At 38.6% G+C, this 72,089-nt stretch overlaps 2 protein-coding genes across 4 annotated transcripts; one reads left to right on the forward strand and one right to left on the reverse strand.

Annotated features, from left to right (window-relative positions):
• Window positions 1-11,104: 11,104 nt before the first annotated feature.
• nae1 (nedd8 activating enzyme E1 subunit 1) lies at window positions 11,105-24,609 on the reverse strand. 2 transcript variants are annotated; one of them, XM_077229281.1, is made up of 20 exons: window positions 24,462-24,609; window positions 23,988-24,091; window positions 23,831-23,891; window positions 23,635-23,665; window positions 23,475-23,546; window positions 21,672-21,751; window positions 21,385-21,494; window positions 21,078-21,187; window positions 20,918-20,980; window positions 20,751-20,814; window positions 20,560-20,651; window positions 20,412-20,471; window positions 18,999-19,132; window positions 18,700-18,775; window positions 18,561-18,600; window positions 13,722-13,808; window positions 13,450-13,542; window positions 12,490-12,604; window positions 12,264-12,313; window positions 11,105-11,366 (listed from the first exon to the last, which is right to left on the reverse strand). In XM_077229281.1, exons 1-20 carry the CDS (start codon window positions 24,509-24,511, stop codon window positions 11,257-11,259), a joined length of 1,602 nt encoding a protein of 533 aa, XP_077085396.1. In that variant the 5' UTR covers window positions 24,512-24,609; the 3' UTR covers window positions 11,105-11,256. The 2 variants fall into 2 exon arrangements, with proteins under 2 accessions (XP_077085396.1, XP_077085397.1); XM_077229282.1 differs by having other exon boundaries at window positions 24,480-24,564.
• Window positions 24,610-28,485: 3,876 nt separating this feature from the next.
• On the forward strand, window positions 28,486-39,069 carry ca7 (carbonic anhydrase VII). Of its 2 annotated transcripts, XM_077229270.1 has the most exons (8): window positions 28,486-28,634; window positions 30,485-30,682; window positions 34,953-35,071; window positions 35,187-35,282; window positions 35,896-35,958; window positions 36,378-36,533; window positions 38,010-38,111; window positions 38,371-39,069. In XM_077229270.1, exons 1-8 carry the CDS (start codon window positions 28,598-28,600, stop codon window positions 38,473-38,475), a joined length of 876 nt encoding a protein of 291 aa, XP_077085385.1. In that variant the 5' UTR covers window positions 28,486-28,597; the 3' UTR covers window positions 38,476-39,069. The 2 variants fall into 2 exon arrangements, with proteins under 2 accessions (XP_077085385.1, XP_077085386.1); XM_077229271.1 differs by having other exon boundaries at window positions 38,010-39,069.
• The last annotated feature ends 33,020 nt before the right edge of the window (window positions 39,070-72,089 follow it).

The raw sequence follows: 72,089 nt of genomic DNA on the forward strand, positions 1-72,089 counted from the left end.
GTCCTTTGCTCAGATCCGGATAATGTGTGAATGGAACAAAGACACAATGTATGTTAATGCATGATATGAGTGTTTGGTTGACCATTCAGGTTAATGAAAATGTATAGAGGTAATAGCATTACTGCACTCTGTCCTATGCTCCATAAGCTAACTATGTTATTGAACTATATACAGTAAAAAAATATTCTACTATAAAATATTGTAGGTGAATTAAGGATTTTAAAAGTATAAATGACCACAATTTAAAGCGAAAATCTATATTATAGGCTACTCAAAAAGACATGCAGTTCAAAAGTTTTTTTTTTGAAGTAGTAGTTAATTTATTTATTCAGCAAGGATGCATTAAATTAACCAAAAGTGACAGTAAAGACATTTATAATGTTTCAAAAGATTAAAAATGTATTCAAAAATGTATTCAAAAATGTATCACGATTTCCACAGAAATATTAAGCAGAACAACTGATTTCTGCATGATAATAAAATGGTTCTTGAGCAGCAAATCAGTATATTAGAAGTTTTATTTCTTTAAGGATTTTGACATTGAAGTCTGTAATGAATGAAAATTCAGCTTTGCTAAAATTATATTATATTAAAATCATATTTTAAAACATTGCTAAGCACATTTCTAGTGGGGCTATAGCCCCAGCAACCCCTGATCTGAAATGTGATAACATTACCACACATTTTTTTGGGAAAAGGAAAATCCTCTGCAGGTCAAAATTGCCAAAAACACAACGTTAGGGTTAAAGGGTATCAGAAGTCTCAGATTTGTTTTCAGAGTTTTCTCATTTTCATCTTCTTGGAACAAGCACATACAAAGGATTATTATTCAATTTTCTCATGCATTGTCAGCTTTATATTTCTCTATTTGAGTGAGTCCTGGACTTTCCCGCTCACATGGCAGATAGAGAAAGAATGCCATATGTATGTGAATGAATATGGTGATAGTATTGCTCCATCACTGTCTCTTTATCTCTAGAGCAGGCGTGTTTGTGAGAGACTGTGTGTCGCCTCTGCATGTTTCTGGCCTCAGTCATCCATATTAATGAAGAAGAGCTGCCCTGTTCAGCAGTTCTGCCAAAGGGAATGAATTCTGGACATGGATATTCAGGTTCGATACAGCTTCATATGAGAACGTAAAGTGCTGTACTGCAGATTTCTGAAAGCCATTATGTCAACCATGAATCGCTATCACAATCACATGAATGAGGCACAGCAATGCATACATGTGTAACGTTAGTCCACTTCGCCAAGTTGGCGTGAACCCATGTGCAGTTTATTGAATCCAAACGTGAACAGATACAAAATAAATACTTGCCTTGACTAGACTAGACACCATAAACTTAAACATGAACAGAAACAAACTCACCAACAGCAGTTTACAGGGAACAATACTAGACAAGAGACCAATGAAACATGAGGACTATCGACGGGTTTCTGTACAACGTCATCACAGAGATGTGCGCGCAACTAGGGGGCAGAAAGCAGCACAATAGCAGAAACAGAGATGACACAGAACTTTTGTACATATAATATTATAAGCCTATGTACTCCAAATAATATGGACCTTTTATTCTATCATATTAATAATCAAATACAAATCTTTATCAATTGTGTATATAATATCAGTAATCAAATAAATATTTTTTTGGAATGTCAATAATGTAATGTAGCAGTAATATATACGTCCTCGACCTTGGTGGCCAGACCAGGCTCCCACGGAATGGCCACGAAGGCCGTTCCGCCATGGTCGCCGGAAGGGTCGTCTCCTACATGGCCGCCTAAAGGGTCGTCTCCTACATGGCCGCCTGAAGGGTCGTCTCCACCCTGGTCCCCTGAACTTCCGGCTCCACCCTGGTCGCCTGCTCCGCCCTGGCCGCCTGAAGGGTCGTCTCCACCCTGGTCCCCTGAACTTCCGGCTCCACCCTGGTCGCCTGCTCCGCCCTGGCCGCCTGGACAGCCTCTTCCGCCCTGGTCTCCCGAGCTGCAGGCACCATCCTGGTGTCTGCATACCCTGCTCACCCTCCGGATTTAGACTCCAGGACGCTCGGGCCCCCTCCCCTGTTGCACCATCTACAGCGCAAGGACAGTCGGGGGAGTACTGTCACGGTCACCACCTCCTTCACTACATTTCCCAGCATCCTCCACACCTGCACCTCCTTCACAATCACCTGCACCTGTCAGCAATCTCCCTCATTTTCTTTACCATAAAACCCCTCACCTTGTGTTCCCTCATTGTCTAGTCTCGTTTTACCATAGTGTGTGAAACCAAACCTGAGGACCTTTATCTCCCGTGTCTACTCCTACGTTCATCTCCAGCGTCTGTGTTCTGTGCTCTCCTCTTCCTAGTGTTGACCATTTACTTGTTTGTCTGCCCATTTGCTGCAAAAAACTCCATCACCTGTTTCTCTGTCTCCGGGTCCTCTGTTTCGTAACATATAGGCTACTAAACATCTTAATGTTTATCGATCCAGTGCGGCCTGCAACTGGAACTAAAATAAATAAATTTACTTTTTTTCCAGCAAGAATCAGTGTAAATATGTATATGTAACAAGCAAAGTATTTATCATAAAATACTTTAACATTAAACATAATGTCAGAAATAAATCAGTTCTGCTGGTGTTCATAAAAACCAGTAGTGATGTTGCATCCAGAAATAGAGTCAACAGTGACCCAATGTGTAGTGAGCCAGGGTCCTTACCAGTGCCCAAATTTGTGTACACAATATACTGATTCATGACCTAAGAAGCTAGGGAGCTGACTGAGACATATAGGTTAACATACAACTAGGTCAACATATAAATTCAGGGAACAAAAACAGAACAGAACAAAACAATGAAACTAAGCAGAACAAAATATAATCCTGACAATAAAAAACTGACATATAAATGACAAAAGCACGTTACAAAAACCTACTTTATACTAAGTGCATGTAACATTTAAATGACTCATTTGATACAATGCACTTATTGTAACGCTGGCAGGAGGAATGAAGCAGAGAGCGAATCCAAATGCAAGCACTTTAATTATCTAACAGACAAGTAATCCAAAAAACTCTAAACTCAGAAAAGGCACACAGGACACAGAACTAGGAACATCAAACAACGACCGACAAACACCAACTGAAGAACAAGGGTATAAATACACAGGCAAACAAGCTAAACAAGATAACAAGGGGGCGTGGCTAATCAGAAACACATGGGGAGACTAATCAACAGAACGGGGAACAGCTGAACATGTACAGACAGGGAAACACATGACAGACAAGAACAAGGAACAAAACACAACGCCCACACCGTGACACTTATTGTATAGGCTACATGTTTTGTATATATTACAAAAATACTTGCACGTAATTACATCTGTTTCTAATTTTTATCATAGTCTACAAATGTGAGAGACTTATTATTATCTGTGATATAATTCTGCAGTAAAACAAAACAAAAACAATTGCTTGAGTTAGGCTTCATGCAGAATTTACCCAAGTTTAATGTCCAAAACAAAATATATTAACAAAATTAGAATTTAATTTTAATGATAGGTAGCTTTAAAGACGGACCTGCTGTGAGCTACATGTATAAGGCTTAGCTGGCCTGTTTTTATTGAAGCCCTCAATCCACATTATTTAGCCTATCTTAAACAAAAAATTTGCACATAGATGGATATTTTGCACTACACGTTAAATATGTTGTTTCTGGATACACAATCAAGCAACTTTAAAATCAATAGTTTTATATTGATTGTTTTTCGATTGTTATTCGCAATGCTTCATGGGATTGTAGTTGTTTCTACCATTAAAGCCGTACAAAGACATTTGTCTGTTTGACTGATTTGCAAATACTTTCAGTAGGCAAGCAACTGACGAAAATGTTCGTTGAATGCTTTTTTGAATTTAGCAACCAAGAGCTAAAAATATGAATCGATGTATGAAACGATAAGTAGTCTTAACATTTTTAATTTTTAAACATTCACAAATTAGTCGGATAGATTAAAATGGTAAACGTATTTGGCGTGTTGTCCGGGGGAGGGCTCGGAGCTCGGAGTTCGGCCCGAACCCAGAGTAGGCTACTCCCCCACCGTATGTAAATGGTTAGGACTAGAAGTGTGGAGAAGGGCTGGTTAAGGGATGCTGCTAAACTGTCAACAAATTGAGGTGAGACTGCTGAATACACCTCTTATCATTGATTGCTGAGTGCTGTCTAGTCGTGTCAATTATCTGAGCATGCTCCTCCCGAACTTTGTTAATAAAACATAATATATTATTACTGCCCTGACGTTTTTAGAAGAGGAGTAAAAATTTCACTATAGGCTAAATATTGTCGATTAAAGTTCAAATCATAGTAGCTGTATACATCTGTCAGGCTGTAAATCACTTCAGGACTCGAGAAGTTTGAGTATTCAGATGATTTGCTGCATATACACAATAAATGTAAAAGTGTGTATGTATATGCATTCTAAAGTGTCTTTCTCTCTCCATCTAGATGGCTATTTTCTTCAGTTATTCTGTACCAGTACTGTATTCTGTTTCATAGTTTCAGTTTTTCAGTATGTTTCACATTAAAGCTTAAAGGCCTGAATAATAAACAAACTTCTTTTTGACAGGTATAAAGGTGCATACAGAGATTCAGATTTCAGGCAGTACTTTCAAAATCTGCGATTAATTATTTTAATCAACTCACAGCTAGTTTTTATGTTTATAATGCACGTTTTCATTACGGATGCACAAATAAGCATGTTACAGAGTCTGTTTTTTTAAGCCTCGGTTTACAAACTTTAAATTACTTGATAAATTAATTGATAGTGTTTGCCTGTTATAAATTGTAATTGTTGTATTTTAATCATTTTCACTGCTTGCCTGTATTTATGTGATCATATATACAAATTATAGTTTTTTTCGATTGCTAAATGACAGTGAGCACAACTGGAGCTACATGTGCAAAACTACAGTCTGCACAGCAGCAGTTCATGTGGACCAAACTCTAGTTCATTTTTCATTGCTTAAACACAGTTTTCAAAACTCTACACACTTATCCCAGGACTTTAACCACAACCTGCACAACACTGTGGATTTACATTACTTTGTTCAAATGCTAACACAATGCTGTCAAAACTGTGAACCACACATTCAAAACAGAATAGATTTCAGCCTTGTGCCTTTCAAACACTGACTGCAATTTCAGCTGAAAGGCTAAGCAGGTCTTGTTAGTTATTTGTTCGAATTACTGTATGTACTTTTAGTTTCTACCTTTTTTTTCTCATTACTGTAATTCCGTAAATTACTACAGACTATTGAAGCAAACTGCTAATTTTCATTTACCTTAACGAATTGTTATGTTCTAAAAATTTAAATAAATCATGTGAAAGAATGTCACTTTTTTCTTTGAAGAAAATATTACTTTGTATGAAGTCACTGAAATTGTTCAAACTGTAAAGATGAAAAGTTTGTATTTTCTGTATTGGTGTTTGATGCTAATGTTTTTACTCTCAGTGTGTTCTGATTGACAGTGTGTGTTATCTCAGTGAGGGTTGTGCATGGTGTTTGGCTGCACTGAGCCTGTTTTGAGCCATGTGTTAAGAGTTGTGTTGCTTGGAATGAGTTTTGCAGGTGATGTGAACTGTTTAGCTCAGGTGACTGTTGGTAGTGCAGACTAGTTAGAGTTTTACACATGTAGCTCCAGTTGTGCTCACTGTCGTTTAGCAATCGAAAAAAACTGTAATAAATAAATGTATTTCATATTTATCACAGAAATGCAACCATTTAAGAAATTATAATATAATATAATTAGCAGTCATCAGATGTGATTGGCTGAACGCTTTTACAAATATGGTGAGGAAAGATTTCAGCCTTGTTATACAACTTTGCTAATGTTAAAAAATTCTGCATTACCTTGTGCTGTTCAAACGGTTGCTTCCATCGATCCATCGATGACTTCCACACATTATCTGAGTTTTCTTCCTTTCAGGTAATTGTGCTGTTGTCTTTGTCACAAGATTGTGGTCTTCGGCCAGGAGCATCATGGTGCTATGTATCTGCTGCTGTCCAGAATCAGGTGGTTTGTCTTTGTCTGGCATCTCAGCTGAGACCTGTCCACTATGGGTGACCCTAGCAGTAGTTGTGAAGTACCAGTGGCGTAGCTCTCAGGATCACTGATGCACACAAGCCCTCACAGCACATCAAGCTGCAAACCTTGTGAGGGACCCTAACCTACCTTAACCTAACCTACCCTAACCTAACTGCTTAAAAGCAACTGCTTATCAACCAACTACTGAAAACATCCCAACAACCACGTAGCAATGGATGAAGTCCAGCAACTGCATAAAACAGGTTAACAACAACGCAACGCAGAAAAACTTGGCAAACACATCAACACACAAGAAACCACCCAAAAGTTCCTGACAACCATGAAGCAAAAAGATAAAAACCACTCAGAACAACCTAGGAACCGCATATCAACGTCCTGACAACCACACAGCAATGTGCAATACACTTACTTTTCAAAAATAAAACTTACTCTATAACTATGTATTTACATACGTTGTGCAATACTTCAGCCTCCATGTGACACTGTGATGACTCAGTGTCTGGGCTTCTTTCTTCGGGGTTCCTCGGGCAGGGGCTCTTCACTGATGTCTACATGGATTTGTGGAGCGAAGCTTCTTCTGCTGGGTGTGGAGAAGCTCTCAGTGACGAGGACACGTCCATCGGGCTGCTCCGTCTCCACCAGGGAAGGGCAGTTGAGTGTCTCCCACAGCTGCTGCTTGATCGTCAGGCCCAGCTGAAGACTGTAGGGACGGTGACGACCAGAGCGAGTCTTCATCATGGGCTCCGCTACAGAACGGTAAATGTCCTGGTAGCCCTGCACGCTGCTGCCGTGGATGGATACAGGCTCTTCCTGCTGACACTTGTCCACTGAAGAGACCGAGGCTGCTGGACGGATGTCGGGAAGAACAGCAGCGTCCTTCAGGTAGCGCTCCTCCAAATCGTTGGATCTTTGAGCTTTCGCAGAGATGCAGCTGTAAGTGTGATCCAACCCGATCACAGCTGCCAGATGTGAAAGCTCACAGGGGTCTGGAGTGGAAGAGACCCCCTCCAATAAGAATCCCCTCAGGTGTGTGGGAAGAGCCCTGGTTCTTCTTGGGCGACGCTGCTCCATGATAATACATCAAGAATAACTTTCCAAATTGGAAAAATTTGACTTAGCAAATTGTAGAGTTGTGAGAATAGACTTCAAGGCTTCAGGGACAGTTGTTTTTATTTCAAAAATCAACATATGTTGCTGGACTGACATAGAATGTTGAGGCTCATTTAAATGTAAACAAACAATACATGATATCAACTGTAAGTCAATTAGAGCCCTATATGTTACATGCACTATGCTTCTCTATCACCAGTAGAGTGTGTGTGTGTGTGTGTGTGTGTGTGTGTGTGTGTGTGTGTGTGTGTGTGTGTGTGTGTGTGTGTGTGTGTGTGTGTGTGTGTGTGTGTGTGTGTGTGTGTGTGTGTGTGTGTGTGTGTGTGTGTATGTGTGTGTGTGCGCATCTAGACAAAAGGCAATATATTACTCTAATTGCCTTTAAGGGGATCGTACACGTGGTGTATGTTAAGGCCAGCATTTCTGATAGCTGTTAGGAAACGTGCTATACTATTGGTTCATAAATGAATCTCTGAGTTAAATGAATCTTTCACGTGAACAAAATCATACTTGCTTACTCATATATTTTGTCCACTGAAGTCTCTTCCTTTTGAAGTGCACAACTGCTTTGGTGGTTTTCCCTGCGTCCACAGACTGACTATAGCACAAGCCGTTTGCATTGGAGTGTGAAGGAGCGTTGCAATGGTTATGAATCTGCTAAACTAATATGTGTTTGGAGTCTGAATGAATCTTGTTTGTAAAGAAATATACAAGCAAATACATGTTGTTCGTATTTTATTTATTTATTTAATTTCTTTGTATCTTTTTCTTGTCCTTTTTCTTGCTTGGTAAATGTTCAGTATAGTTGACCAAATAAAGCAAAAACAACATTTCTGCTCATCTTATTGCTCTTAACCTGTGTCTTGATTTTGTAATTGTAAGACTAAAAAGAAAGAAAGAAAAAAACAACAACACTGGAGTTTGTGAGCAAATTGAAGAAACAACAGTTGTGAACCAGAAATATTGAGTGACATTGAAAGATCCAAACTGTAGGTTCTGTGAAGATTTATATAGTGATCTTCAATCATTAATGGTATTTCTCTTCAATCATATAACGGTTTTCATTTTTATCCCATCAAAAAAAGAAATCAAGTGTGATTATTTGTGCTATGTGTTCTGTTTTACATTTGTTAGCTTGTGTGGTGGCAAACAATTTTACATCACTGAATAAGAGACAAACATGTACCAATTGTCTTTAAAGGGTATTTATTTTATTGCAAGAAAAGGCCAGCAATCATACGGTCATACAGAATGGCTGTAGAGTGTGACCATTTACAGGAGGACATCCATCTTTATAGTTGACTCCAGTGGTGTGGCCTTGATACGCAGGTATACCCTCTAGCATAACATCTTGACATCTTTTGTGACAGAACATTCAAACTTTCATTCATAAATTCACCCCGTGGAATCCAATCACAAATGTAACTTATAGCCTAATGTAAAGTGGAACGTCACGGAATTTGGCCATTTTTGCATGAATAAATCAAAAGTAGGGATGCACAATGAATCAAATCTCGATATGTCCTACTAGTGTCTATGAATAATAAAGCTCAAATAAATGAGCGCTCAATGTGTGCTCTACTTTACACTGAAGCGTGTGTGACACTCATGGTGTTTTCAGCGCCTATGAGGAGGACATGTATGGCACACATTCAAACTTCATCACAGAGCATTTATGAGAGTCACTTCACAAGAATTGTACCATTTCATTTGATACACCTATCGTCATTCATTCGTATTATCACAAACTTTAAAGTCTTCATGACAACTTCTAAAAGTTTGGTAGCCTATAACTTGAAGAAAATATAACAGAAATATATTAGGCTACTACTGTACAGTAGAGTATACTTCAAGTAGCCCTAATAATAATAATAATAATAATACAGTTTTTCTCAATTTCTAAAACACAATTTCTGAAACCTTGCTCCATTTTTTCAAAACATTAAACACAAAACCTCATCTTCAAGCACTATTTACAAAACCTCTGACTCCTCTTGCAAAATGAAACTTTCCGCTCAAAACAGTTTTACCTGTGTTCAAAATCAAACACTGCTCTCAAATCATAAACAAAGTGATCAAAATGCTATACACTATCAAGCAGTCAGTAAACAATACACCAAAAAAATTAAAACACATTGTTCAAAACATATAGTTCTCAGGGAGAACTACATTTTAAATCTCAAAAAAAAAATCATATTTTTTTCATTGTACAGTCTACAGCAGTGAACTGTACTACAGTATACGATACTCAAAGGGACACAAATGATAGGAGTAAACCTGTGATCAATGTGCTTCTTGTCTTTGGCCTGGGTCAGGCCAGAGCACTTCGTCGACATCACAAGCAATATTTTCCCTCGTGAGGCAACGGGGGAAGAAGCCTCTTGTGTATCCAGCCCTGACATGATTCCTCACCAATATCACCACAGGCTAAATCCATGGCTTGCAGCAGATTTACTCCGGTGTAGGGTTGTCTATCATAAACTTTCCATCTCCAAGAGGAGAAAAACTCCTCAATCGGATTCAGGAAAGGCGAGTATGGAGGGATGTACAAATTCATAAACTGCCCATTGATGTTAAACCATTCCCTTACCTGAGCAGCTCAGTGGAAACTGACATTGTCCCACACTATCACATGTGTGGGAATGGGATTCTCATTTAATTACAAAAATATATTTATATAACTACTGAAATGACTAAAACTTAAACTAAAATTAGAATGAAAACTGACAATCTAAAAATATATTTTTTAAGATAAAAATGTAAGATATTAATACATACTGTAATGGTAGACAAATAATACTAAAATAACACTGGCAAGTATGAGACCAACTGAAGATTTTGCCAAAAAAGCCCAAACCGTGCACATCATTCCAAACAAGAGATCCATGAGATGGTTTCAATCTGCTAGTTAGTCATGCTTTCAATGTCATTTTTGGTCTAGAAGGGGTAAATCACCTTTGGGTAATTTCCATTGGGTTAGAAAATAAAGTTGAATCTAATCTAATCTTAAAGCTGCAGGCTGAGCGCAGCAATCCTTCATAAACACGGCCCAGATACACCATCCTCACGGGTCACAGGGAAACTTTTGTAACACAGTCATCTATATACTAGTCAGGAGAGAGGAGACAGTTTAAACATTTCCGATTCTGTGAAAACAGTGAAGTGGAAACTGAACAATGTGGCTTGGTTTCTTATTTACATTGTTCTCCACAACAAATCAATTTAAGGAGACCCTGCAGTTATGAATTATCCACTCTACATTGGAATGTGCAAAAAAAAGAAAGAAACAAAAACATGGGTAAGAATGTTCAAAAAAAAAAAAAAGAGAGAGAGAGGGTGCCCTCCACTGGATTTTGACTTTAAAAAACACACTGATGGGAGTGTCCTGACTTTTCTATAACTTTTCCTGGGTAAACCAGGTCATTCAAAAAGTTTTGGATTCTTGGAGGCTTGGGAATGAGTAAAAATATACATTTACATGCCACTGATTGTGTCCTTTCCTGTATCTAGACTCCCTGTGAGGAAAACCTAGCTATTCTCTGAAAACCACAGACAGCTGTCTGCCTTTAGACCGGCCATAGAAACACAGCACTCCACCCTACAACAGGAAATAACTCTGTAATCTACCTAAACAAACAGCACCAGCACACCACACAAGAGCTTAACACTGCTGGGACATATTTAGAAAAATTATATGATATATATAAACAGTAGTTCTACAATTACCATGAGAAAATGTTGGATTTATATCTAACAATGAAGGCTGAGTGCACAGGGAGATTACAGAATGAGAGACATTGTAATTATAAAACGGTCTAACACCTGGTTAGGACATTTATGAAACAAATGTATGTACATGACAGTGCAGAGAGACATTCAGACTGTTGTGAAAAGAGCACACATACAAAAGCTTTGGAGATACATGGTTTATTCAGTGTGCAGCATCAGTTCTAGTCGTGTCAAAAAGCGACACCATCAATCAAAGCAAGTATAAACAAACTTGAGTGCCAATTTGAGGCCAACACTTTGATAGAGGAATGAACAAACAGATGGGATGATTGATCTACAGCTGAAACGTAGCAGAGGTCTGTGACATGGCGTTATAGAGGAACGTGTTGTTGAAAGGTACAAACTGGTGCGTGATGATTTTGATGGCTTCTTGAGCCGCTGATCCTGCAACAAAAGACAAACAAAGGGCACCTTGACAAATGGCATTGCCAAGTTGTTGCATATCTGGATGGTTTCTAGATATGCAATACGACTCCAATGTAATTGTATTGAGATGGCAGTGGAAACATCACTTACATAATACATTTAAGGTTGGGTTAACCAAACGTTTTCAGTAATTGACCTAATTTTATGTTCACTATTTAAGAAAGATTCTGACAGTAAAGGATGCTAAATAGGAATTAGAAGTAAAAATAACTAAATAAAATGAAGAGCTTCCATTCAAATGGACAAAGACAGAGACATGAGCCAGGATTTGGGAAAAGCAACTAGAGATTCAAATGAATAATTCATAGGTTATTGTTCATTAAATCAGTTGACTAGACCATACGACTACGGTGTCTTTTGTCTTTTTCTCACTGTGAACACAGAAAAGAAAACGCAGATATGGCTTGGCACATCAATGTCAAATGGAAATAAATACAGTCTGATAGAAAATGTACAACCCACTCTGTGAGTGACAGATAATGATTATTTGTAGCACATCACTCATTCAGCTACTTAGGCAGTTGAATACAGATAACGAAAACACATTAGCATTTACATCTTCATTGAATGTGTTCAGAATTTGTCCCTGACCACCTGTAAATGTGGTTCCGTTGATCCGATCACAAAATGAACTCAAGAAAGATAAATGCATCTTGGATGCATTTACACCTGGCTTTTGCTAAGTTCTTTAAATGCTATCTGACAGTTATAATGAATATAATAATGGCAGCAGTAAAGAAGAATATGATCTGCATTTATACAATACAATCCATATAGTAGAGGATGTCACAGTATGCATTATGAGTGTATGATGGAGTGTTTTGCAGGCTTCTGAATAAATACATAAACACTCACCTCCCATAAAAGCTGCAACAGTGTGTGGCTCAGCAGCTCCATAACGGCAACTGAATGATATGAAAATAACATTTATACTGTTACCATTTGATTATAAACAGAGTAACCAGGAGAACCTGTGCTTTTTATTATCAATATTACAAAACAAATTTTAATATAAATATTTAGTTTGCCCTGCTTCAATCCAAAGAGTTCTGAGCAGTTGTAACTCTGAGCCTAAGCTTACAACTCATGGACGTAGTCATCTTTCACATTGACGTTCAGACCGTACTCCTGTAGAAGACTGTTTACACACAGCTTGAGTTTGTTAATGTCTTCTTCCACCTGGTAATTGTAGACACCTGAGAAAAACATTACACTCTATTATATCAGAGTGACAGAGTTCATATGCATGTATATATATATATATATATATATATATGAGATATAAATGTACACACACACACACACACACACACACACACACACACACACACACACACACACACACACACACACACACACACACACACACACACACACACACACACACACACACACACACACACACACACACACACACACACACTCTACTGGTGATAGAGAAGCATAGTGCATGTAACATGAAAGAAGTCTCATATGCTCACCAAGGCTGGATTTATTTGATCAAAAATACAGTAAAAATATTCTGAAATATGATTAATTTTTTTTGTAAAGTTTTCTATTTTAATATATTTTTAAATGTAATTTATTCCTGTGATGACAGCTGGATCTTCAGCATTATTACTCCAGTATTCAGTGCTCACGATACTACATTATTATAATCAATGTTCAAATCAGTTTAATATTTTTGTAGAAACTGTAATTTTTTTTCAGGATTGTTTGATAAATAGAAAATTCAAAAGAACAACATTTATTTGAACTAGAAATCTTTTTAACATTATAAATGTTTTTACTGTTACTTTTGATCAATTTAATGCAGCCTTGCTGAATGACAGTAATAATGAATGGTACCATAGTACCCCCCCCCCCCCCCCCATTATTTTATTTATAATGACAAATCCAAGTTGAGTTTATCATACAAAAATGCTTGATGATTTAAACAATGAGGGATTTAAAAGCTTGAGGGATATTTTAAACACTATGCTGTGGTTAAGATGTTTCTTGATGATCAATTGTTTTTGCCCATTTTGATAACCCCTCTGACCTGGGTAACGTGAGTGTTGCTGATAGAAGCGATCTACTGAGCGGAGCATGAGGTACAGAACCATCTCACTGTCCAGGCTATCCATACAGGAGGCTATGGAGACAAAAACAACTGCTTAAATACACACAGCAACACCCAAGCACGCATGTACACAACAATGAACAATCATATTCTATGTTAGTAAATCCATCTAAACAATCCTGTACAGTGACCATAACATTTACAAACTGATATAAGCCATAGTCAGGAAGAGAACCGTAGAGAAAACGTACTGATTTCATCTTTATTGAAAGTGTCCGCACTGTACTCTTCTGCCAGAGATCTGCAGCACACCACTCGGAGGAAAGCTGCGTTCTTACCTGTGGGACACAAAACACCACACAATAGGCATTACCAAGGAAGTTAAAAATATATGTGAAGAAAGCTACCTGTTAGCATTCCCAAAAATGGGAAAAAATAACTGCTGGAACCATGAACATCATGCATGCAAACATACTAATGGAATAGGAAACATGATGCAGTAGATCAAGGGATTTTTCAGTGTTAGTAAAAGTAAACATTATTTCTGAAGCACATTTAAAGGGTTAGTTCGCCCATTTAAGACATGAAGTTGTATGCCATCCTTACCAGCACTATAGTGCATACACACTGACCCACTCTGTTGTCACCTCCCTGGTCAGAGTTCTGGCCGCTGGAAGTTTTTCACTAAAGTACTCCCGGTTATTTTCCGGGGCCACAAAACTGTGCGTTTTTACGTGAAAAAATGTAACGTAAAAAGTATTAAATTAACAATGGTGCGAACTTGTAAATTCCCAGGCTGTGACCACAAGGATGTGCCGGGATCAAAGTTCAGATTCCATCGTTTTCCTGTTTCGAAAATAACTATGAGACAGCTTTGGCTGGTTGCCATCGACTACTCTGCGGGAGCTAAAATATCCAGAATAAAGGATTTTCGTGTGTGTAGTGCTCACTTCAGCGAAGACGATTACATCCCCAACCAATGAGGAAAAGGAAAATTAAAGAGTTTTGCTGTACCAGTACCACGGGTAAGCTCTATTTACTAACTTTATGATCCCATGTCTAAACTGTACGGTAAACAAGCTGATGTTTAGATTCCATTTTAAAACACGTGAAAAGATGTCTAATATAAAAACAGTATATAGGGATATTTGTACAATTTACTGAGAAAACTATTTGATTGAACACACACACAATTGAGGTTTTGTGTTGCAATCAGTAACATTTGATATGATCTTGTATACTCCGGTTCATAAAGATATCCCTTTGGCGTTGTGCTAAAATTACTTTCATCCTCATCTGTTCCGTCTGACATTGTGCTAAAATTGGTTTCATCATCAGAAGTTTCGCAGTCAGACATGTTGTCAGCGAGTCGCGCTATCAACAGCTGATCGGAACGTGCGCACTGTTGACGGTGACAGCAGCGCGGGTTGATAGAAATGGATAGAAAATAGTGCCGATTAAAACTGAGGTATGAATTTTGACCGGCGTGTTTTTTGTGTGGTAAATTAATCAAGCTTTGAAACGCAAATCATTTTTTCACGTAAAAACGCACAGTTTTGTGGCCCCGGAAAATAACCGGGAGTACTTTGTTGAAAAACCTCCAGCGGCCAGAACTCTGACCAGGGAGGTGACTACAGAGTGGGTCAGTGTGTATGCACTATAGTGCTGGTAAGGATTACATACAACTTCATGTCTTAAATGGCCGAACTAACCCTTTAAAGGGATAGTTCACCCAAAAGTGAAAATTCTGTAATTAATTCATGACACTAATTCCGTTCCAAACCCGTAAGCCTTTCGTTTGTCTTCGAAATGCAAATGAAGATATTCTGAATGAAATCTGAGAGCGTTCTGTCCCTCCGTTGACAGCTATGCAACTATGGAGCTAGAAATGTGTCTTTATTACATGCGAGAAAATAAATGATCTGAGAGAAGAAAAAAAGTTTGAGAGAAAAAGTTATCACACTGATAGCAAAAAAGCATTTCATGAGAGAAAAAAGAATATTTGAGAGAAAAAGTTTTCATACCAATAGCAAAAAATAATATTTGAGACTAAAAAAGTTTTGAGATAAAGTATTTTCTCATAGAACATAAAAAAATATAAATTTGAAATTTTTTAAATTATTTCTGAGAAAAAAAATCTCTCTCAAAATACTTTGAAAAAAATCTCGAATATATATTTTTTGCTATCAGTGTGAAAACATTTTCTCTAAAAATAAAAAGTGTTTCTCTCAAAACGCTTTTCTTTGCTCTCGATGCAATTTTTTGCTCTCGTGTCAGGATTTTGCTTTAGCTGTGAAAATTGTGTCATGGGCGGGCCACGTTCTTTTTTTTCCTATTGGAACGTTCCTATTGGCCAGTCGGGTGAGCATCGTCTTGTCTTAGGAGTCGAACTGAATCATTACACCATTGTTCGCGTTCGGTTCACCTAGATAGATGCCGTCTCTGCAGATGATGACACACACACAACTCGATGGGTAGCTGGCTGAGCAAGTTCAGCATCACTGAAGATTACACATTAAACAATAGCACTCATGCAAGTTTACCTAGCATGATGGCTAATTAATAATTAGCTTTACTAGCGATTAGCAAGCTAATAATATAATACACATTCATTCATGAATATGAGTGCTATTTTTAATGTTTAATCTTCAGTGATGCTGAACTTGCTCAGCCAGCTAACATCCAGTTGTGTGTGTCATCATCTTACCCAAACATTGGAGTGTCCGTGCTCGACTTAGAGCTTAGATCAGGCCCAAAAAATCAAGCCCGATCCTACCCGAGCCCGTGCACGTTGTGTCCGAGCCCAGCCCGACGCATTAACAATAATTATGAGCCCGAGCCCGATTTAAACCCGAGTCCCGACCATTTTAATACGTGGGTCGTTATAACTGACGTTCTCAACTACTTTCTATGTTACTTTCTCCTCCTCCTCTGTTCTGCACCTCCAAATACTTTCAAGTTAGCCTACGTGTCGCCATCATACACATCAGCATAAATGCTCCTGATAAATTATGTGTTATTAAAGCATTAACACACAAACCACTGTTATAACATAAAATCAAGCAGCTACTGAGTGCATGGTTTGGCATGACTGAATGCGCGCAAAGTGCGCTCCCTGAAAAATCCCTAAAGCTGACATCAGTTCATCGCGATCTCACACATCTCTGTTATTATCAATGACGCTGACTGCACAATGAATCTTTCATAATATATACACTTTGTTTGTTATAATTAGAGGATTTGCCAGCATACAGAATTCAGCTCTGAACAAAAAGTCCGTTTTGAGCAGTGAGGGGAGACTATCTTAAATGCTTCTGATTGGCCATTGCGTTCATGAAATCAACACATATGTCTGTGATTGGCTACATCGCTCAACGCTGCAAACATGTTATAAAACAAAACTCTGGCCTGTAAATCATTTGTATTTTGTTTTAGTTGTTCTTGTTGTTTTTCTGCAACAGATGAATAAAAATGTATTAGTTTTTATGTTTTATTCATAGATATTTCTAGTTTGCGGGAGTCCCACAAATCGTTTTATTCTCCCGGAACCCACACACACAGAGTGAGTGCATTACAGCCCGCGCCCGCGCTCGCACTCGGCCATCAAACCTAGTCCCGCGCCACACTCTCTTGCGTTGGGAGCACGTCTCTAGATCAAAAGCCCGGCCTGGCCCGAGGATGGTGACGGGAAATATCGGCCCGAGGTCGGGCCTGGGCTCGGGCAGAGAATCTAAACTCTAAGGCAGAGACTGCATCTATCTAGGTGAACCGAACGCGAACAATGGTGTAATGATTCAGTTCGACTCCTAAGACAAGACGATGCTCACCCGACTGGCCAATAGGAACGTTCCAAAAGGAAAAAAAAGAACGTGGCCCGCCCATGACACAATTTTCACAGCTAAAGCAAAATCCTGACACGAGAGCAAAAAATTGCATCGAGAGCAAAGAAAAGCGTTTTGAGAGAAACACTTTTTATTTTTAGAGAAAATGTTTTCACACTGATAGCAAAAAATATATATTTGAGATTTTTTTTCCAAGTATTTTAAGAGAGATTTTTTTTCTCAGAAATAATTTAAAAAATTTCAAATTTATATTTTTTTATGTTCTATGAGAAAATACTTTCTCTCAAAACTTTTTTTAGTCTCAAATATTATTTTTTGCTATTGGTATGAAAACTTTTTCTCTCAAATATTCTTTTTTCTCTCATGAAATGCTTTTTTGCTATCAGTGTGATAACTTTTTCTCTCAAACTTTTTTTTTTTCTCTCAGATCATTTATTTTCTCACATGTAATAAAGACACATTTCTAGCTCCATATGCAACCACCACTTTGAAGTTTCAAAAGGTTCATAAAGAGATCGCAAAACTAATCCATATGAATTGAGTGGTTTAGTCTAAAATTTTCTGAAGAGACATGATCACCTCATATGAACAGATTGAATTCAGGCTAGTGTTGTCAAAAGTACCGACTTGGCTACAAAACGTTTTTGAAGTGCTCATCAATGTAGCCAATCACAGACATATCCGATGAGCGCATGAACACAATGACCAATCAGAGGAGCTCAACAGTGCTCAAAGCTTCACATTTTTTAAAATTTGGTACCAACTTGGTACCGAAGTCTGTACATTTGACAACACTAATTTAGAATTTTATTCACATATAAACATTGATCAGAGAACATAAACAAACTTAACGGAACATGCTTGATGTGCGAGAACAAACCTCATTGGTGTAAGCTCAAATATGATGCATAACACGAGAATGAACTTCATTGGTTCTCACACGTCAAGAGAACATGCTTGAGGATTTGTTGATCATAACTGCTGTGTAAGTTGATGAATGTTTATATGTGAATAAAAGCCTAAATTAAATCTTTTCAGAGTAAAAAGCAGTTATGTCTCTTCAGAAAATGTGGACTGTACTGTTCAATTTAAGGCACACTTCAGTTGTATCACAGTTGAGCTGGAGAAAGTAATTTGGCATCAAGCCTTTAATGTTGGAATACTAGTTGACAAAGCCCCAAAACTAAAATAATTGTCATCTGAGAGCAAATTATGGAAGTGTGCATTCTGTACTTATTCTGTACTTACAGAAGAGTTTGATTTCCTGTTCAGAGATGCTCTCTGGAGTCTTTGGAATAAACAGATAGTTCAGATCATTAATATTAATGTGCAAATAAAAGATATAAACTGCAGTTTTTACACAAGAGTATGTTGATTATGTGAATACCTTGCCAACTGATTGTAGAAGCGTTTCAACATGTTTGGACACAACTGCTGTGTCCTTCATGGCTTTGTCTCTGTAGCTGAAATTGAAAGCGTCAAACAAATGCAATTTTACCAAAATCACAGTCAGTAGGACATTTTATCTGAAGCCAAGGGATAATTGTCACACCATTTTCCTCTGATATAGCAATCACCTGACCAGTATCAACTGTTTGTTAATTTACAATAGCAGGCAAATTTCACAAACACATCACTACTAATTCAGTTTCCTGACTCACTGTGATTTGAAAGCTGAATACCTACACGTTTTGTAACTTGATGAATTTGTCTGAATCAGCGATCATGTCTGGGATGGTTCCTCGCACAGGGAGGTTTCCGTTCCCCTCATTCCGAACAAAGTCCTGCACTCCATGTGCCATCACCCAGAAGGATGCGCTCTATCATAAGAAAAATTAAAGTTGCTGGTGATCCATAAACTGATATTATATATATAAAAAAAAAAAAATCTCACAAGGGGAGATAAATGTAATTACACTTTAACACTAGGACTCGCGGAATTCTATAACTACTATAATGGCCAGAGCAGTCATTCTGACTGCTCATACATTATTTGCATATAATTTCAATAAGCTATATCAAATCTAAGAATAAATGGATCTGTAATGTTAGGATAGGTGATAATAAACATCAGAACACTACATTTTAATTATGGTGTATGTAAAAATGTATTAGTTAGCCAACAACCACTCAGCCTCATCAAGGCTCAGAAGCATGGCTAAAGCCTCTGTGGCTGTCATTCTTCTTGCTGACATTGTTCTGATATTCTCTTTTCAATATTTCAATTTGGGTTTAGCTCGAAGCTAAAGCTAGATTTCAGCTTTGCAATAGACTAAACAAAAAACAAGCGAAATTGTTGCTAGTCAACGGTGATGCATCTTCAAGAGTGGAAAAAGGAGCAACCGACACACGGTCTGTAATGCATACGGTCTGTATGACTGTTATGGCCATTCTAGATAGAAATACTCAAAACTCTTTTGTGTCTTGAAATTTTAATAAAATAACAATGATAGAATAAAATATAGGCACATTTAGGAAAAGTCAGGGTCCTATAGTTACATGGGTTTTATTTCAACAAAGTTATTACATTGCAAAATTTTAAAACAGTCAAAATGACTGCCTTGGGAGTTCTAGTGTTAAATAAGGATATCTGCAGCAGTTTTTGGTAGCATGTGACTACGTATTTTCAGAAAGGGTCACAAAATGCTGTCAAAACAATTAATCACATCTAACATGAAAGTTTGTGTTTGTATATAATATATCTGTGTACTGTACACACACACCCATGTATATATATATATATATATATATATATATATATATACACACACATACATACAGTATATTATATAAAACACAAACTTTTATGTTAGAATTGTGATTAATCGATTTGACAGCACTAGAAAATTGGAATATTTATTTTATAAAGGTAACATTAGAAATCAAACTATGTATTGCTTTCAAACACATTGATAGTCATTTGTTTAGTTTAGATATATTCATGCATTCATTATTCATTAATTTTACCACGGCGAATAAGTAGAAGGTAACAGCTGCTTCATTTGAAATTTCCGATTACCAATAAGAGCCAAATGCAGCAAACGTATGCGAATGCTGGAAAATGGAAGTTTAGGAGTAGTTTTGCATATCCATACTAACCTGTGAGGTAATGTTTTCACACTGTTCGGCATTTAAAATGTCCTCCGCAGCACTGGAGACCTACATCACAGTTGGACAAAGCTCAATTCAGATCAAATGTAAGGAACACAAACTCTAACTACAGCTCTTTACATGTGAGGAGCTCCACCTTGGTGGGGTTCAGAGCCGTGTTCACATTCTTGATCGCCTCCTCAAAGTTCTCTTCATCTTCAGGTGTCCCGTTCTCATTCTTTAGAATTCCTGAGAAAAGGAAAGGAAAACCCTCAACAAATGAGACGCGAGTTGAAAGGAAAATGGAATGGCAACATGGCAAATCTCTGATATGAGACATTATATTACCTTCTCTAATGAGTTGTCTAAAAGCTTCCTTCTCCTTATAATTCTTCGGTAATTGAGAGTTGTGCTGGATCCAAAAAATAAAATAAAATAAAATAAATAAATCGAAATGTCTGACTTTTAGGAGGTCTCATGGTGAGAAAGCTTTTAAGAATATGCCAAAAAATTACCTCACTATACCACTTTTCCAAGTATTTGGCAACCACAATGATCCATGGTGTATGACTGTGATCCTAAAACAAAATAAAGATTAAACTGCTATCAATTTTAAGTACATGCACACCCTAAAAAGTCAGTCACATAAAACAAAAAGACAGTCTTTAATCTGACCTTCTTCTCCATGTTGTCCAGGTCATAGGACTCTACGTGGTGTTTGAGCTCTGAGAATGGCTGGTCTAGTCTCAGGTCCTCTAAGGCATTATCTGGATGAGACTCCACCACTACAGTGAGAGAAAGTCTTTATGTATAATAAGTCTGGTTTAGGCCCATGTCCATCAAACATTATTCATAGTCTTTCATAAAGTAAAGAATTGTACATACACTCAACAGTCCATCTAGCAAGTTGTGAGACCACAAGTCAAACATCCTATTGCATTGCCAATAAAAACACATTTCTTCAAGAAACTATGATTATTACCTGTGTGCTCCTTCACAATCAGCCTCATGTAACCAATGAGTCCATATGTCCTACATACAAGGAAAGGCACACCAGCATCCCATAATACAGTGGCCAGCCTCAAGCATGTGCTGACAATAAATAAATAAAAAATAACATGTTAATATAAGCTGATTTGAAAAAACAGCATCTACAACCCAACACATTTTAGCATATCAAATTTTTTTTTAACATACCTGTTTGGTAATGCATTTAAAAATGTAAAATAATAAAGGCACAATATATTCAGATTTGTGTTTTAGTAATACCTTTCTGGAAGCTGGACGCCAATTACCAGACTAAATCTGTGAAAAAACTCAGGGTCGTTGTCCAAAAGCTTATCGGGGCACTGAAGATAATAAAAAAATAGATATACTTAGATGAAAACTCGAAAAGACACACTACCTCTCACTCTCACTTGACTGAATTTATGTCACTCACAATCTTAAAGGGGCATTCGGCAACTATTTCAACTTAATAAAACCGTTTAGAAATCATTTGGATGGTTTAATAACCTGCACTGGTGATAATGGTGACTTTCCCCGCTCCCCCCAACGTTTCCAGGCGGAAAACCAACCTTGCAACATGAGGACTAACGTCCTGGTAAGTTGGAAACAGGAAGTCTCGTGAGAAGCGAGAACGAGCGAGAAACACGAACTGCTTTACGGCAATTTCGACATAAACACACAATGTGTATGATGTATTGCCCACCTCGGTAGACATAGCTCCACACGATAAAGTTGGCCGGCTCCGATAATAACAAATGCACATGAGCAGCGGTAGAAAGCGGGAGGAGGGGCCGCAAGTGAGTTTTCTTATGACGTTGTTGTGAAATATACGCCTCACAGCTGTAGGGGGAGCTCGCTGAGAAAACATGCGACAACAAAAGTGAAAAGCAGCGAAGAAATAGCTAGAGTTGCCGAATGCCCCTTTTAATCCCTTTTAATATAAAGGCTTATGATTAAATGCTCGCTATTAGTTTCATAAAAAAAATGCACCAACTTGCTTTACTGTTCAAACCATTTGGGTCAAAATGACTTTTTAAAAAATGTTTTGAATGCTCCTACTTTCTGAAAACAATCATACTGTAAAATAACTGTTTTCTATTTTAATATATTTTAAAATATAATTTATTCCTATGATCCAGTCTATAGTGTCACATGATCCTTCATAAATCTAATTGTAAAATATTATTACAATTTAAAATAACTGTTTTCGACAGTTTTCAACTGTTTTTTTTAAGAAATCATTCTAATATGCTGATTTGGTTCTCAAGAAACATTTATTAATAACAATACTGAAAACAGTTGTGCTGCTTAATATTTTTCTAAAAAAAAAAATCAGGTTTCTTTGATTGGTAGAAAGTTCAGAAGAACAGTGTTTATTAGAATTTTTGTAGCATTATAAATGTTTACAGTCAATTTTTTATCAATTTAATGCATCCTTGCTGAATGAAAGTATTAATTTCAGAATAAAGGATTATTGATTCACCCCAAACAACTAACATTTTACTTTTTAGCTATAATATTGGCAAATGATGGAAACTTTGAACAATACGATTGTTTTGATTTGTTTCAGTCACTACATAAATCCTATACTTTCAATTTCATAGTTTTGAGCAAGAGTATCCAAACTTTTGACTGTTTTTGTATAGCAGACGCTAGGCCTTTAAATAAGCAGAAAGTTGACTGACTGATTGATTGATTGACTGTTTATATTTTAATGCCATGCCAGCTACTATGGCTATATTCTTGATGAGAAAAAAAAGTAATAAAAAATATATAAACAACAAAATAAAAAGGTAATTAAAAAAATCTCAATTTAGACTACAGTCCTACAAGATAGTCATCATTTTAGTTCCTTTAAGTTTTGTTCATAACTGTCAGGAAGACTGTCAGTTACATAAAAACATATGTTGGTCTAATTTGATACCGAAAAGTAAGACTGATTACCCCAAACTAACTGCTAGTTAGTCACACTAGTCTTAACATATTGGCTATGTTTATGCAACTGGCCCCTGGTCTTAATACTGATAGTAAAACCACAATACATTTTATGACATCAACACTGACCTCTTCCACAAAGTTTCCAGACACATCACTGTTGAGCTCCTGCAGCAGTTCAGTAGCAGCCTGAGCCCTGTTCTGCAAAATACGCACAACATCATTCAGAATATGTCACACTAGGTTCAAAAAGTATTTTTAATTGAAACACCCACACCGATCTGCTTACCTTCCCAATATTGCTGTTACTGAGAAAAAAGCTGCAGAAAAATAAATCAAAGCATGACCATATCTTCTTCAGAAGTATTTTCTACACTGTACACTCTGGTATATTTATCCACACATCACACTGCATTTATTAAACTTAAAATCTACTTGAGATTATTATGAAACCAAGATAATGATTATGAGGCCAATAAAAGTACTTGTTTCCAACATCTTCCCCCGAGACTTTGTGTCCATCGACTATGGTAAATGCTCCGATTCCTAAGAAGGAGAACAGAAAATATCCTGTTCACACAACAAACCATACAGATTCCCAGTGTCATGATTTGAGGTGTACAGTGAGTGAGAGACTGATACCTGGCAGTACAAGGTTCTTGAGGATTTCAGTGCCAGATGCAGTGGCGTTGATGAGACACACATGAGCATTTTCAAGTGCTTCCTGTCCATGATCCCCCCACAACCTGATACAAACATATAATAACCAACACTCAATAACCGCTGTATAAGAATAGCTATAATAACATCATCTGAGAAATACAGACAGACAGACAGACAGACAACAGTCAAGCTGATGAATACGTCAAGTGGTTTAGCTATGTTATTACCAGGCTATGGAGTTAGACTGATTATGCTGTAGTGTATTGAATTAAAGCATGACGAATAGATCTAATGAAACTCTGACATGATTAAAGTTCTTGCCATGACCGATGGGCCTCTATGTATGTCAACGTTCATGCAATACGAAAGGCTAAAACTAATGATGAAATGGAATCACTGTGCATGTATACTACATTATTCTGTGGTTTAATTAACAGACTGATATACACATACCTGAGCTGTCGATCATACTTCTGCTCTTTGCTCGCTTTGAGGTCTGTCATGGTCCTCGGTCTCTGTCCGTGATGGCTTGATCCTACCGGCACGCCGCTGTCTCACTATTTTCAGATCGACAGTCGCAGATTCGATGCAGACAGACATGTTCTTTTCCCGTTTGACCAGGAGGTGGAGCCATTGCGCTGCTTGAAATGTGAACGATGTCGCAGGTCTTTTGATTGTCATGCTTTTCTTTTCTTTTCTTTTCTTTTCTTTTCTTTTCTTTTCTTTTCTTTTCTTTTCTTCACAAGAATCACATTTGTGCATAACTACGCAGAAAGGATGAATGACTGATTGACAAAAAGTGGCTTTACATGAACTCACCACATCCTTTCACACAATAGCCTAGCCTACATAACAACAAAAATCACAATGACTCCTGATCCTCTTGAATCTCTAGCTGTCATCCATCATCAGTCAAATAACTTTTGTTTAGAGAGAAATTAGTGTTTTGTTTATTTTATTCATTTTCTTAAATGTGTTTTACAAACATTTGTTATCATTATAATCATTCAAGTAGTTTGCCATTTGATTTATACAATTTATCATAACATATTTTCTTTGTTTATGTTTTTATATCCTATTTATTTCCTTGCTCTAGCGTGCTATTGGTGTTTAATCTTATTGTGGGGTTTCATGGAATGTGGAATGTTTGTCTTTACAAATAAGGAATAAGAGGAATATTGTGATTTTAAGGATTCATGGGATGTTGTTGTGAAGCAGTCTGGTAGAACAATGCTTAATGGGCATTGATAGAGTACATAATTGGCCAGTTGGTAAATTTACCCCCCCATTTATCTTGGCAAATATACACATTTATTCTCATGTGACCATATATTTTGGAACTACCCGTCATTTCTGACAGACTGTGAAGACACGTGTGGAGTGTGAAGTGTGAAGCACTAATTTACTTTAAGCAATAATTTACTTTAAAAACTGTTTATGGCTTGTCAAAGTAAAATGTTAACATAACAGATGTAATGGCTGTTACATCATAGCAAATTTGTTCAGGTCTAAAAATATTTATGATTCATATTGGTGATTTAGCAATGTATTAAACCATCCAAATCATTTAGCTATATTAGCCTAGGTAGTTTTACGGGCTACAAGCTAGCTAGTTTTGTTAAAAATGGCAGCTATGGGGCAAACGCTGTGGGGCAAATTGAGCCAGCGTTTTAACTTACCCCACCATAAGGCACTGTAGTTAAGTTAAATCTCTGAAGTTTGGTATAATTTCAATGTAATATTACGCAACTGGTTTAGTTTCATCTTTAAAAAAAAATATATATATATTTGATATAGGAAAAAATGTACAAGTAACCTACACCATATCCTTCTCTAATAAGAACCAGAAGATGCCTAATTATATACCTTTCCACCTGTAGTTCATTCGTCAATGTTGACATTGCAAAAAAAAAAAAAAAAAAAAAAAAGACAATGCCAAGAACCATCTGACTAAAATGTTTATAGTTTCAGTGACATTTATTCATTCCTTAACTCAGTTTTTATTTAAATTAGTTTTATTAAGATTTCATGGGTTTAATTCAGATTCAGCTGGATGGTCAGTTTACACCCAGGTAGTGCAACTTACCTACTGGCTTGAATCAAATTATCCCTAAACTGGGGTAAATTGAGCCACAGGAACACTTTTTTTATAACAAGCCATATTTTTAGAACCCTTTGTCATAGATGTATTATGATCATTTAAAATGAAATGAAACATCATGAAATTACTTTTCATTGCACTTCTGCCAACTTTTCTCTTTGAGGACCACATTAATTACAAAAAATGTCATACCCCACTCACCCTTGTCAATAATCCCTGCTCATATTATTATCATTACTTTGTCTCCTGCCTCTGCTCTTTCTTTCCCTCTGGCTTTCTCTTTCTCCAAGTCTAATACAGGTTTGGGTATGATTTGGGGTACCAGACAAGACTTGCCAGACAAAACCGATATATCTTCTGACAGGATTTGGCGTTGGATACTGCTGACGTGGACTCTCGATTTAACAACCCTGAGAGAGCCACACATAAAGAGAGACAAGAAAACAATTTCTCATCAAGTCCTCAAATGAACTACAACCTCACATCATCATGATGACAGCTTCTTACCTGATGATGACGACCGCCTCCTCAGTGGCCTTCAAGAGACAAAAAGCATCAGACTAGCACGATTCAGCAATATATCAAGCAATAAACTAATACAATGCATGTTCAATGAAAGTTGCTTTGGATAAAAGTATCTACCAAATGAATCATAGCGCAATACCATACTGTTATAACAAACATTATCATGTTACACATTGCCTACAATATACAACATCTCCAGCTTCACTGACTGCTCTGTTACTGTATATCCTATAATATTTCTAGTTGCACTGTGTTGTTATAGTACTCTACAATTGTATTATCTGTGCCATGACAGCCAATGTTTTAAGTAGCTATTTTGGTGTTATTATTTTTTGGAAATTACAGTTCTAGAGTCTCCCAGACAGCAGCTCTGACTCAAACACATTATTTCTATTGCATCAAATTCAGTCATTGTTTTGTAACAGCACTAGCATGCTGTTAAAGCAAAGGGTAAATGTCTCATCATAGTGCACATTTTGCTGGCGTTGAAATTTTTATTGCTGTCACAGCTGTTTTCACATAGCTTACTATACTATCTCACTAGAATCTGCTATTTGGCGGTGGAAAATAAACAATAACTTATTGCAGTATTGCAAGAACCTCAATACTAGGTGTAATTTTTTGAATAGCCTACAACTTCTCTTTTTTTAAACAGAATGTCAAACAGTGTCTTAAACGGTTGTTGCATGCTTTGTGATTCATTAGAGAGAGAGAAAACTACACAGCAAACACGAGATTGCTCAACAGGACAGAGTGGAATCTTGTATCTTTGCTTTCAACTTGCATGTAATCATCAGTCTCATGTTACCAGGTAACTGTTGCATCTATATAAGACCTTTTTTGTAACTTTAGTAGTCATCACCATCACACATATATAATAAATAATAACACATAATATATTGTAATTTAAATAAATTACAAATATAAATATTCTAGAATAGCCTGAATGTATGGACTCCATGACATCATGACTCCATGGGTGACGTCACTTCTTGTTGACGTTCGAACTATTGTCAAACAAAACGGAGGCTAGCTCCTCCTTATTTGCGCACTAACCCCCCAAACCCCACCCCCAAATCCTTCTTGTCGGTTATTGGCTGGAACAGTTTGTTATGTTTCGTGGTGCGGATTAGCCCAGTTTGTTATTGTTGCCGTTTTTGGAGCCTGGGGTGTCTGCAGAGATCAAGTTTTTTTAGTGTGTTCAGGCCAGGGGACAGGCAGCTAGCGGATAGTGAGGAGATGCTTGCTGTATGTGACAAACACATGTTTTGGCCTAAAAAACGCGTGACATCGCTTAGAGCACCTTTAAGTGAAATCTGTATATTTTTTTGTCCGGGAAGCTAGTTATTTTACTTTATTAAATTTTAAATATTCATATTTTTCTTACACAAACTCAGAAGCCCTTTATTAACCCCCTGGAGCTGTGTGGAGTTTGTTTATGATGGATGGATGCACGTTTTTGAGCTTCAATCTGTTGGTTGCAATCCAATGCCATTATTATTATCAGGATTTTTTTCTGAAAGAAGAAAGCCATTATATACACCTGGCTTGAGGGTGAGTAAAGCATGGGCTAATTTTCATTTGAAAGTGAATTAACATAATTATGACTGCTGTCTTTCTTTTTGTCCCCTTTTCAGCATCAAACAATAAAAGTGATAAAAAATTCTCTATCATTATAAAACATCAGTAGGCTATAGGAGGGCTAGACTGTTCAATTAAATGCAACTAAGTCAAAGTATTCAAGACGTACCGCTACATACGGTGCGGATAGTGCAATCGGCTTTAGAGGAGGCGGGGCCTGAGCGGATTAGCTCATCTGTCAATCAATCACAGCGCGCTTCATTCACCTGTTACCTCTGTCATTAGAGTCGATCCACACACTCCACAGCAGCACTCAAGACACTCGCCGACTTCACACACATAGCCTACAACATCTTATCCGTTGCCCAGAGAAGAGAGAGCAATGACTTGTCATCACTGGGGATATGGGAAGGACAACGGTAAGTCAAGTTATCATTAGCCTACTAAGAATCCTTAGTTTACAAGAAGTCATCAGTCCATAAAAAACACGTTTTGTGTATCCATTTTGACCACTACCAAACACCGGTTGTGCTTCGCGTCAGTATGTAGGCTATGTATTAAAATAGACTTTTATTTCTCATATTCTTTTTTTTTTAATTATTCTTTTCTTTTTTATTGCAGAAATTATACACATACACATACGTGATCAAGGAAATGAAGCGTGCTTGTATCTCTATCAATGAACAAAAAAAAAGAAAAAAAAATCCTGGATTTGCGTATAACTAGCCTACATCAAAATAATAATTACTTATAATTAGTTATAAAGAAAAGAAAAGAAAATAAAAAAACAAGAAAAGAAAACCACATTAATAAGTTTAAATCTGTGAATAAATCGTAATAATGCATAAAATGTGCACTTTTTTGTAGTCTAAGGGCTTATTTCAAATTCTGTAAACTGTTGACAAAAAACATTAAGTCACCGCTCAACTAGAATGCCTGGAAGCTGTTAAAAAATGATAAGAGATTACAAAACAAATAACACCATTTTTTTTGTCAACTTTTAAAATGGGCCATTGTTATTTTGACAGCAGCAGGTAGCAATATTTTTTATATATATTTTTTAAAACATGCAACATTCATGTTATTACATTTATTTAAATTAAGCGTGCACGATTAATCATTAGTCGACCAAGTAGATAAATCTCTCTCTCTTTTTTTAAATGACATCCATAATTTGATCAAATGCAAGACAGAGAAACAACAAAGTAAAAAAAAAAAACATAGCCCTACATACATTCTTTTTCATACATTCTTTATTCTAAATGTCTTAAAGACTTTTTAAGAATGTCTATTTAACAGACTTGTGTTGATCAATAGCCAACATCCATTGGGGCAGTTTTTTGTGTTTGTTCTCATTCATTCATTAATATCTCCAGTCAACTGTCTTTAGATTTAGCGTAGCACATTTTGCTGCCCAATCTACTGTTAATGCGAGATTAGCCCAGTTATCTTTTAAAGGGATAGTTGCTGCTTAAACATAACTAGGTTGTAGGCCTATGCTCTGTAAAACAGACAAACATTGGAAGACAAAACAACTTCTAAATGCTGAATGCTACACACAATAAAAATGTGTCCTCGTATACCTGTGTGATAAAAAAATAGTTTAACAATGAATAGCTGAGACTGATTTTACTGTGTTAGATAATTTGTCTAAATTCGTCATCTTATTTTATTCACTTTATTATGAGAGCCTGTTTTTGGCCTGACCACACTGCTGTTTTCAACTTACTTCCTTTATTAGCAAATTGTAATGTAATTATGTGAATTTTAATTAAACAAAATGTGTGAAAATGAAAGAGAGAGTTTGTATTTCTCTTTTTTATTTTAGTTGAAATTATACATTAATAATAATAAATTAATTGGTGTGCCAAGACTTTTAAAGTTACAAATTACATAAAAAATAATAATAATAAAAATGCCATAATGACATCATTCTTTCAAGAGCTAAACACTTTGTGTTCGGTATTCCAGCAGGGAACATTTAGAATGTAATTTCTGTTATCATGAGTTTGTATCGTAACTGATAAATTTCACACAATGCTTGAATGTCAAAACAAACTGTAAAACTGTCAACCATGTGTTACCTTTGTTATATATTATTTGTCTAAAATTAAAAAAAAAAATTATATCCGTCACACACACACACACGCACGCACACACACACAAAAAGACATCTAATCTAGATAAGGCTAAAACCAAAACAGTATAAGGTATGACACTGTGCTTTTGTTTATTACTTTCTAGTTGGTTGTTAAACATTGTTTTCTAGGTCCATCAGCGTGGCTCAAAGACTATCCCATTGCCGAGGGTAACCGCCAATCGCCTATTGATATAGTCCCTGCAGAAGCTGTATTTGATGCCAGACTGTCTCCTATATCGCTGTCTTACAACAACTGCACCTCTGTCACCATATCAAACAATGGCCATTCTGTCGTAGTGGAGTTCATTGACTCAGATGAGAGATCAGGTTGGTATCAGTAAAAAGATTATTACTGCTTTGATGTTACTGTCACAAAATGAGCACAGCTTTGAGCAGGCAACGTTCAGTTCTGAATGTTTGGGTTTTTACACGCAACTCGTTTCTTCTTCCTCTTCACACAGCTATTATGTTGTGTATTTCAGTTCTTATTCCACCGCACCATTTGAGCTAATGACTGTTATGTGAAATTGCACACATCAAAAATAGTTATAACTCCGTTCGCTCAACAATAAATCAAAATGGAAGCTCTTGAATAAATAGACAATTGTTAGCATTTCTGGTTTCTGAGCCATCATAAAGGTCTGGGAAGCAATCAGTTACTGAAAGGGGTGGTATAATGCCCTTTTCACAAGATGTAAAATAAGTTTCTGATGTCCCCAGAGTGTGTATGTGAAGTATTAGCTTAAAATACCCCACAGATATTTTTATATAGCATGGTAAAATTGTCTTTTTGAGGTTGAGCGAAAACGCACAGTTTTTGTGTGTGTCCCTTTAAATGCAAATGAGCTGCTGCTAGCGTCACAGAGGGCGGAGCTTCAAGAGCTTGTGTGTCGGTGCATCCCAATTTGCATACTATCCACCCTAAATAGTATTCGAAAGTAGAATTAGTACTTCCCAAATCGTAGTATGTAGAAATGAGTGTTCCGAAGATACCCGGATGGTCTACTATTTCCGGTCATAATCTGAAGTGCAGATCGATGCACACTCTAACGGCTAATATTGCCCAAAACCCATTAGGCGTTGGACGAGGATTCGTTTAGAACTACAAACACGAGTAAAAAGTGTTAAAAAATACAGACATGGAGGATGTGCGAGTCCGGCGGTTAGAGAGGTTTAGATAAAGGGGTTTGAGAGTGATTCATTATCAGTATCTAACCTGACGAAAATGTATTTATGCAATGTTGTCCACATAATTTTTTGTCTGCTACAGCATTGTGAACTTTTGTAAAGATATGTTTATCCATTAACTTTTAAATGCATCATTATATTCAAATTGCAAACACATGAGGAGAATCTCCGCATGAAAGACCCACGACTGGCAAATCAACATGTTACAACATTTCTTTCCGAAACGGTGGGCAATTAAATTAGATTGAATGGAGGATTTAACTGTGACGAGATGATTGACAGGGCAGTTTACGGTGGCAGGATGCATGTAACTAAGCGACAGAGCTGTCCGTTAAATATGACAAAGTAGTATGTCCCAAAGTTTGCTCACTCTTTTGCTACAAACTCAAAAGTATGTACTTTTTTTTCACAAAAAGATTACATACTTTAGGGCATAGTAGAAGTAGGCGAATTGGGACGCAGCATCTGGCCCAAATGGCACACTCCGGACTTGTGGACTTCCACACTTTGGTGATGTCATGTAGTGCAGACCTATAGGGCCCTTGGCGCGAGTCCACGAGGGCGCATTGAGAGGTATTTTTTGGACCGACTCGATCGTCACGCCGGAAATGGGAAGATGGTCTGGTTGTTGTTGGCCCTGTCCCAAATGGCACACTTCATATACACTTTTGGTCTTGTGGACTTACAATGGCCGCCGCATGCGCGTGTCCATTAAGTCCGTGAGACCGCAAGGTGTCCCATTTGTCATTTTAGGCCTCAGAAGGGTGCTCACGAGCGCCCCCCTCTGCGGTTGATTTGTGCCCTCGATGCGCACTTTAACCGAGCCCGCACTGATGCGAGCGCCCCAGCAGACTTCTTCCCGACAGTCAAAGCGGCGTTTCGTCACGAAAGTGCGGACTCGAAGGAAGACCGCAAGTGCTTAGAGTGCCAATTGGGACAGGGCCGTTATTGACTGGAGCTGCAGGTTCGGGGAAATATACTGCCTGTTGTTGTTGTTGTTACATATGACTCGACATTCGGTTCTATTTATTTAATGAATCATAATGCGATCGTATTATTCAGCGCGCTATAGCCTATAGCCTATATTTGAGACATCAACCACTGGTAGATGACCATAATATTTGTATAAACTTGTATGACCTAGGTCATAAAAACCGTAATGATACTTACACTTAAATATTTTCTTCTCAGCCATGTTAACAATTGTCCGTGAGCGAAATCTCCTCCCATCCGTTGTCTGATTGGCCTTTCGCAAGGATTCCTGGGTAGCTAAAGTGTTTGGAGCCTGCATCATGCAGGCTTCGTGGAAGACCGCTTCAAGGGTACAAAGGGGGCGCTGCTGAGCACACTTCAGAGTGTTAAAATGATGACTGGGACGGCCTACGGACCTCGAAATTACGCACGCGCAATTTAGGTGCAGGAGACCGATAGTCCACGTGAAGTGCGCCATTTGGGAACGTGATGGAAACTAAACAATCAAATAACACTTCAAATAATTTTTTTCCAAAGAAGTGTTCTGTCATTTTTTCACACTGATGTAAATTTAAGTGTTCGTTTTTTGTTTTTTTAAATAAGTTTGGTCTTAGTTAGTTATTTGATGCTAGAAAAACGAGAATGTGACGTCATGATTAACAGCTGTGATTGACAGCTTCTCTGAACGAAGTAGTCACTTAGGCATCAACGGACTTTGACTTGGTGAAGTCATTAACCCGGGAGGAATGTTGTGTGTTCCCTTCCAGCCGTTTGTTGTAGTCCTTAAACGATTTCTTTAAAAGCAAATATCTTTCTTTGCTTTGAACTTTGAGCGTTGTATCTTTGCAGATGTTGTTTATGCTCAAACAGCAACATTACATACTATCTAAAGTTAGAAAAGTGAATCATAATCAACCACCCCAGAAAAAATCTTAATCAACCAGTCACACCCTTTAAGTTGTCATTGTCAAATTGTTGAAAAGTTCAAAGAGTCTCTTATGATCTGTGAGAAATGGATCTAGGAAGTAAATGTAAGATGTTTAGAGAGTAAGAAAAAGAAATTGAGGCTGGAGACAATGACCCCGTTCACACCGCAAGTCTTAATGCTCAATTCGGATTTTTTGCTCAGATCCGATTCTTTGTTTGGCTGCTCACATTACCTTTTAAAATGTGGTCTATATCAGATTCCAGTGTGAACTGTTTGCAGTTTCGAACTGACCCGCATGCACAAAAGAACAAAAATAATGACATGCAGACGCAGCACACTGTTGCACTAAAGTTGGGGAGTTTATGGAGGAAGTAAGCATTTTCACTTTTATTTCAAAATGTTTATAATGGCAGCCGTAACATTAATGAGCAGGTGCTGAGGAGGAGAAGAATGAAGAGAAAGAGAGCAAAATTGGCTATTTTGGCCATTTGCGGGTTTATGGCTGCAAATTCACTACAGAGGTCTGTGTGGGCTAACTAGGGCTACTGTAACTCGCCGGCGCATAATTTGTGACAAATGTCGATGTAGATTGACGTAAAAATCACATCAAATCCGCCTTGGTTGTTCACACTGCGGCCGCATTGAAAAAAATCAGACCTGGGTCTGATTCAGGACCACATATGGAAGTGGTCTAAATCTGATTTGAAAAAATCAGATCTGGGCAAGATTTGAGTGTTCACACTACTTCTGAAGAAGTCTGACCTGGTCACTTGACCCCCCAAAAATCGGATTTGGGCCACTTTTGCCTGCAGTCTGAACGGGGTCAATATCTTCCATTGGTATCAGACAGATGTTTTTTTTACTCACAGAACTGGACTATAGTAGGTAGACATTGGGTTTGCAAGATACCAACCACCCATTTCATATGATTTATCTAAATATGTCATGCAAATCATTGTGCTAAATGCTATTCAGTGTAAAATGTAAGGATAGATAAAGAAGGAGGTCATGAGTTACAATGCTTCATGCTAGTGTCTAGATTCTTGTTGTCTTACCCTTCATTGCACTTTGAGTGAGTCTGAGAAAAAAGGCAATAGTCACTTTACAACGTCTTTTGCTTTTCACCGCTCTGCTTTTCTATTGTTTTCCATTGAAAATATGCCACAAAGACGTCTTTGCAGCATTTCGTGGATGACACCGTGTTATAAAAAAAAATAATAAAAAAAAATTTAAACTTTAAAAATAATTTAAAAAGTTTTCCAGTTTAAAAAAAAAATGTTTTCCTGTAGCTCAAACAGTAGAGCGTTGGCACTTTCAACACCAAGGTCATGGGTTCGTGTCCCAGGGAAAGCAAGAACTGATAAGAATGTAAAATGTGTACCTTAAAATGCAATGTAGGTCGCTTTGGATAAAAGAGTCTGCCAAATGCATAAATGTAAAAAACGCGTCTCTAGACCTTGCTTTTTTTATTTAAATGCCCTGCTTAAAACTGCTCTTTTCTTGTGGCAGTGATCCAAGGAGGGCCTCTGGAAAACATGTACAGACTTAAACAGTTTCACTTCCACTGGGGAGGCAAAGGTTGCAGTGGCTCTGAGCATACGGTTGGTGGGAAAACATATGTGTCTGAGGTGAGGGTGCAGGACAATGACACTCCGTCTGCTCGCTGTACATGTTCTTTCTGTGACATGTTTCTCTTTCTGTGCTTTATCGCAATCTTTTGGCATGACCTCTTTCTCTCTCCAGCTTCATCTGGTTCACTGGAATGCCATAAAGTACAAGTCCTTTGGTGAGGCAGCAGCTGCCCCTGATGGCCTGGCTGTCCTTGGCATCTTTCTGGAAGTTCGTGTGAATCGGCACTCATTGAAGAACCAAATAATACAGGATTAGTTCAAGAGCATGTGATCTGTATTAGAATCACATTATTTAATTTTGAAGGATAAGAAAATAAAAATAATGGTTATATAAATAAACAGGTTAAAGGTATACTTATTCCTCTTTATGTCTATTTTCCTGTCAAAGACAATTTAATTTAACACCATTTCAGTAGTCCACTTTAGACATTCTTCTAAGTTATTAGCTATAAGTAGCTGCTACTACATGTCAACTACCAGAGTATCAATAGACGGTCTGCTAACACTTTAGTTTGATGCTCCCCCAACAGACATTTTACTGACTATAAGTAACTTTGCTACTACTTGTCAACTTATTCTACTAACCCTAACTTAACAGTCTACTCTATACTCTAATGAGAGTTATTTGGCATGTAGATGCAAATTAATGAGAGTTAGTTTACATGTAGTTGCAAAGTTAATTATAGTTCGTAGAATGTCTAAAGTGGACCATCAAAATAAAGTGTTACCAAATGTCAGGTTCAGAAAGGTAGTAAAGTGCAAAAATAAATGGTGCATTTTTTTGTACCTATTATTAAAAAAATCTGTTTTTTTGGTTTTAGTCAGGTGATGAACACCGAGCTCTTCATCAGATAACAGATGCCTTGTATATGGTTAAATTCAAGGTATGTGTATTTATATATATATATATATATATATATATATAAATTTTTTTTTTTTTTTTTTACCAAATGTATGCGGTTCTTTAATCCACATTTTTGCATCTGATTGCATTTGGAAACACCCAGATGCCTCTTTGCATGTGATTTCATTTGGAAATGTATGTCTTGAAATATGTTAATCGGTTTTTAAGAATTCAAATGAGCCCCTCTCGGGTTTTTTTTACACCAGCAGATTAGTGGTATTGGCTCTTGTATTTTGAGTATTTGACGTTAATAAATCATCTGATTATTCAGATCACTATTGTAGAAGATTAAATGTAATATTTTGAGAACTAGGCATTTCAAAGTCATATTACATCCCTGTTCAGAGCATCTTTAGTTCTGCAGTACACTCCTTTCACGTTTCTTTGTTTCTCTTGTAGGGAAGTGTGACTGATTTTAAGGGCTTTAATCCAAAGTGCCTCCTGCCGAACAGTCTGGAATATTGGACGTACCCAGGCTCTCTCACCACTCCTCCACTGTATGAGAGCGTCACATGGATTGTGCTGAAAGAACCTATTTATGTGTCCGAGAAGCAGGTGGGTTGCTTTTGTGATTGTTTTTTTCTTTTTTTTTTCTTTAGTTTGCTCACACGATAAACTTGATTGTACCTTATTTATGAACTGTATTGCTAGTGTTTTGTCATGAGCATCCTCTGGCCAATTGACAGATGTCGTTTTATGAAAATGAATGGTTGTGGAGGGAGATGGATGTGGGAAGCACTCCCGCTGAATCAAAATCATTGGTAGTGATGTAAATTAGGGAGAATCCACAACATCCCAGTATGTCATTCATGATAGTGAATCTGGTCAGAAATGATCTGGACGTGAGGGCATGTCTATTTTCTGTAATCGGTTTTGCATTAGTAAATAATTCTTTATAATAATAATTATTCATAAAAGCAGTATATATTATAAAACTTTAATTACAATACTTAACACAAGCCTTATGGTGTTTAGTTCATAACTAAAGCCCTGCTCAGTCAAGGCAACACATTAACATTCACTATAGCTATGTGTTCTTATTTCTTATTCTGTTGGATGTGGATGGTCTAGGTATGTATGCTTAAGAGTCTGTGTGAGCAAAATGAGTGTGTATGAATCCTTTGCAATGGGATAGTTCAGGTCAAAGTTTATGTTTCATTCAGACAAAATATGTATGTCTTGGCATTAAACAGTTGAAATCCTATAATTCTTATTCAGCACACTATAAAGGTAATTTAAGCACAAGACTTGTGCAGCATACACTACAGAAATTAATACTTTTATTCAGCAAGGATGCATTAGACTGATTAAAAATCACAGTAAAGATTTATATTTCAAATAAATGCTGTTCTTTTGAAAAATGTATCATTGTGTGCCACAAAAACCTTTTCTCATTGGTAATAATAAGAAATGTTTTTGATCAGCAAATCAGCATAATAGAATGATTTCTGAAGGATCATGTGATGCTGAAGACTGGAGTAGGCTAATTATGCTGAAAAAATCTGCTTTGCCATCACAAGAATAAATTGCATTTTAAAACCATTATTTTAAGTTGCAATGACATCTCACAATATTACTGTTCTTATTGTTGTGTTAAATTAAATGCAGCTTTGTTGAGCACAAGAAACTTCTTTCAGTAACGTTAATTTTACTTACCCTAGAATTTTGAATGGTAGTGTATGTCCTTTGCTGTGAAGTGTCAGATTTCCATTTCAGATACATGGATCTGTCTATCCCTCAAACTTTGCCATAGGAAATTGCATTAAAGTAAGCATGAGCAGGTTGGCATGTTGGCGGCACAGTCTTGACAGCGGCCTGGCGCGTCTGGCATGAGGCCAGCATACTTTGATCTTGTACAGCTTATTAAAATGATTAATTGAGCTAAAACTGGAAAAAGCTCAGGTGATTCACAGCATGGAGAACCAAGCCTGTTGCATAAGATGTGGAACCAGAGTTGATTTCTTTGCAGTGCTGCTTGTCACTTTGCCAGGTTCTGCCTTACATGCTGTTTTTCACGTTTTCTGGACTTAGATGGGAAAGTTCCGGATGCTGCTGTTTAACGGAGAGGAGGAAGAGGACCGAAAGCACATGGAGAACAACTTCCGACCACCACAGCCACTGAAAGGCAGAAAAGTGCGGGCCTCTTTTAAGTAGCCTGTTTGCTTATTGTGATCAACCATACTTCAAGACACTGTTCTAGAATTACCTCTGAGGTTGAAGCATGAATAATAAGGGTTTGGGTTTTTTTCAATCTTGTCACTCTCTGTCTGCTGCTTAAAGATTTTGTCCGATGACCTCGAACACAGTTGACTTTCATATTGAGCTCTTTGAATCCGCGGCTCTACAGTTTTAGATCCCTTCTCATCCACCTTGATCATGCTTGTGCATGCAGATCTTTGTTGCCGGAGATATTTTTGTTTCCAAAGGGTCCAAGCTGATGGGGACTGACGAGCCGGCTGTCGTCTGCTTTCTCACTGCTATAGGAAAGGGTCGGTAATCCAGGATGCTGAAATTTAACCTGTTAGGTAACTTTTGATAAGGCATGTGTCATTTAAGCTGTTCATATAAGGCAGATGTTGCTTTCAATAACATAGACCTGATGGTGGCAGAATCATTAATACTGCACGTTGCGTTATTACACTGAAATGTCTCACTGATATACGTAGATAGGATTTCTGTTTATCCGATTGTTGTGACTCCATGAAGTAAGTCTTTACAGACTCTTTTATTAACACTGCACAGCACTGTAGTGAATGTTCCTGTGCTGTCAGTGAAGCCTTATAAATGCTTTTACTGTTATAAGGGGGTGATGTGTGGAGGTTGAAATGAATGATGGATTACACTGCTCACACTTAAAAAAAAACAGTTCCTAAATGTAATTCCTAATGGAATCTCTGGCATGGCTGTAGGAGAGTTAAGGAAGATCTCTTTAAGGTCAGTGGCGTATTTAGACTCAACTTCTGGATAACATCCAGTTGAAACTACAGGGATTTTTCTTTGGCTGTATTTGGTGGTTGGCAACATTTAATATATATTTTATATTGTATTTAGTCTATTTTAAATATGTACAAAATAAAATAATTAAAATCTATTTGTCAATCTTTCTGACATTGTTTGTCCTTATATTTGCAGATTAAATGGTAGCTGCTTATACTTGGTGCCACACATAAAAATGTTTTTATGCAATATTTTATTTGACATTTATTTTAAAAAGACAACACAAGCACATTTTAAACAAAATGTCACCAAAAGATTTTATTTTATTTTATTACAAACAGATACAGTTGAAGGCAAATCATATTGATTTCTGGATGAACTGCACTTGTCAGAGCTTGTGGGTCAAAGACTTCAAACATTAGCTAAAAAAAGTTCTTGGAATATTGAATTGGTTGGAGTTTTTGTTATAAAATGCATATACAATAAATTTAAGTGTAGTCTTCACACTTTGTTTTTACTTTCTTTTCACCTTTCTTAAACTTTTGTCCACTGCAGCAAAGTAATGGCCTTCTGAATGCAGACAGATAAAGTTACAATTATTGAGATTCTAGAGACTGTACTTTCTCCACAAAAGTGATTTGTCCTTTCACATCTGAGCAAGGTCATGTATCTGTTCCATGCGGTCGACCACAATCCTGCGAACATACTGTCACCACTCTCAATCTTTTAGTCCTGCTGCTCGCTTCAAAACTTAAAGAAACGAAAAGATTGAGGCATTCTGAATTTGTGTTACTACTTGCCTGAATAGTAAGCACACAGTAAGATCCTAAGTGTCTCATGACCAGTGTGGAAAAAAAATGCATTAAAAACTCTTTAAAAATGCTGCCGAACAGTTACAGCGCAATAAAACACTACTGTTCTCGATAAATATCCATTGGTTTATTTTAATCAGTCATTTGTCACGTATTAGCGATGCATTTAAAAGAGTACTGAGCCTCTCTACTGATTCTTTCTGACTAGTCTGGCGCCCTCATATGGTGAGAGGTGGATTAACAATAACTTGCAATTAGTTTAGATAGCATCGGTGGTGGGAGAGCTAAACTCATTTTAGAAGTTGCCAAATTTCTTTGGTTTGAAATAGCAGGATGAATTTTAATCGAATTGTTTTGATTATGCAACAAAAATATTTCTGCAGGACATGGAGACACTGACAAAAAATTAAACCGCATAGGCCTACAAAATGCATGATACTGTAGCTCTAAAATATTTTATAATAGCGTAGTTGTATATTAATGTTGGCTTGTAACCTGAAAATGCATAATTTCAACATCAGTCATCACCAGGCTTCCTCTACAATAATGTGCCAATAATATTACAAACTTAAACCTGACAGCTGTGCCATTGCAGAAATACCATCTGAATAAATGAACTAAGTCTTGAATGAGTTGGTTTCACTAAGCCTCTGTAGTTTTTTCAAATTATTTTATTTATTTTTACTTGGGCTATGTGGTCCTCAAGATAAGAGAAAATAAATAAGGTTTGGGGTAAGTTGATCCGAGTCAGTGGGTAAATTGCACCAACTGCGTGAAACTGACCATCTAACTTAATCTGAATCAAACCCATGCAATTTTAAAGATAATTGACCTCTTTTAAAAACTAATTTAATGATCAAATTTCTTTTTACAAATAGTCATTTATTTTCTAAAAGGTAACTTAAACAAGATAAAACTAACCAAATAAAGTTGATTGTTTGCATTTCTGAAATTGTTTTTGGGAAAGTTAAAACTTTGGTGTTCAAAATCTGACTAAACAGACAGTTTGTAGAGTAAAATTAAATAAAAAAAAAAACGAGTAAGAATGAATGAATAAATGTCACTGAAACTAATAAACATGGTATAGTTTTGGTAGTTTGTCTGCAATGTACAACATGTTAGGCCATATGTGGAAATATGATTAATGCCTGGCTCACACTACAGGAGTTTTAGGCCGATTTATGCCCGATTTCCCCCTCCCGAGAATCGGAGAAAATATCTTGTCGAGGACCTTGATCGGTTCCGATGTTCGGCGCAGATTATCTGGTAATGTGAGGCGTTCACAGATCGAATCTTGCACCTCCCGATCTGCTCTCACACAAATCCGGCTCTTCCCGATCATATCAAACATGTTTGATATTTATCGGGATGAGCAAGATTGTGATTACGTCAGTACTGTCACAATATTCAATAAGAAACAAGTAACGTTAGGGCTGTGGTGATGGAATTTATGCGGTATTATCTTCATTTATTTATTTATTGTTAAATAAATAAGTGTTACGCTGTTGTCAGCAGGCACGAGGACTAGTAAAGTTGCATGTTCAGTAATGAAACCGAAACTAAAAAAAGTGGAGTAAACAGATGTCAAAATAAGGATCCACATAATATAACAGAACATAAACCTGACAATAAGCTTGTTAGATCATTGTTATATAACAGTTAGTTCCGATCATAGAATCTCACCTAACGAGAGGCTTAATTTCTGCTGATATTTCACCAGTATCATCGCTCGTCTCTGCGTGTATAGACAGGCTGTTCACTCAGTGTGCAGTTACACTGTTATGACACTAGGTGGCGCAAGGCACTGCCTTTGAGGGAGTCATTAAAACTGTTCATTCAACGGAAATGTAAAAAAATTCAGATTCATTCTAAGATGTAAAGCTGTTAATTATTTTAATTTTTAATTTTAACTTTGAGCTCCACTTTATAAGGCTCAGCTGAGCAGCAATCCGGCGCATGGGTAACGCTGAAGCTGAGGCGTCACTTCAATGGCATTGAGTCATTGTATTGACCAGAGCTGACACCATTCATTAGAAATATCCTTAAATGTTAAAAGGATGATTTTTTTTTAAAGATTTTGCTTTCCTTGGTCAAGGCAACCTTTTCACGATTATGACTTGATATGAAGGACAGATAGCCTATTTTGTTTACATCCACTTTTCCGCTTCCCATCTGTTGCGTGAGATCACGTGGTCATGGTGGAATCATATCAAGGTGCTTCCTCTGGCAGGATAATCTTAATAACATTGTGTAGTGTGTGATGCGCCGGGATTTTCAAATCTTGTAGTGTGAGTATGTTTAAGATTTAAGGGTAAGAAAATCTGCAGAGATTCTCCTTAATGCCTGGCTCACACTACAGGAGTTTTAAAATCCTAACCGATTTTTAAATCTGGTTGCAGCACACACTTAAGCCTAGTTCACACTACATGATTTTAAAACGTCGGGCTGAACTGTGCGTTCACACTACATGACTTGCTTTCTGAGAAATCAGGAGAGTTCAAGTTGTTGAGCTGTTCACACCACACGACACAGCGTGATTGATCCGCAACAGGAGGTAACGCACTACACGAGTTGACAACAACTCTGTCACCCAATGATTCTATCTAGTCTACAAATCTATCTGTCTAATGTCTATCTTGACGCGAAACAACACGCGCGCCAATACACAGCGAAGAACAACACAACACGCGAATATGGACGTCAGACAGAAACCAGTGCTGCAAACTGTTTGCGCGATCATTTGCTCTGAGAAAAAAACGCAAAAAAATAAAAAATAAGAGAGTATGGGCGAAAGAGTGGATCTGCAAACGGGAAGAGCAGGTCTGTGCTACAGAGAGAGTTGGAGGTGAGTACAGTATGTTTATATCGGACATGTAGCTGCATGTTTATGTTTAGCTGACAGCAAAAATCACGTATTTACCCGGTGACCTCAACTCATGCCTTGCTGTGATTGGCTGTTGCTCATGACATCAGTGAGATTGAGTCGTGCGACAGCTCTGGATATCTAGCATGCTAGATATTTTTGTAGGCTCGGTGACGCGTCGGCGAGGCGTCTGCGAGGGTCTTTGATGCGTTGTTGGCTCTTTCATACTAACAGATTGGCGAGCGTTCATCGCCCGCTAATCCTCCGCGATTTGCGCGCGATAACACCCTGACCTGTCGGCGAGCTCAATGATTTGCAAATCGGGCTTAAATCGGGCTTAAAATCATGTAGTGTGAACTAGGCTTTAAGGAGAATCTTTGCAGATCTTCTTACCTCAAATCTTAAACATGCTCACACTACAAGATTTGAAAATCGCGGCGCATCACACACTACACAATGTTAATAAGATTATCGTGCCAGAGGAAGCGCCTTGATATGATTCCACCATGACCACGTGATCTCACGCAACAGATGGGAAGCGGAAAAGTGGATGTAAACAAAATAGGCTATCTGTCCTTCATATCAAGTCATAATCGTGAAAAGGTTGCCTTGACCAAGGAAAGCAAACTCTTTAAAAAAAAATCATTCTTTTAACATTTAAGGATATTTCTAATGAATGGTGTCAGCTCTGGTCAATACAATGACTCAATGCCATTGATCTCTATGAAGTGACGCATCAGCTTCAGCGTTACCCATGCGCCGGATTGCTGCTCAGCTGAGCCTTATAAAGTGGAGCTCAAAGTTAAAATTAAATATTAAAATAATTAACAGCTTGTTTCATTACATCTTAGAATGAATCTGAATTTTTTTACATTTCCGTAGAATGAACAGTTTTAATGACTCCCTCAAAGGCAGTGCCTTGCGCCACCTAGTGTCATAACAGTGTAACTGCACACTGAGTGAACAGCCTGTCTATGCACGCAGAGACGAGCAATGACGTGGTGAAATATCAGCAGAAAGCCTCTCGTTAGGTGAGATTCGATGATCGGAACTAACTGTTGTATAACAATGATCTAACAAGCTTATTGTCAGGTTTATGTTCTGTTATTATATTATGTGGATCCTTATTTTGACATCTTCTGTTTACTCCACTTTTTTTAGTTTCGGTTTCATTACTGAACATGTAACTTTACTAGTCCTCGTGCCTGCTGACAACAGCGTAACACTTATTTATTTAACAATAAATAAATAAATGAAGATAATACCGCATATCACGCAGTTGTCACTCAAAATTACCTCAATGGAAATTCCATCACCACAGCCCTAACGTTACTTGTTTCTTATTGGCTATTGTGACAGTACTGACGTAATCACAATCTTGTTCATCCCGATAAATATCAAACATGTTTGATATGATCGGGGCGAGCCCGATTTGTGTGAGAGCAGATCGGGAGGTGTAAGATTCGATCTGTGAACGCCTCACATTACCAGATAATCTGCTCCGAACCGATCAAGGTCCTCGACAAGATATTTTCTCCGATTCTCGGAAGGGGGAAATCGGGCATAAATCGGCCTAAAACTCCTGTAGTGTGAGCCAGGCATAAGTGTGTGGTGCAACCAGATTTCACAATCGGTTAGGATTTTAAAACTCCTGTAGTGTGAGCCAGGCATAAGCATCTTCTGGTCTTATCAGAGAAGCATTTGGTGTAGCCTACTTGTACACTGTATAAAAAAATAAAATAAGATAAACTAGGCTGAACCAGAACGCGGCTTAACCAAGAAAAACAACAGCTATAAATTGCAATTGCAACTGTTTTATTAACCCGACTGCAGGAAAAACAACAACAATAGTACAGGTGCTGGTCATATAATTAGAATATCATCAAAAAGTTGATTTATTTCAGTAATTCCATTCAAAAAGTGAAATTTTGATATTATATTCATTCATTACACACAGACTGATATATTTCAAGTGTTCATTCCTTTTAATTTTGATGATTATAACTGACAACTAATGAAAACCCCAAAATCAGTGACTATGTTTACATGCAGCCAATAACCCGTTCAAAACCGGAATATTAGCAATAACCCGGTCACGCACGGCCATGTAAACACTGGCAAAAACCCGAATATGCTCATATCCCAGATTTTAAAAAACCCGTATATGATACCTGGGGTACCCCTTTTGTAACCCGAATTGTTGGTCATGTAAACGCGTATCGGCATATCCCCATAGTGATTTGTGTTCTGCGCATGTTCTATTCGCAAGGAATCTTGGTCTTTTGAGTAGAGGAACTTCTCGGCGCATACAAAAACCCGCGTGCAGTATACCGGAAGTAAACACTGCTGGTGTTGTGTTTTCTTAGGTCCAAGGTCAACGCAGCCATCTACCAGGAAGTTTTTAGAGCACTTCATGCTTCCTGATGCAGACCAACTTTATGGAGATGCAGATTTCATTTTCCAACAGGACTTGGCTCCTGCACACAGTGCCAAAGCTACCAGTACCTGGTTTAAGGACATCGGTATCCCTGTTCTTAATTGCCTAGCAAACTCGCCTGACCTTAACCCTATAGAAAATCGATGGGGTATTGTGAAGAGGAACAAGCGATACGCCAGACCCAACAATGCAGAAGAGCTGAAGGCCACTATCAGAGCAACAATGTGCGCACGCTTCGTGGCAAAGAATTAACGGGGTTGAGTGTGACGGGGTTGTGATTTTTTGCTCAAAATGGCCATTGCTCTACATGTAGTGAATAACAGGAGAGCACATGGCGTGCATAATATTAAGAAATCATGTATAAATAACAAAGATAATTTTCACAAGTAATAGAATTCTATCTTTATTTGATGTAATGGGGTTGAGTTGTTGAGCTTGACAACCACAATATTACAATTCTAAAAAAGTTATAGTTATAAAAGGTGGTAACTTGCCTGTGTCTGCACACAATGTTGTTCAGAAGACTTCTATGATGTTACTTCCTGTTGTTGATGTCACATAATGATCTGTTCATTATTTGTATGGGGGGAGAATGATTTGTGTAACGGGGTTGAGGGATTAATGAGGTACAGAACTAAATAATGTGATTTTAATCAATAATCATGAATTTACTTAGAAAAAAACATTACCAGCAAAAAAGCACAGATAGATATTCATGGGAATGACAAAATGTATAGACTTTTTTCTAATTTTATTATTCATATCCCAAATAAGGCTACACTTTCGTAGAAGGCCATGAGGGACATGACAAAAAAGGTGGTGTCAACTGAAAAAACAAGATAATTTATAATATAAAGATAAAATGTTTGTCATTATTTTAAACGTTATTAAAGGAGACATTTAAATTGATACAAAAAGCTTTTAAAAATAGATTTTGGTGACCCTATAGGTAAAATACACTTAAAAAGGTCAGAGGGACTCAAATCATACCGTTTTCGTGGAATGACACCTTTACCACAAAGCTGTAAAAGCGCCGTTTTTAAAGGGGTCATATAATGCCATTTTCATACAAGTTAATTTGATTCTTTAGGGTATAAATGAAAAGTTTGTAATATACTTTAATTAAAAATTTTCGTTAGTATTGTAAGAAAACACTAATTTTACCTGGTCAAAAACAGCTCTGTTTTCAGCACGCCATTTCAGTGCATGTGCCTTTAAATTATAATGAGCTTCGCTCACTCCGCCCCTCTGTTCTGCGGGCATTCATAACAGCGTTATGACCACACCGCACGTGGAGTGTTTCCTTGACAACAGTTGAGGGTATAGGAAAAAAATGGCAGCGGGAGTCTCTGAGGAGGACACATCTGTGCAACTGTATCAGTTTGAACTGGAGTCGGAACAAGATGACGGCCTGAAGAAGTTCGACAACTAAGGCTCGAACATGACGTTTCTGAATGGTTGGTTATTACAGGTCCTTCTCAAAAAATTAGCATATTGTGATAAAGTTCATTATTTTCCATAATGTAATGATAAAAATTAAACTTTCATATATTTTAGATTCATTGCACACCAACTGAAATATTTCAGGTCTTTTATTGTTTTAATACTGATGATTTTGGCATACAGCTCATGAAAACCCCAAATTCCTATCTCAAAAAATTTGCATATTTCATCCGACCAATAAAAGAAGTGTTTTTAATACAAAAAAAGTCAGCCTTCAAATAATTATGTTCAGTTATGCACTCAATACTTGGTCGGGAATCCTTTTGCAGAAATGACTGCTTCAATGCGGCGTGGCATGGAGGCAATCAGCCTGTGGCACTGCTGAGGTGTTATGGAGGCCCAGGATGCTTCGATAGCGGCCTTAAGCTCATCCAGAGTGTTGGGTCTTGCGTCTCTCAACTTTCTCTTCACAATATCCCACAGATTCTCTATGGGGTTCAGGTCAGGACAGTTGGCAGGCCAATTGAGCACAGTAATACCATGGCTGATTGTGGGTACTTGACACTGGACTTCAGGCATTTTGGCATTTCCTTCTCCCCAGTCTTCCTCCAGACTGTGGCACCTTGATTTCCGAATGACATGCAAAATTTGCTTTCATCCGAAAAAAGTTCTTTGTACCACTGAGCAACAGTCCAGTGCTGCTTCTCTGTAGCCCAGGTCAGGCGCTTCTGCCGCTGTTTCTGGTTCAAAAGTGTCTTGACCTGGGGAATGCGGCACCTGTAGCCCATTTCCTGCACACGCCTGTGCACAGTGGCTCTGGATGTTTCTACTCCAGACTCAGTCCACTGCTTCCGCAGGTCCCCCCAGGTCTCGAATCGGTCCTTCTCCACAATCTTCCTCAGGGTCCGGTCACCTCTTCTCGTTGTGCAGCGTTTTTTGCAACACTTTTTCCTTCCCGCATACTTCCCACTGACGTGCCTTGATACAGCACTCTGGGAACAGCCTATTTGTTCAGAAATTTCTTTCTGTGTCTTACCCTCTTGCTTGAGGGTGTCAATGATGGCCTTCTGGACAGCAGTCAGGTCGGCAGTCTTACCCATGATTGCGGTTTTGAGTAATGAAACAGGCTGGGAGTTTTTAAAAGCCTCAGGAATCTTTTGCAGGTGTTTAGAGGTAATTAGTTGATTCAGATGATTAGGTTAAAAGCTCGTTTAGAGACCCTTTTCATGATATGCTAATTTTTTGAGATAGGAATTTTGGGTTTTCATGAGCTATATGCCAAAATCATCAGTATTAAAACAATAAAAGACCTGAAATATTTCAGTTGGTGTGCAATGAATCTAAAATATATGAAAGTTTCATTTTTATCATTTTTGTCAACTTTATCACAATATGCTATTTTTTTTTGAGAAGGACCTGTATATTGTCACTTTGATCTATCTTTGTATACTGGCAGGGTAGAGTAACTTAGTGAGATGTACGAACGCTATGTGTTTACTGATGTAAGTTATACGCACTCAGTTTGTAATAACACAATAACCATAACGCGTTGTTCATTATAAACGTGGGATTATGAATTACAGTATATTGAGAACGTTGTACATAGAAAACATGCCGTATGTACCCTGAGTGTAAACCTTAGCAGCATTCATCGTGAAGCGATTTGCAAAGATTAATATAAAGGTTAATACAATTTTACACTTACTTTTTCTGGAGGTTCAGCAGGGAGACATGAATAGTTGGTAACGATTCTTTTTTCAGGAGCAGCTTCTTATCAAAATCAGCTTTATAAGTTACTTCCTTCGTTAATAAAGCAGTCTGGTGAGAGAAGATTTGCGAATCGCGCAAACATGAAAGCATTGACGTTGCTCGTGGGGAATATTCCCTTCGAAAACAAATCTCAGCCACTGTGTCTTCAGCGGTTCGGATTTAGGAACATCAAAACTTTAGAACTGCTGTGTTCGTTATTACACCCAAGAACAGAACACCACAATCGCTTAGATGCCATTCTGCTCCAGCGTATCAAAAATGACGGACTATGATGACTGACAGCTCGCTCAGGGCAGGGATCTGTTGAAACGCTGCTGTCAATCAACAATCGTCGGAGGGGGATCCGATTTAGTGACGTCACAAAATCGAACGGCTCAATTTGAGGCAGGGGAAAACATATAAGGAGATTAAAACAAAAACACTGGATAGATTTTTATCATTATATGATGGTTGTGTACAGGCACTGCCAACACACATTTCAGTACAATCAACTTGAAAAAGTGCATGTACCATTATATGACCCCTTTAAGCTCAGCTCATGATTCAACCTTCATGATTGCAGCCTTCAGAATTGACTGAGGCTGGAGAACGTTTAACCTAGTCGATCGATGAGTCACTGTTTTTTTCCGCAGGGCAGGGAGCAGGAGTTGAAATGTCTTAGTGTGGAATATTCAATGACACTTGTTCCATCAAGTAATAAATCAGGCTTAGCTCATTACACGGGGAAATAAATGACAATAAGGTGGGATGATAATAATGAGTGAGTTTTACACTTCCATTTATTTGTTTTTACTTGCATTGTGAAAACTATTTTAGGCTACTTTAAAGCTTTAAAACAAATGTGCACAACGCTATTTATGAAGGGTGTCTAATTAGCATTAACCAGTAGATGGCAGCATATACCTACATAGCGAGCAGGTTTTAACCGGTTTTAACTAAGCACCATAAGAAGCCCTCAGTGCATGTCATTTTTACATCTGGAGACCTGGGCAATCAAATTACTTTTTTTCATCAATCAATAAAATCAATCAAATTATCTCTGTAATATTAATGTTATTCTATAATATAATAACACTAATAAACAATGGACAAACCTGTATTGTCTATTTATACCACCATACACTCTTCCTTTCTCCAAGGTCATGCATTTCCTGATGACATCATAGTATCTGATTCTTCACATAAAGTGATGATATCATGTTTTTGGTTCCAAAGTAATCCCAGGTGGAGTCATATCTCTGTTGTCTCCGTTGTTTGTTATCTGTCATTTGAGCAGTCTGATTCATGGAATTTTTTTCTGTTTGAAACTTTATTAACAATTAATGAGGCTGGATGTCTAGTATATATTTAAAATATTTGCAGGGATAGGATTCCCAGAATAGTCACTGTGCCGCTGTGTAAGGGTTGATGATACCCGAGAAAGCACAAAATGTATGGCAATCAATGTAGCGTGTAATGTAAACTGCATCTGGATGTCATAAAAATAGCAGCAAGCTTATATTTTTGGCAGCATGGATATCAATAATACCAACCACTGTCTCATTCTGAGAAATAACCAATATCGCCCAAGGGAAAGCAAAGCAGAGATAGAATCACAAACCCATGATGTTGCTCCTTTGTTGGTCATTAAATAAGAGACACGGGCGCAAAACAAAATGTAATGAAATGTTGTTAGATGCAGCCTCACGCTCCTGGTCCTGTTTATTTCACAGGCTAAGAATACACCGTCTGACAACATACACTGACAATTAGTCATAGCAGATTTTGTTTTTAATCACAGATATTTACAAAGCTTTATTCAGCTGCAATATGATTATGATATATGCAAGACTCTGATATCAATAACTGCAGTCAATAAATCAATCAAGTTGAGATTTAAAGGGGAAAAAAGTTCACCCAAAAATGAAAATAGATAGATTAGAAATATTAGAAAGACCGAAATACAGACAGACAGACAGATGATAGCTAGACAGACAGATAGATACAGCATATAGATGGATATACATATATACAGACAGATAGATAAGAACTATTACATATAGATACAGACAGATATATATATATATATATATATATATATATATATATATATATATATATATATGGCTAGCCATGCAGGAAGACAGACAAATATATACGACAGATAGATATAAAGATGATAGATAGCTAGATAGACAGACAGACAGACAGATACAGCAGATAGAAAGACAGACAGACAGACAGACAGACAGATAGATGATATATAGCTCGACAGACGGACAGACAGATAGATGATATATAGCTCGACAGACAGACAGATAGAGATATATAGACAGACATACATACAGACAAATAGATAGACAGACAGATGGAGGATAGATAGCTAGACAGACAGACAGACAGACAGATAGATACAGCAGATAGATATATAGACAGACAGACATACAAATAGATACGATAGATAGATGGATAGATGGATATATGGATAGATAGATAGATAGATAGATATATGTGTTTAAAATATAAACTGAGACTAACTGTAAATGTAAGAAACTGATCTTGTTTTTCATCCAACTAGATTAAGGAGATGGTAAGTTTGGTTGTTAAACTGCAGGGGGCAGCATGTAGGTCAGCTCACATGCACCAAACCACATCTCTTCATAGGCTGATGTTGTCATGGTTACAAACAAACAATCCCGCCACTTCACACACCTCTGAACAAGCAATCTTTTGTTTTTGTACATCAGAAAATAAAAAGCTATGGAAATATTTGCAGCATTTCTGTGATGTGATGCTGCCACATACAGTATATATATATATATATATATATATATATATATATTATATATATATATATATATATATATATATTGTGACGAGTGTCCTCGGAGGAATCAGCATCGCCCTGGCAACCAACACAAAACACCTGCTCATCGGCGGCAGATCGGTCACAGCTGCTCCCAATCAGCCCACAGCCACATAAGCAGCACATGCCTAGCAAACAGGCAGACGCTAGTCTCGAACCGAATGAAAGCGCTGGCCTAACCTTTCTCTCTGTTCTCCCTAGAAAGCAGCGAGTGACTGACAGCCCACCATTTTGGAAAGCGTTTTGGACACCAACTTTCGTTGGGATTGAACGCCGAAGAGCACTTAAAGCACCAGCCATCACGCACCGGATTACCTTCTTTCACCAGTTTTGTTTAATTGTAAATAAATCCACCCTCCGGTCCCTTTTTACTAAGCCTGCCTTGTCAAGTGATTGTTCACTCCGTGACAGTGGTGGAGAATGCAGGCAAATTCATGAAGAATCACCGACAAGTTCACCGCCCCAACTCCTAATTTTTTCCTTTTTTTTTTTGGTCTGTGCACCACAGGTGGCGGAAAGCGGCGCGCTCATCCTCGTGATGGAGGAAGTGTTACAACGCCTCGCTGAAGTGAGCATCCGCCAGCAACAAATCGTGGAACATCTCGCCACTTGCCAGGGCAGGACGGAGGAAGAACTCACCGCCATCCGTGCCACCGCCGCCCAGCGCGTTCCGCTACCTGATCCTCGCGCCCAAGCAACCCGCCTGCTGCGGAAGATGACCGCTGATGACGACGTGGAAGCCTTCCTGCAGGTCTTTGAAACCAACGCTCAGTATGAAGCATGGCCCGAGGACGGGTGTGCGCTGGCACCTCTCCTCACCGGAGAAGCCCAACGGGCTTATTTCTCACTTCCCCGTGCGGACGCCGAAGACTATAACGAAGTCAAGCGGGAAATTTTGGCGAGGCTCGGCCTCTCATCCATCTGCGCCGCCCACTAGTTTCAGGAATGGGAGTTCAAGCCCCCCGTGCCAGCCCGTGCCCAAGCAGCCGAGCTCAGCCGCATTGCTCATCACTGGCTCTTGGAAGGGCACCCCACCGCAGCTCAGGTAGCGGAACGAGTGGTGGTCGATCGCCTCCTCCGCGCTCTGCCCCGCAGACATCGACAAGCGGTTGGGATGAGGAACCCTTCCAACACCCTGGAACTGGTGGAGGCGATCGAGTTGGCGGATGCCATCCATCACCGCGAGGCTGGGGACCGAGCACCGCCTTTTCCCCGGAGGGTGGTCCAGGCGCGACGACCGCTCGAAGGGACCCCGCGACCAGTCAGCAGGCCGACGGTCTCCCCACCGCGAGATGAGCCCATGCCCAGCGCTGAGCCACCGTCAACCTCTGCTGGACTCAGGCAGTGCGGTCACCCTAATCCAGTCACGGTTGTGCGCCCCCCGAAGCGGTCAGAAGAACTTCCTGCCGATTACCTGCTTGCACAGAGACACTCGCCAAGTACCGTCCCGTAGAATCACTATCTCATCACCCCAAGGCACCTGGCCGGTGGAGGCTGGCCTTGTGAAGGACCTGCCGGTGGCCGTACTGCTTGGGAGAGATTGGCCCGGCTTCGACATACTGCTCGCCGCCGCTACTATGCCTGCCATCCCAGAGGTGAACCGTCAAAGACGAAGACGGTCTCGTGGACCCCGCCGCCGACCGGCCCTGCTCGCCTCCGACAGCGGGAGAGATGGTGAGTCCCCTTCCCAGACTACTAATCTGTTTTATGATGTACACCAACAGGCTGCTGGAGGTGGCTCCTTCGCCAAGGAACAGCGGGAGGACGATCGGCTCAAGCACTGTTGGGTTCAGGTGCGAGTCGTCGATGGAAAAGACATCCACCCACGGCCCCATCCTCTCCCGCATTTTGTCGTTGAGAGTGGCCTGCTGTACTGTGTTGCTCAGCGGAGGGGGGAGGAGAAGAAATTACTGGTTGTACCCCGAGCCAAGTCCGAAACCATCCTGGAGCTGGCGCATTCTCGTCCCATGGCAGGTAACCTCGGGGCAGCCAACACCACTCAGCGCATCCGCGACCGCTTCCTCTGGCCGAAGAGGCCGAAGTGAAACAGTTCTGCCAAGTCTGCCCGGCCTGCCAGGTCACGTCGCCCAGGACCCCACCCCCCAGCCCTCTCATTCTGCTGCCGATCATCTTCGAACAGATTGGAATGGACATAGTAGGGCCGTTGCCAAAGTCTGCCCGGGGACACGAGCACATCCTGGTAATCGTCGACTATGCCACCCGGTACCCAGAAGCAGTCCCCCTGCGTAAGGCCACCGCGAAGCCCCACTAACCAGGGGACCCCGTTCATGTCCCGGCTGATGGCGGATCTCTGCAGGCTGCTACGGGTGAAGCAGTTGAGGACCACAGTCTACCACCCTCAGACGGACGGACTCGTAGAGAGATTCAACCAGACCCTCAACCAGATGCTTAGACGCGTGGCGGCGGAGGATAAGCGGGATTGGGACCTCAATATTCCCTACGTGCTCTTTGGGATCCGCAAAGTCCCCCAGGCCTCAACTGGTTTCACCCCCTTTGAGCTCCTGTTCAGCCGTCAACCACGGGAATTCCAGCCCGTAGACCGCGTCATGGTCCTGATCCCCAGCTCCGCCTGCAAGTTCCTGACCACCTGGAAAGGGCCATATACGGTGGTGGAAAGGATTGGACCAGTCACCTACCGGCTGAGGCAACCGGGTCGACGGCAGGCAGAGCAACTTTACCATATCAACCTCCTGAAGAAGTGGGTGGTTACGCGGGACCAGCTGGCTGCCTTGAGTCTCACGATCCCGTGGTTGTTGACGTCAACCCTCATCTCTCGGAGCTGCAGCACCTGGTCAGTCAGTTCCAAGATGTGTTCTCTTCCCAGCCCGGGCAGACCAGCGTGATCCAGCACGACATCAAGACACCCCCAGGAGTCATCGTCAGGCAACGGCCCTACCGCATCCCGGAAGCTCGTCGGCAGGCTATTGAGGAAGAGATCCAACAAATGCTGAAGTTCGGGGTAATTGAACCGTCCCGGAGTCCGTGGTCCAGCCCCATTGTGATGGTCCCAAAGCCGGATGGCACCCTCCGCTTTTGTAACGACTTCCGCCGCCTGAACGAAGTCTCCGAATTCGACGGGTACCCTATGCCTCGGGTCGACGAACTGCTGGACCGCCTCGTAAGGGCCCGGTACATCAGCACTCTAGACCTTACCAAGGGCTATTGGCAGGTACCACTCTCTGAAGCTGCTATGCTGAAGACTGCCTTCTCGACTCCCAGTGGCCACTGGCAGTACCGGACCCTTCCCTTTGGCCTGCACGGGGCCCCCGCGACGTTCCAGAGAATGATGGACATCATCCTGCAACCCCACCAGGCGTACGCAGCCGCCTACATAGATGATGTGGTGATCCACTCCGAGGCATGGGAGGAACATTTGGATCGTCTGCGGAGGGTGCTCTCGGAGCATTTTATTTTTTTTGCAGGTGCACGTCATGTAGAGACTGCATTGAAATTCAAAATCTTTGAGACCAATGGCAGTTCTCTTCTCAACCTTGATCTTGACTTGAACAGTCAAGTCAAGTCATCCTCATTTATATAGCGCTTTTAACAATGTAGATTGTTTCAAAGCAGCTTTACAGATATAAACATATAATTTAAGGTAACAGATATTTGTTTGGTTTTATAGTGGTTCTTGAAAAATGTTTTGAAAAACGACACCGTTCTCTCTAAACAGACTTTAAACGTGAACCTGTGATAGACGCTGATGGCGTTCACATGCGCATTAAGAATTGATTCTATAGTTATGTGCGTTTGAACATATGAAAAGAGATGTGTTTTTAGTCTAGCCTTGAACTGACAGACTGTGTCTGCTTCACGGACAATGTTAGGAAGATTGTTCCAAAGTTTTGGTGCTAAATAGGAAAAGGATCTACCGCCAGCAGTCGATTTAGATATTCTAGGTATTATCAACTGGCCAGAACTTTGAGATCGCAATAGACGTGAAGGACTATAATGCGTTAAGAGCTCGCTCAGGTACTGGGGAGCTAAACCATTTAGTGCTTTGTAAGTAATCAGCAATATTTTAAAATTTATACGATGTTAAATAGGGAGCCAATGCAGTGTTGACAGAACCGGGCTAATATGGTCGTACTTCCTGGTTCTGGTAAGAACTCTAGCGGCTGCGTTTTGAACTAGCTGTAGTTTGTTTATTAAGCGTGCAGGGCAACCACCCAGTAGAGCATTACAATAATCTAGCCTTGATGTCATGAACGCATGAACTAGTTGTTCCGCATTTGTCAATGAGAGCATATGACGTAATTTAGATATATTTTTAAGATGGAAAAATGCGGTTTTACAGACACTAGACACGTGACTTTCAAATGAAAGATTGGTATCAAAGAGCACACCCAGGTTCCTAACTGACGACGAAGACTTAACAGAGCAGCCATCAAGTGTTAGACGGTATTCTAGGTTATTACGTGTGGAAGTTTTTTGTCCAATAATTAGAATCTCTGTTTTTTAAGAATTAAGTAGTAGGAAATTACTAGTCATCCAATTTTTGATATCAACTATGCATTCCGATAATTTTGTCAATTGGTGAGTTTCGTTAGGTTTGGAAGAAATATAGAGCTGAGTATCATCAGCATAACAGTGAAAGCTAATTCCATGTTTCCTATTGATATCTCCAAAAGGTAGCATGTACAGAGTGAACAGCAGCGGTCCTAGTACTGAGCCTTGTGGTACGCCATACTGAACTTGTGATCGATAAGACATCTCTTCATTTACTGCTACAAACTGATAGCGGTCAGATAAATATGATTTAAACCATGCTAATGCAATTCCACTAATGCCAACATAGTTTTATAGTCTATTTAAGAGAATGTTGTGGTCAATGGTGTCAAATGCAGCACTAAGATCAAGTAACACTAATAGAGAGATACAACCACGATGGGATGATAAGAGCAAATCATTTGTGACTCTAATGAGAGCTGTCTCAGTGCTATGCTGCGGTCTAAATCCTGACTGGAAATCCTCGCAGATACCATTTCTTTCAAGAAAGGAACACAGTTGTGAGGATACTGCCTTTTCTAGTATCTTTGACAGAAAAGGTAGATTTGAGATCGGCCTGTAATTGAGTAATTCTGTAGGATCAAGTTGCGTTTTTTTAACAAGCGGTTTAATCATAGCCAGCTTAAAGGTTTTTGGTACGTATCCTAGAGACAAAGACGAATTAATGATGTTAAAAAGAGGATCTATGACTTCTGGAAGCATCTCTTTCAGTAGTTTAGTCGTTATAGGGTCTAACATACATGTTGTCGATTTAGATGAATTAACGAGTTTGCAAAATTCTTCCTCTCCTATGGCAACAAATGAATCAAATTTTACCTCAGGGAGACTATAATGCACTCCCTGATGTTATGCTGTAGTAGACGGTTGCATAGTTATAATTTTGTCCCTAATATTATCAATCTTATAAGTGAAGAAGTTCATAAAGTCATTACTGCTGTGTTTCTTGGAAACTTCTGGGCTTGAAGCTTTCTTTTTCGATTGTGTAGCCACTTTTTCAAATAAATACCTTGGATTATGTTGATTTTCTTTTAATAGGTTTGAAAAATAAGCAGATCTAGCAGCTTTTAAAGCCTCTCTGTAAGCAATCAAGCTCTCCTTCCATGAAATCCGAAATACCTCTGGTTTTGTTTTCTTCCAGTTGCGCTCCATTTTTCTGGCTGCTCTCTTAAGGGCCCCGGTGTGCTCGTTGTACCACGGCGTTGGACTATTTTCTATAAATCTTCTATAAGTGCAACGGAGCAACTTTGTCTAAAGTGCTGGAAAGAAGAGAGTTAAAAGTTTCTGTTGCAATATGAAGTTCTTCTAAGCTATCTGGGATGCTGAGATGATGAAACTGATTAGGAAGATTATTGATAAAGCAATCTTTAGTGGCAGAAGTGATAGGACTAACATACTTGTAACACGGAGTTGGCTTTGCAGCCTTGGCTAAATGTAATTTACATGAGACTAGATAATGATCTGAGATGTCGTCGCTCTGCTGCAGAATTTCAACAGCATCAACATTGATTCCATTGGATAATATTAGATCTACAGCATGATTACGACAATGAGTAGGTCCTGACACGTGTTGTCTAACTCCAATAGAGTTAAGAATGTCTTTAAATGCCAATCCCATTGCATCTTTTCCATTATCTACATGCATATTAAAATCACCAACAATTAGGACTTTATCTGCAGTCAATACTAATTCTGATAGAAAGTCAGCAAATTCTTTGATAAAATCTTTATGGTGCCCTGGTGGCCTTTATACAGTTGCCAGCAGAATTCTCACACTTGATTTATCGTTTACATTACATATTTTTACATTAAGCACAAACACTTCAAAAGAAGTATATTTAAAACTAGATTTTTTTAGTGGTTTTGAAAATATTACTATAAATTACAGCTACATCTCCCCCTTTGCCTTTCAGGCGAGGTTCATGTTTAAAACAGTAATCATGGGGGGTGGACTCATTTAAAGTAATGTAATCGTCTGGTTTTAGCCAGGTTTCTGTCATACACAGCACATCTAGGTTATAATCTGAAATCATATCATTAACTATGAGCTCTTTTGAAGTAAGGGATCGAATATTCAGCAACCCAAGCTTTATCGTTTGCTCATCTGTATTATATCTATTTTTTATTTGTTGAATATCAATTACATTTTTAACCTCAGATCGGTTTGGACGTATTTTGGATTTCCAAATTGTGTCAAACAGACACAGTCTCTATATGATGATATCTAGGTGAAAGAGGCTCTATCTGATGGGATTTATCTGACCTTGGTGACGCGAGGCCGCTAGCAGACGGTCGGTGTAGCCAGTTTGTCTGCTTCCTGACCTGAGCCCCAGATTGTCATGTTTTGTCTCTAAGACTATGAGCCAAATTACTAGAGAGAAGAGCAGCACCATCCCAGGACGGATGAATACCATCTCTTTTCAACAGGTCAGGTTTGCCCCAAAAACTTTTCCAATTGTCTATGAATTCTATATTATTTTGCGGACACCACTTAGACAGCCAGCCATTGTGTGATGACAATCTGCTAACTATCTCATCACTCCTTCGAACAGGAAGGGGGCAAGAGCAAATTACAGTGCCTGACATCGTACTTGCGAGTTCAAACACCTCTTTAATATTAATTTTGGTGATCTCTGACTGGCGGAGTCGAACATCATTAGTGCCGACGTGAATAATAATCTTAGAGAATTTACGATTAGCATTAGCCAGCACTTTTAAATTTGCTTTGATGTCAGGCGCTCTGGCTCCCGGCAAACATGTGACTATGTTGGCTGGTGTCCCTATTTTCACGTTCCGTGTAATAGAATCGCCAATTACCAGGGCACAATCAACAGAATTCTCAGTGGGTGTTTCACTGAGTGGGGCAAATCGATTTGTTGTGGTAATCAGAACGGAAGAGTGTTTTTTTGATCCGCGACTAGAGCGATCCCTCACTGTCACCCATCTGCCTGGCTGCACAGGCAATAATTCAGCCGGAACCGAATCATGTAAAGAGTTCACTATGCTAGGCGCATCCAAAATAGAATCTAAAGCTCTAGCACACTTACTATCCTCAATTAAATTTTGGATGCGTGTTTCTAATTCTGAAATCTTCTCCGTCAGCCTGACTGTTTCCTTGTATTTATCACATATAAACCCTATATTGCCGACGGGGAAGGCTATGCTAAACATGTAACATGAAGTGCAGGTGACAATAACAGGACAAGACATTACTCACCGTGTTTGTTGACTGATTCTTACTCACCTGGGCTTTTTAAAACAGTCATACATGGCCTGTCAAATCAGAGTTCAGTGTGACTGTCACCATTAGTCACACCAGTGAGGCATGTGTGATTACTGATCTCGCTATCAATAACCCATCATCGTTGGGGGTCAGGGACGGTCCTCATATCCACTTTGACGGGACAGACTGGGTCAGCTTACAGGCTTGGCGGGGTCCTGCTGAAATAGCAATGCTGAGAAGTGAGAATCTCAGCAGAACCACAGGCATGCCTGCCTCATGCACTGTATGCGCCAGTAACATTGGCAGGGGTGCTAAGATGGATTGTTGATTCCCACACACAGTCTCCATTGATGAGAATTACTTTATTACAGTCCTGGAAGTCACGAGATTCTGTCAGTCTGGTGTTTTTCCCAGTGATGATGAGGATGGTGACATGGCCTGGCTACGCTCATGTTGGCACGTAGACCAAATACTGCTGATTTGTTGATTCATAGTCGAGTCATTTGAATCATCATGATAGCAACTCTGAACAGCAAAGCAGTCATATTCCATGCATTGCGGTGTAGATTCTGGCAAAGTGTAAAAGATATATTCAAAAGCCTTCACACTATCCGCCCTTCTCTGTTCATTAGACAGGCAGTGACATCTCACATTTAAACCCACTGGGACTGTCTATATCTATATGATTTCCTTTCCCCCATACATTTATAAATATCTGCATGTAAAGTACATGTCATACACAGAGAAAGAGAATATAGTTTATTTCTATAATTCTGTTGAATTCACTCAAGCTGACACATGGGAAGAACAAAGTGGCCACCATCTCTGCTTTCTGTCTGTTGAAAAGGTGCCCTCTCAAACATGCCATCACATTAACCCTTCTCCCAGAGAACAACACTCAAACGTGTCAGAAACTCCCACCGCACAGGTCACTTTCTCCATTACACTCCGTGCTCACGTTATCAACTGCTAATTAAACGTGTTTTAAGAGGTCCAACTTTTGTGTGTGAAATATAAATATGTAATGTATTCCTGCAGATGAAACATAGAGCAACACCAAGGTCATGGGTTCAATTCTCAAGGGAAACTGATAACATGTATACCTTGAATGCAAGTGTCTGTCAATGTAAATGAGAAATTCATTTAAAAAAATGTATTAAATGGCTGGACACTTAATTACAGTTAATTAGGCAGTTATTAATTTATTATCAAGTGGTAGTTATTATTATAGTTCATCAGAGGTGGAAAGTAACGAATTACATTTACTCGCGTTACGTAATTGAGTAGTTTTTTTGTGTACTTCTACTTTTTAAAGTAGTTTTTAAAATCTGTACTTTTACTTTTACTTAAGTACGTTTTCTTTGAAGTATTGTACTTCGCTACATTTGAAATCATATACGTTACTGAGTAAAAAATAATAATACAAGGGGGGGGGATCACACACTCCGGAAACTACTGAATTGATTGAAGGGCGGGAGAACAAACCCGAACAAACGCGCAAAAAAGGTGACGCCCAGCTGAAGCTGAAAGCTAAGCGCCAAGCGAATTATGGCCAGTATGAAAAGTAGATAAAAAGCGTGGTTGTCCTCGAGGATAGATATCCAATTTGCAAAAAATGTGGACGCAAAGTGGCTGCAAAAAGAGGATATAGCACACCATCCCTCCTGCAGATAAAGGTATTTCCCGATTTACGTGATGCAAAGGGAATCCCGGAATCCAGTCATGAAAATGGAATTCACTTAATGCAGATGTCACGTAAAACATACAAAATAATGGATGGATGAATACATGGAAAGTAGAACTGTGCAATAAACCCAATCGCGACATGGTCTGTGGATAATTAAGCTAAGCACAAAAATACTGCAAGTAAATATATAAGTTAACCCTATTTGTTCTGCTGAGCTGCGTTTGTCTACTACATACTCAAGTACTCGTGACGTTCATGGTGTTTTCAGCGTCTCACAAACAATTTGAGGATATGAATACATGAACATTTCCAGAGCTGCTCTGAGAGAACGCCTAATGAGCATTTTCATAATTTTATTTGAGAAAATCCATTGTCAAATACACTATTACAGGTCTTCACAAACCGTCAAAATAAAAGTTCGGTTTTACTAGGAGAAATTATGACAGAAATATATTACTATTGTAGGCATACAGTAGAACGTAGCCTGCTTCTCAAAATAATAATAATAATAACAATAATAATACATTTTATTTGAACATTATTTATAGGAATATTTTTTTTTGTCCATGGTTTAATTTAGTAAATCTTTTTTTTGCAGCGCTTCCCCAAAAAATAAAAGGACACAAGTTTAAATTTACATTTGATTAGCCTACCACCGTTTTTGATAATATATTTGGATTAAATCATAAAAAGTAGGGGTGTAACAATACACAAAACTGACGGTTCGGTTTTCCCACGGTTTTGATGTCTCGGTTCGGTTCGGTTTAGAAAGCTAAAAAAAAAAATTAAACAGTGGTTTAATGAAAAAATTGTGTCTTTGTCAGTTTTTGCATTAACTTTACTCTAATTTGTTATTGAAATATAATAATTTACACAGTTGCTGTCATTTTCATTAAAGATATTTTAAACGTACTTTAAATAATCAAGATATAATTAACAGGTTAAGTAAAATATAATATATAGGATAATATTGTGCATTTATTTAGTGCAAGAGTTCATTTCTCTAGGAACCAACAAGTTGTGGACACTTAATCACTAGCCTGCTGAGGTAAATATAATGCTAGTGACAAGCTATGCAGTTTTATTGACGTCTTTGCGCTGATGAAACACTGATTGAGCGATTACACGAGTTATGATGCCTTTCAGTAAGTATACTGTATTTTTCAACATATCTTCAGGTGTCCATTCATGTTTATTCTGTAACTGAGGAAGAGATGATCGCGTTTACTCGCGTTTACTCCGCGCTACCGCTACTGTTACAATCCGTGGTGACAGATAGTTTTAAACTGTGGGTACAGATTGTCAATTTACATCCATGTGGACAGATTGGTAAACTGTGCCTAGTTTTGTAAAACTGTGCACACGGTAGTTTATTTTTGTTCTGTAATGAAGCTTGGCTGTCCATCTAGTGAAAAATGTTGGTACTGCGGCCAAATAAAATCTTACTGAAAGCTCATTTTTTGAGATATCAACCTAAAATTTGGAACACAACTTCTTCAGATTTTTGGCTTACATTTTCTGGCAGTTTTAGAGTAAAATATATTTTGTAATATATATATTTTATATAAAATATAAATAATGATATTTTTACATTGTTCATTTTCATAAACTCAAACTTGTATAACTTTTTTTCTGTTTCACTTTCATAACTTCATAATACTTCATTTCAACATTAATCTGGCAAATGTCTTCTTTAAAACAAGACCAACCATAGGTCTATATTCGAAAGCATTCTTGAATTACAACCATTTAAGTTTGAATAGTGATTTTCATGTCTATGCGATAAAAGGGGGAGTGACAGTTAAAGGGTTAAACAATATTAAACTATAATATCTATATCTATAATATCTAAATATAATTTATATATAAAAACTCTCCTACAGTCCAGTCACCATCAGTCGCGACTCGCACGTATTTTCATTTAAACGTCACTCACTGACGTTTTCCTAACCAGAAAAAAAACCGATTGCCCTGCTCTGCCTCTGATTGGCTAGTACTTATTGCCATCTGGGTCAGAGCCAATTAGAAGCAGGATGTGGGTGGGGAAAAAACTCTGTGTATAGGGAAAGGGGAGAGACAGAGGGAACAGGCAAGACAAACTCCTACGTTTAAATAACATATAGAAAATATCTGCTTGACAACGAGCTGAGAACAAGCCCAAATAAGCAACTACACTTTAGAAACAAGCCCAAAAAAAAACTCGAACCGCGACTACCAATATTTGTAAGCGACTTTACAGAAAAACAAGCCCAAAGTCGCTTATAATAAGCGGACTTGGCAACACTGATTCCAGGTCCAATCAATGAGCCGGGCTGGGCGGGGCCGGGGTAGCTTGCAGGGCGGGGCGTGTTCGGTACGCCATGAGAGTATCGCCATTCGAATCGTGGGTTCTGTATCGCGGTTCTTCGGTTTGGTTCGAATATCGTTACACCCCTAATAAAAAGAAACATTAATTTTCTGAATAAAATACATTTCATAGGACAATATTATTCTTAAACATTTTAATAAATTATTAATGTTAAAAATAAGTTGTTAATCTAATTCATTATTAATTATCAAATTTAATTGATTAGACATGTTTTATTGAAATTTTAATAAACAAACAAATTATTTCAAGTTTGTTATAATAAAAGCATTTGTTCAACCAAAAAAAAAATCCTGTTTTCATTAATTTAACTGTCATTTTAACTGATGATAATAATAATAATACCCATAATTTAATAATACAGTTTATTTATTTAACAATTGATTAATACTGTAAATCATGATATTTTCTGAGACGTTACCATACTGTGAAAATCTTATACCATTACAACCCTACACGGGAGGGTCCCCCACCCCACCCCACCCCCGCTGTTAAAAAAGTAACTCAGTAACTTTTACTCTGAGTCAATTTTAAATGAGCTACTTTTTACTTTTACTTGAGTAGATTTTTAGACCGGTACTTTTACTTGTACTTAAGTAAAATTTCATTGAAGTAGTAGTACTTTTACTTGAGTAGAATATTTTATTACTCTTTCCACCTCTGTAGTTCATCATGCAATATTGTAAATTCAGAGAGTATTGTTCTACCTTGTTTTATTTTAGTAAATGGTCCCTTTTCTATTTTATGAAAAACTAACTACTGAGCATATTTAATTATATTTCGTCTAATAAATATAGAAGCCTCACACTTCATTTTAGAAATCCCAAAGTATCCTAATGTAATTGCTTTTGGAAATATCTGCAATTGCATTTTTTATTACATATTAGGGGTGGCACGATCCGCTTTTTTTGTCTCCGATACCGATTCCGATACCAGAGACTCAGTATTGGCCGATACCGATCCGATCCAATACTAAAATAATAATTAAAAAAACAGTGCCAAATTACCTAATAAACTGTATCTGTATGCCTCACTGTGGGGAAGAGACTGGGATTATTCTTTTGTTAAAGGCATCCAAGCTTGACTTAAACATTATTTTCCTTACTTTGTAAAGCAATACAGACAAAATATATACTATATAATTAAAATACATTTATTTTAAAATTTTAAGCGCAACTTTTTAATGAATCAGCAACATATGATACATAGATTGGACAGAACAACTAAGGCTATCAATAAACTGCCATTGTGCAAAAGTATTGTAATATGAAAGGCTCCAATTCAGAGCGGCACAAAACCTTATGCGCATCCCGTGCGCAGAATGATGCGCTCGAAGCAACATGGAGTCACGGCGCGCAGCGCGTCGCATTGAAAAGTTCAAAGCACAAAAGTAAGATATACATATATTTCTTTATTTATTTATTAGTTTGAGCCTTTTAACAGTTTTAAATTTCAGTTAATGTGCGTGTGAAGAGCAATTATATCGCTCTCTACTCCAGTGTTGTGATCACCGAGGAGTTGTGTTGTGATCTAACAGACACCCGGTTGAAAGTAACATGTGAAACTCCAGCACGTTAAAGTCCTTTTATGCAAACCATAGACCTTTATCTACATATCTACAGTATAATAATAGGAACATTGACTCATCTTGGAGAGAGTTTCATCGTGTTGACTGTTTTACCCGAGCGCGACGTGCTGTTTAAGTGCTGAGAATGACAGCCAACATTGGGATCACGCCATGGAGCCAGTCATCTTCGAGTACTATTGAAACGAGACAATGGAATTGACATGCATGATTTCATCACACACTCTGCCCCCGCGGCGCGGATATAAATACGGAAGTGGATGCACACACTAGTTGCTTTTTTGCTGAGGAGCCGAGCGTAACTCAGAGTCAGCGGTGGTCCAGCAATAGTGGCGACGGAACTATGTCTCTGTTCCCTCCTTTAGGGAACAAGGGTTACATACGTAACCGAGACGTTCCCTTTCAGTCGCTCATGTTCGACGTAGTCGACATGTCGACTGATTGGGATCCCAATTAAAACTCCACTAGTGCTGCCACCTTCCAGTGCCTAGACAAAAGCCTTCTGATCCCCCTGCATTATTTGAGGCGGAGATGGGATAGGGCTTAGGCCAGGGAAGTCCCTGCTGTTCCACAAGACCACTGGGAAAGCGTTCGCTTTCGTTGGAAAGGAAAACGCTGCTGAAACGACATCCTGCCGATAGGGAGGTAAAATGTGGAGGATAAACATTTGGACTTGATTGATTACCGGGCAGTACAACATATGGAATGTCACTGGGGTGGCTCCAGCCTAAGATAGGGGGGCCCCGGGCCAGAGTTTTTTCTGTGACGAGGGATGTCCACTCAGACAAGAGAAAAAACAACTGGCGGAGGGACGAGTCCGGAGGGGCAACAGATGAGGTGCCAAACAGCTTGACCGCCTGGGGACGGAGACTCCACTCTCCCTGGCCATAGATTGCCGTGAGGCTCGTCAGCGGCACGATTGAGCAGGTAAGTAATAAGTGGAATGAAGCGACCTCAGAAGTTCCTGACTCCGAGGAGAAGGTGGCAGGCGAGTTGTAACATGCGAGGGAAGCGTAGCGCAACGGTCGCAATGTTGTTTTTTCAGACCAGTACAAATTTGCAGAGTAGTGGTGTCTTAAAGTGAGATGAACTGCAAGCAACTTGAGGCAATGGATGCCAATGCAGTCGGAGGGCTGCCCAGACCTCTTTTACTCCATGCCCTTTGTACGTGGCCCCTCAGCCGGTATTGATGGACACTCGTTCTAGGGACTGTTGGCCCGGAGAAACAAAAGGTCTGTTACAGACTTAGGGTTTTGCGGTAGACCAGGGTGCTTACACGCAGTTCTGCCTCGGCCACTTCCGGACTCGGTCTTGAAGTCAGTGCTGAAGTGGTCTTCATATGGAGGAATCCGAGCTGCTGCGTCTACCATATGCCCCAGGAGCCTCTGAAGAGTTTCAGTGGGACCCTTTCTCACTTCTATACAGCTCTAACCATCCACATACTCTTTTTCAGAGATGTGGTGGACCCAATCCATCTCCAAACTAGAAAAGAGATCCTCAGCCCATGGACGAGTTTACTCTTTCCCAGTTGACCTGAGGACCCAACTGGCTATGAGCACTTGTAGGGTAGGACTTTGTACTGATACTTCACACCTTTTGAACGCACAAACAAAGGATGACCTGTGGTGCGGAAAGATAAAGATCTGAAGCACATGTCTCTCAGGTCGAACGCTGCAGACCAATCTTGGGGACGGAGCATTTGGAAATGCATCTCTGTGTAACAAATTGAACGGAGGCTTTCGAAAAAGGGTCTGTCTCAATTAACACAGGACCAAGATGGTCGTGACCCACCTCTCTAGGGTACAATGAAGTACGGCTTATAGAAGCCGGCCTTCATATCGGCTAGAGGGAGCGGCTGCATCGCGTCCTTCACCAGAAGACTGTAATGTGCGGACACAAGACAGGAGCACTGCTCAACACTTAGGTGTGACTAAAGTCACTAATTTTAGGAGCATATTTGCTCAACACCTAGGTGTGATAAATATCACATATTTTTCGGAGCATATCTGCTCAATACTTAGGTGTGATGAATATCACTGAGCTTAGGCGGAAGCCGAGTGAAAAAGAATCGCAAGCGGAGTCTGATGGTATAGTTTGGGGCCATCTGGACCGGTTGGGAAGCATTTTTGGCTTCTACGAACCGCACCAGGGGCCAGGGAACCACAGAAGTATCCGCAAATAATACTAAAATAACGCTGCCTTACAAGGGTGAAATATTTGTACCTTGAAAATTATATGTATATATTTTTTTCCCAGGAACTCGGTGGAAAGGAAACTCATGCTTGTCACCTTGTCATCTTACTTCACATATTGAGGTTTTTCTTGAGGAACTCCACCGCAGGAGTCCATTACTGCAATAGCATTTCTTCCTGGACGGCCTCCAGGACATACAGACTTTGACTGCTGTGTCACTCACTCTGCACTAAGCACTATCTCCCAAAACCCCAGCCACACTCAGGCCATGGGGTCAGTCATGCAACCATCACAAGTTTCCACCAGAAGACCGGTTAGTCAAAAAATAGACCCCTCTGCCTTTTATAAATCAAAGCATCCCTATAAAAAGCGTTTAGCTGGTTGGTAGCGTTGGTGGTGTGGCCCTATCTTTAGCTTTATTTATGCACTGGTGTTGACAGTAGCACTTGCATGCTTTCCAGTCACCATTCAATGGGTCACATGTCTCCCAGGGCTTTGTTTCTGGAAAACACCATCTTGAGAGAAAAGTCTTTGCACGTGTGTTTCGCCAACAGTCGTATCCGTAACAGCACCATATTTAACTTAACGACAAATCAGCTGCTAACATTCTTTCCATTCAAATACTGCTTACTTATAAATGCCATGCAGATACAAAAACACTTTTTTGTTTAGACAAATAGTGGCAAATATTAGTACCAGAGAATTCTCCATTCTGAGTAATGTGGTTTCTTTAGAGTAACATATGTGAATAAAAAATACATCACTTAAAAATGAATTCCAGTTCACAGGGTAGAATGAGAGAGATAAGATAAACCTAAAATAAAATAAAATAATAAATAAATAAAATAAAATGAAATAAAATAAAAAAATAAACATTATAAATCCCCTGTATGTGAGTGCCAAAGTGACACTAATGTGTCTGTGAAATGTATTCTGGCTGAATTCCATCCAGCTCTCTCGTCAACCGTCGCTTTAGATTTTTTATTTTATTTATTTTATTTAACCTTTATTTATCCAGGTAAACTGTTTGAGAACCACTTCTCATTTACAAACATGACCTGGCCAAGAGGCTACAGGAATAAATAAGAACATACTGTACAGCTGTACATAGTCAAACACATAACACATAAACAAGCAACTAAATTAAAAAAAGATAGACAACAAAGGGGAAATAGAAAAGGAATAGAGTGCTTAAATATGTGTGTATAAATATGGTTCATGATTGTCAGCAGGAACAAGAGTAAACTATGTAATTTTCTAGGTTTTGCTTAAAGGTGGAGATTGGGATCAGAGATGTAAGTTTCAGGGTATTTTGTAGTATGTTCCAGTCATGTACTGATGCAAAGCGGAAGGCATTACGTCCAAAGGTAGTAGAAGTAGAGGGGATACTGAATTTAATCAAATTACTTGCTCTTGTGTGATAGGTGTTATGAGCGGCATGAAGTAGGGATGACAAATAGAGAGGTGCCTTGCCCAGAATTGTCTTGTATATGAGGAGAAACCAATGATGGAGCCGCCGGGTATAAAGGGAGGGCCAACCCACCAGTTTATACAGGTCACAGTGAGGAGTGTGAAAGGGTGCATTAGTGGCAAAACGGATTTGGAGGCAATTTAATCCATTTTTCAAGTTCCCAGAGAATTTGCTCAAAAAAATGGCCACCATCTTATCACCTGCTTATTCAGCAGCCGAGCTAACGTGACACAGGATAGCCTACATGGCAGTTTTCACCAGGCTGAAACCAAGGCAAGGGGACTGAGAAGGGCTACTCCTGGCTCTTATTCTGTTTTTAAACTCTAGTGTTTTCTTGGTAATGGCTGAAATAAACAGGAGACCAGAAACCAGTCTATGCATGGGATGCAGGATGGCCAATCAAAGGTATTATATGGGATTATTTCTGACACAGCTGATCTCACAGAAGAAAGACACAGCCTATGGTTTAACCTCCTGAGAACCAGAAAAAAATCACTTTGTGATTGCGTTCCAAACAATTTTAAGGTTTCAGGCTATTTTTTTAAACCAAACTTTAATGACACTCAACTATATTATGAAGTATATAACATAATGATTTGATATACTATTTTACTTTATAACGTGTGTAAAAATGTCCACAAATGGGTTTCCCCATTCTATACAATGTAAGTATAACTTGTCCTATTAACTTGGAGATAATTTTGCCAAGTTACTACTACATGTATTAAATTAATGTCATATTCTGATTTGAAACCTCATAAAATTCTCCTTAGATGTTTATTTACAACAAGCTATTTGAAAATTAGTCTGATTTAAATAATTAAAAATAGTTCTAAATTTGATTATTTAGTCAATGTCCGCCATTTTTAAAGACCAAGGAGAGGGAGTTGTCATGGTGAAACCTCAAAACATTTGGTGTCTCTGAAAAGCCCATAGTATCTCTGAAAAACGTGACATGTTCTCTGAGAAATTCCCTAAAATATAATGTTATCTACAGAGAACAAAAGTCTATAACTGGGTGGTCCAATCAAAATTATGAATTCATGGAAGCCTATTTGTGCCACTTAGTGATGAAACTCAACTGAGAAATTGGTAAAATCAACTAAGAAATAAATACATTAAACTAGCAAGTAATCATTAATAAATGTGGATAAATAAGTCAATTAATAAAAACAAATACCTAAACAGAAAATACATTATTGTTTTTTTAGGAATTGATAATGGGTCAATGATGTGATGGTTATTTATTAATTTTTTGTCCAAAGGCAAATTATTTTATTATTTTTGATAATAAAAAAACAAAGATATGAAATCCAAAGTATGTAAGGTAGTACATCTTTATCTCTTTTATTGAATCCAAAAGGTTTAAATTATATTTTACTACAAAGGGTATTTTAAATATTTTGAAGTGTCAAAAGGTAATTCGGTTTAACCGTCCTAAGACCAATACAGCCATTTCATTTGTGATTAAAATATCTTAAAATGTAATAAATTTATATATATTTTATTCTGGCATGATTTTATAAAATTATACATCAAGATGCAAAGTGCAAAATGGTATTGAAATTATGTGTAGAAGTCATTGCTTTGTTATGAGAAAGAATGTCTATTTCATTGATGTCATCCGGAGTAACCAATATAAAGGCACCATTTTGGTAAATAAAGTCATAAAGTCATGCAGTCAATATCATATGACAGGAATTGACATCATTCAGACACCTGCAAAGGACCACACGGCCGTGAAGCAAAGTAAGTAACTCACTCTTAACTATTAAGATAACTTTGAAGTATCAGGTCATTCCGTACAACCACTATAAAACATGGAACATGTTGTAGTATTTAAAAAACTTGTATCAAATATAAAATGTTGGATTATCTTTTTGCTAGATAGCTAACCAGCTAACTTCCAAGCTAGCTAGATATCAGCCTGTTAGCATTGTTTGAAAATATTATCATTTGGTATTACCAGAGAATGTCTAATATGCATGGGGAGAACTTTCACTCAATACATTTCCGGCTTCTAAACTGGTTGCAGTTCCACTCTGGTTCGATTTGTGGGTGCTCACAGGAAGAGTGCAGAATGAATGGAGGTCTATGGAGCTATACCCCTCAAAATTAACTTTTCTCCGGGTATAAGTTTTTGTCTTGTAATTTTAATGTTGTATTCGAAAGGAGATACAAAGAAATTACTCATTGCTGGGTGTTAGATTTTTTAGAGTCACTCATTTGCTTTAAAAAGTCTTTTAAAATGTCAATGACGTCATACACATCGTTCCACCAGAGATACTGCTTTATGGCAATCCTTCAGTCACTTTGTGCTTTCGCGTTCTGCACTTTCTTTTCTCTCGAGGCATCGACAACACCGCTGACAAAGGTAAATATACGTGCTAGAAGAGTTTTTGTTTTGTTGTTTTAAAAGACCATGCCGAAAATACACACTCACATTCTGGTCCCGCTTCGGATGCCACGATGCCATCAAGCGGTATCTCTGGTCATAATCAGTCCTTCACTGACCAATCAGCATTCATTAGCAGAATGCTAGCGTGTAATGGGCAACAACAACTCAACCTGTAAGAAATCAAAAGGACATAAGTACTCGTCCATTCAACTTTCGACCTATAACCCATGTTGAACTTGCAAAATCTACAATCAAATCTGAGATTTCTCAATGGCAATCAGGTGAAAGAGACAAGTTTAGCCGTCTAGCTCCATAAACTCCCATTCATTTTGCACTCAAGGCGATCGCCCCCTAGTGGAACTCTTGTGGAACTACCACCCAAATTCGGTACAATAGGGCTTAATAGGGAGTGAACAGGCTCTGTAAACAGCTCTGGTATTACCAAAACTGTCATTCGGTAATACCAGAAATTTGGTTATACCAAATTACCTACTGGTAGTATCGAATGACAGCAATGTATGTAGGTCATATCTGTACACATTTGGAATAAATAAGTACAACATTTTATTAATAGGAAATATGCAGAGTAGCCTATATTATTACATCATTTTGACTGAATTTTACTTTTGCAGATGCCTTTATCAAATAAGGAAAAAGCAGCTCGCTACTGGGAAAGGATCAAAGCTGATCCTCTTAAAAAGAAAGAGATACTTGCCAAAAGATGAGAAAAGTATCATTTGTTTTTATTATTTATGTTATTTAATTATTATTATTACTATTATTGTAATATTATATATAGTAGTAGTTGCATCATAACACTGTTACAATGCATACGATCGGCTCTATTTTGCATTTAGTAACTAAAGAAAACTGAGTGATTACCAGGAACAACTGCCAATATTGTTGTGGTATAGTTTTCTTTTTGTTTTTAGTTACCAAAGAAGAAAAAATCTGTCAATTGATGAACTTGGCCAAAAGGATCAATAAAAAAGGAGTCTTATATGGATGAGGGCAAAACGGAGGCAGAGAGAGAAGTTGAGGACCATAAACAATATACTGAACCTGAACCCCAGAGTCTTTAAATGTGACACCTGACATCCCAGTGGATGAGGTGCCACAGGAACCACCTTTGGCATCAGAACCAGAAAAAATCTTCTACTTTAAAGAATACGTGCATACAAACATTAGTGAGCCAGAACCTCTAAATTCAAGGTCCTAAAGATTATGCTGCAAAGATTGGATGACTTTCATGAATATATAGCATCTAACAATCTAATCTAAATGTTTAACAATTTAAACATTTGTTCCAAGAACAATTAATTGCTTCAATGTTTTAATTACTTTAATATCATGAACAATATGAGTTGTATGTAATTGTTAGTTCCAATAACAATGAAATCAAGCGTAGCGTCAGTTCTGGCAGGTCACGTTAGTCAAGCTCGCATCAGCTGACTCTCAGCTGATCCACGTCTACCTGTAGGAATACGGCACCTATCTGTCACGGATGGAACAGGAGTCAGACAGGTGGTAAGTATAATTAGCTTATTTACAGGTG

Source organism: Siphateles boraxobius, unplaced genomic scaffold (assembly GCF_051911475.1).
Source record: "Siphateles boraxobius isolate OS27281-9 unplaced genomic scaffold, OSU_SipBor_1 130, whole genome shotgun sequence".
Classification (NCBI taxonomy): Eukaryota; Metazoa; Chordata; class Actinopteri; order Cypriniformes; family Leuciscidae; genus Siphateles; species Siphateles boraxobius.

Bases quoted from the DNA above. Each gene is read 5' to 3' on its own strand.
- nae1 (XM_077229281.1), bottom strand. From the start codon at position 24,511: ATGACAGACCTCAAAGCGAGCAAAGAGCAGAAGTATGATCGACAGCTC. The intron at 24,092-24,461 runs GTATGTGTATAT...TGTTTGTATCAG, and splicing joins AAGTATGATCGACAGCTCAG to GTTGTGGGGGGATCATGGAC. The intron at 13,809-18,560 runs GTAAGTACAGAA...TGTGTCCCACAG, and splicing joins ACAGGAAATCAAACTCTTCT to GTAAGAACGCAGCTTTCCTC.
- ca7 (XM_077229270.1), top strand. From the start codon at position 28,598: ATGACTTGTCATCACTGGGGATATGGGAAGGACAACG. The intron at 35,072-35,186 runs GTGAGGGTGCAG...TTCTCTCTCCAG, and splicing joins GGAAAACATATGTGTCTGAG to CTTCATCTGGTTCACTGGAA. The intron at 35,283-35,895 runs GTTCGTGTGAAT...TTTTGGTTTTAG, and splicing joins TCCTTGGCATCTTTCTGGAA to TCAGGTGATGAACACCGAGC.